We start from the raw sequence: 71,633 nt of genomic DNA, 5'->3' as shown, positions 1-71,633 counted from the left end.
CAAGGTTCCATGATAAGATGTATGGGTGGGGTGAGGCAAGAGCCACATTTTGCAGCATTCACACAGTCTTTGCTCTTGAGCCAGACCCCATGGATGCTTACCCAGTGGTGCGACTGTCGACTTGATATATGTTTTATGATCGGTATCTTGTCATCGTGGAACCGTGATGTGGAGCTACCTTTCTTATGGTTTCTAGGCTTTTGGTTTCAACATGTATTATGGAGCTTACCTTAGGACTTTCGCATGCGTTTGGCTGTTGACCTGTAATGTTTGTGGTTGGTTGTCTAATCTACTTGGCACAATCACATTGCAAAGGCAAATGTTCCTTTTCTCTTTAATTGTTATTATGACTTATGTGTTATAACCAGGCAAGAATATGCAATCTTGGTTCTCTGACCGATATATATGTACACACAACTTTTGTTCACATAATAACACTTACACGGGAAAAGAGTAGCTTTCTCTGTTGGACAAACACCAAACCACAAAAGGGTAACAACACAATATCCAAACTAGGTACGGCGCCTGTTGAGCATACATGACTTTTGGCGTAAAATCACGTTAACCAACACTAGCATCATCTTGTTCTTTGCAAGGTGCTATGCTTATCAGTCTAATCCCAATACACCACCTACTTCAGGTGGCACGATGATGTCAAGTGCAGGCTCACCAGTACCAACTCTCTTGCATCAGTCTCCATTGAATGTACGCCACTTGCGGTAGACACCATTAGCAATGCAAGCTGAAGGTGTTCTTATCCTCATATCAGGATCACATAATACAGGTGTCAAGCTTCATGCACTAGCCAACACAATAAAAAGTCCGAACTAGGATAGCTAGGAAAAAAACATGAAGATCTTTTTTTCGAATCCCACGCTGAACATCTTTTTTTTAACTAATTAGGTAAGCTCCTGCTGACAAACATATTACAACAACTCCAGCAGTGGCTCTATATTTTGGCGCTGTGGGCTGAATGGCTGATGCTGCGCATGGAGCCGGCAATAGCTTCACCGGAAGCTGCAAACTGTGGCGGCCAAATGCAGGGCTGAAACAGCGTATTTTCAGAGGCGCTATAAATGCAGCGCCAAAAACAGAATATAATAAAAAATAGAGTGCAGTAAAACAGAAGATCAAACAAAGACTAGAAATAGACATAAAATAGGATAAAATTAGCTTGATAGATACTCCGTAGTTCATATTTTTACAAAGTAGTGCGATAAAACTAAACTAAAACTCGACATCTGACGAGTCCGGTGTCGTGCCCGACACCGGATCCGACGAGAAGAGGTCAATCCAACGGGGGTCGTCCTCGCCAATGGTGGTCGGCCCGGCGAGCTGCGCTTCGATGAAGGCCCGCTTCGTCACCTTCTCCGCCCTCCATCGTGCGCGGTCCTCCTTCTTCGCTGCCCGCCTCGTCGCCTTCTCCGCCCTCCGTCTGCGAAAGTGCTCGTTCTCGGCGGCAACGTCCTCGGGGAAGCGGGCCGCCCACTCGCGCGCCGCGCGCTCGTCCCGCTCGGCGATGCGCAAACGGCGCTCCGTCTCGTGGCGGCGGTGCTGTTCCTCCTGTCTAACGATGTACGGCGGCGGCGCGAGATCCTCGGCCTGCCGCGCGTCCACACGTCATGGAAATTCATCGACGATCGCGGGCGCCGAGCCGCCACGCCACGGCGTCGTACGCGCGCGCGGCCTCGTGCGCGGTCTCGTAGGTGCCAAGGCCGATGCGCTCGCCACCGTCACGTATCTCCGTGTAATACGTACCTTTGGGGCGCGCGCGGACGCCGCGGTACCCCGTGCCCGAGACGCGGCAGTACCGCAAGCTCGACGCGAGACGAGGCATGGCGGCGGCGGCGGAAGCGGAGCCGCGGCGGCGATATTAGGCGCAGATGGGCAAATTTCAGCAACCTGTGTCCATCTTTTTTTTGGCAGGATTACGCCATGTACCACCTTCCAATTAGAAAATAGTACTGTTCAGCCTTCCCCTGTTGGGCCCAATATTTCACTTTGGGTTGCCAACGGCCATCTACATGGTAATTGCTCTCGGCCTACTTGCTCATTTGTCAAGCCTAATAACTACAAATGGGCCTTTCTGCTAATGAAATTTTGGCCCTTTTATAATGAAACACACATCCTTTTAATGGCAAAATAAAAAAAAACGCGGAGATTCTACATAAAAGTTGTTTTTATTTATTTTGAATTATTTGGTTACAATTTTTGAAACTGCTCATGCCAAATATGAATATCCTTGTTCTCTCCATACCCACATGTATAAAGGTATTTTTAATAATTCATAAAGTGGATTTGAAATTTAAAACATATCCTAATAATTCCATGATTTAATCTATCAACTTGCAAGATCTTGGAGAGAAAAAGCTTGTATTAGTCTGCAGAATCCTCACCGTTTCAAAGGCGGCAGTGGATCAAAAAGAAAAAGGAAGTAGCCAGAAATGAGGGGTCAAAAATAACTCCAAGAAATGAAACTTTTATTGTTCGTAGAGGATGACATGCGGGACCCATGAGCCAGCAGCTTACTCAACGTTTCAAAGGCGGCATGAGATCGGAAGAAAAAGGCAAGTGACCAAATATCAGGAGCCAAAAATAATCCAAGAAATGAAACTTATTGTACATAGAGGATGACATGCGGGTCCCTTTTGCGGCCGACGGTTTCAGCGTTTCAAATGCGGTTTGAGATCAAAAGAAAAAGAAAGTAGCCGTAAATTAGGGGGTAAAAAACTCCAAAAAAAGAAAGTTGATTGTACATAGAGGATGACATGCTGGTCCCATGAGTCGCAGCCTTACTCAACGTTTCCAAGGCGGCAGGGATCAAAAGAAAAAGGAAATAGCCAAAAATCGAGAGGTGAAAAAAAAAACCAAGAAAAGAAATTTTATAGTACATAGAGGATGACATGCGGGTCCCATGAGCCAGCGGGTTCCTCAACGTTTTCAAAGGCCGGTGGGGATCAAAAGAAAAAGGCAAATAGCCAGAAATTAGGGGTAAACAATAAATCCAACAAAGGAAAGGTTTATTGTTCATAGATGCTTGACATGTGGGACCCATGAGCCGAGCGGCGTCAAGGGAAGTGACCAAAAATCAGGGGTAAAAAAAATCCAAGAAAAGAAACTTTATTGTACATAGAGGATGACATGTGGGTCCCATGAGCCAGCACCTTACTCAACGTTTCAGAGGCGGCTTGAGATCGAAAGAAAAAGGAAAGTGACCGAATATCAGGAGCTAAAATTAATCCAAGAATGGAAACTTTTATTGTACATAGAGGTTGACATATGGGTCCCACTAATACAAGCTCTTTCGCTCGAAGATCTTGCAAGTTGATTGTACATAGAGGATGACATGCGGGACCCATGTGTCGGAGCTTACTCAATGTTTCCAAGGCGGCGGTGGATCAAAAGAAAAAGGAAATAGCCAAAATCGTAGGGTGAAAAATAAATCCAACAAAGGAGAGGTTTATTGTCCATGGAGGCTGACATCCGGGACCCACGAGCCGCCAGCCGTCCTCTACGTTTAGAAGGCGACCGGGATCGAAAGAAAAAAGGCAAATAGCCAGAAATAAGGGGTACAAAATAACTCCAAGAAAGGAAGTGTTTATTGTTCATAGAGGCTGACATGTGGGACCCATGAGCCAGCCAAAGTCTTCAACGTTTCAAAGGCGGCGAGGATCAAAAGAAAAAGGAAGTAGCCGTAAATTAGGGGTAAAAAATAACTCCAAGAAAGGAAACTTTTATTGTTCATAGAGGATGACATGCGGGACCCATGCTCCAGCAGCTTCCTCAACGTTTCAAAGGCGGCATGAGATCGAAAGAAAAAGGCAAGTGACCAAATATCAGGACCCGAAAATAATCGAAGAAAGAAATTTTATTGTACATAGAGGATGACATGCGGGACCCATTTAGCAGCAGCGGTCTCAACGTTTCCAAGGCGGCACGGGATCAAAAGAAAAAGGAAGTAGCCAGAAATTAGGGTTCAAAAATAACTCCAAGAAAGGAAACTTTTATTGTTCGTAGAGGATGACATGCGGGACCCATGAGCCAGCAGCTTACTCAACGTTTCAAAGGCGGCATGAGATCGAAAGAAAAAGGCAAGTGACAAAATATCAGGAGACAAAGATAATCCAAGAAAAGAAAACTTTATTGTACATAGAGGATGACATGCGGGTCCCATTTAGCAGCAGCGGTCTCAACGTTTCAAATGCGGCTTGAGATCAAAAGAAAAAGAAAGTAGCCAGAAATTAGGGGGTAAAAAAAACTCCAAGAAAGGAAAGTTTTATCGATGAGCCAGCAGAGTCCTCAACGTTTCAAAGGCGGCAGGGGATCAAAAGAAAAAGGAAATAGCCGAAAATCAGAGGGTGAAAAAAAATCCAACAAAGGAAACTTTTATAGCACATAGAGGATGACATGCGGGTCCCATGAGCCAGCAGGTTTTTCAACGTTTCAAACGTGGCATGAGATCGAAAGAAAAAGGCAAGTGACCAAATATCAGGATCCAAAAATAATTCAAGAAAAGAAACTTGATTGTACATAGAGTATGACATGCGGGTCCCATTTAGCAGCAGCGGTATCACCGTTTGAGAGGCGGCAGGGGATCGAAAGAAAAAGGCAAGTGACCAAATATGAGGTGCCAAAAAAAATCGAAGAAAAGAAAGTTTTATTGTACATAGAGGATGACATGCGGGTCCCATGAGCCAGCAGGTTTTTCAACGTTTCAAACGTGGCATGAGATCGAAAGAAAAAGGCAAGTGACCAAATATCAGGAGCCAAAAATAATTCAAGAAAAGAAACTTGATTGTACATAGAGGATGGCATGCGGGTCCCATTTAGCAGCAGCGGTATCACCGTTTGAGAGGCTACACGGGATCGAAAGAAAAAGGCAAGTGACCAAATATCAGGAGCCAAAAATAATCTAAGAAAAGAAATTTTACTGTACATAGAGGATGACATGCGGGTCCCATTTTGCAGCAGCGGTCTCAACGTTTCCAAGGCGGCACAGGACCAAAAGAAAAATGAAGTAGCCAGAAATCAGGGGGTGAAAAAATCCAAAAAAAGAACGATTTCAATTGGGCTGCATGTGGACATCTGGGCATTCGAACTATCCTGCTGGGCCTTTTGACTCGTACAATTTCAGCCCACTCCAAAACAGGATAGTTCGGATTTTTCTAAAAAAACAGGAAAGTCCTATTGTAACATCCCAACCTTGTTTATCTCAATAAATGAGTGTTCATGTGCATTTCATGCATTTAGTTTGCATTTGAGCAAAATTTGCATCTCAATTTTCTAATTATGCAAATCCTTCTCTTTTCTTTCTCACTCAAATTCTCTCAAGTTTTTAATATTAGGCAACATGGACTTGTTGTCATTCAATAAGGCCATGTGTGTTTAATACATTCTCTGGAAATTTGAGTTTTCAAACAAGAATCAAAACAGATTTGAAATTGGGTTTTGAAAAGAGAAATAAAAACTAGAAAAAGGAAAAAGAGAGAAACCCCTCCTCTCTCTAAACCTGGGCGCAGCCCATCTTCTTTTCTCTTTCCCTCCTCCCTAACCTGGCCCAAAATGGCCCAACCAGACAGCCCAGACCGCACCCCACCTCAGCCCAACCTATTTCCAGGGGGGTTTTTGTAAAAAAACCCCTTCTTCCCCGTCGTTCCAAGCTGCTGCCTGGCAGCAACCCGGCCGCCCGATGGCCTGGCCGGCTCCGATCATCCCCGCCGCCCCCGGCGGCCTATAAGAGGCGCTCCGCCGCCGCCCCAAGCCCTAGCGTCCCACTTCTCCTCTCCCGCGCTCTCCCGACGCCCCCAAATCCCTAACCCTAGCTCGCAGTAACCGGCCGACCGCCGTCCGATTCGTCGCCGGCGAAGCCCCCCGGCCACCGCCGACCCTGCCGTCGCGCTCCTGGTGGGTTGCCGCTCCTCCCCAGCCCCTCGCTTTCCCCTCTCCCTCTCTGTATCGCTGCCGCCACGCAGACCCGCCCCGGCCGCCGCTCGACTCGCCGTCGGCCGTGCTCCGGCGGCCAATAGCCGGCGGCGCCGCCACCAATAGGTTGCCCGCGTCGCCAGGACCCTTTCCCCCACTCGCGCGCGCCCGATTGCCCGCTGAATCGCCCAATTGCATCCTCACCCGAGCTCCCTGTGAGCCATGGCGCCGCTGACGTCATCATGACGTCAGCGTGACGTCATTAATCATTTTCCTATTTTTCTGTTTTTCCAGTAATTAATTTCTGTAATTTCTGTAAATAGAAAAATAATGACATGTGGGTCCCCTGGTCAGAATTTTATTAATTTAGGAAATGTTTAGAAAATAATAAAATTATGACATGTGGGTCCAACTTTATTATTATTTATATAAATTTCTGAAATTGATTTAAAATGAATTAAATTTTGGAAATTCATAAGTAATTCATTTTAAATCAGAAAAATATAAAATTATATATCAAAATGATCAGAAAAACATTTCCTAATTGTTTATCCATGTTTCATACATGCTTGAACCAATTAATTGTGAGCCTTAGTAGAAACCCTAAGTCAACCCCTCTCATACGTCGGGTTCGATGCCGAACCCCTTATTTTTCCGTCGATGCACCTAGGGTTTAACCGAATCCCTTTAATATGACATGTCATCATATTGTATGTGCATTGCATCATACCATGTCTTGATTGTGCTCTTCCTTTCCGGTATTTGGTTCTTCTCGATAGGGACCGAACGCGAGCCTGAGATCAACGCCCCCGAAGAGCAGCACCAGAACAACGAGGGACAAGGCAAGCCCTAACCTGGTTCATATATGGTTTCGAAATGCTTTACTTATGGTTCTTACATATTGCATCCGCTTCAAATATGTTTTATCGGCAGTTCTAGATATCCTATGTGTGCATATTCCATCCTTGTAGCCCAGAGTTCGATCCACCGCTCCCAGCAAAACTAGGTCTGAGCTTGTTCGCATCGCTAGAGCCGTATATGTGTTATGCTTAGCCATGCTTAGCTGTTGAAGTCTGATCCATCCGGTTGATGAATCAGAGCTACGAATGAACCTAGTTTGACAGGATGACGTGGTAAGATCAGTGATGATGTTAATAAACATGCTAAAGGCTTGGATGGGCCGCCACATGGGGATGTGGTGATTTGACTCGTTCTCGCCGATACTAGGACCTGAGTTCTCGCCTTCGGAACCAAGACTGAGCGTACAACCACACGGGGCCCATGGGAACCCCTTGGCCCTAACTTACCTAGCTTACCCATGAGTCAATTAGTTTGCGAGTTCCATTTGCCATACGCATGGGGGAAAGGTGGAAAAGGTTTTCAAAGTGCATCATACAGGGCATGGCTAGGGTGAAGGATGCTGGAGGCATTGAACTGGATCCCCTGCACACAATGACCGGGACCGCCTCGGAGAATGGCTACCTACGATGACGGAGCTCCCCAGTTAGTTTGACTCATGGAATAGGCGAAGTAAGGGAAAGGTTTTGGTCGACCACCCTCTGCCAAAGACACCAAGGAAGTGTGTTAATCTATAGTGGCATTAAGAGTCGGTCGGCGCGTGTGGGTAAAGTTGTACACCCCTGCAGGGTAAATCTTTTCGAAAAGCCGTGTCCACGGTTATGGACGACTTGGTGATGGATTCTGTGATCATAGACAACTTGAACCTAATCGTAAAACTTGATGTCAATGTGTGATAAGGATCCCTTCTCAGGGTGTCGAGGGGGTGATCCTAGGTGATAGGTTCAGGTGATGATGAAGATTCGGTGGATTCAACATGATAATCTTGAAGCTAGAGTTGATATCGCTCTCTTATCTCTTTTGAAAATGGTCTGAATAGACGAGCTTCTGCTCCCTCCTGTTTACAAAGGAAAACTGGCTTTACGCAAAATAAGCTCCACATAAATCCTCGCATACCCGCTTTGCTAACAGGTTGTACTAAGTCTTGCTGAGTCCCTGTACTCAGCCTTGCATGCTTTGTTTCAGAGGAAATTCTTCCAGCTGATGGTGGCTTCTACCTCGACGTCGACGAGTAGTTCGGAGTTCCTCAGGCGGCAGCCTGAGACTTATGGGCTGGGACGTCGCCTTATGTTATGGCCTCTTAGGCCCTTTGCAGTCTTGTTATCTAGATAACATAATTTGCTTTCCGTTGCTTGTTGAATTGTGGTCAGTGACCTATGCGTGTAATAAATTTGGATCTTAACTCTACCAAGAGTTGTAATATATTTGCTTTCAGTCGTAGAGTCACTGTTGCGTTACCGATTCTCACCCTGTAGGCCCTAGAGATCTAGGTTAGGCTTATGCCAGATGTGATATCTGGGTTTGTCTAGCCCTGACCTCCGGGGTCGCGACAGGTTTTGGTATCAGAGCAGGACTGCCTATAGGAAACCCTTTCAACTGGTCGATGTTGAGTCTAGTAGTTGTGAAAACTATTTGAAACCTAAAAGCATTTGCAAAAATCTGAATAGGACTCTTTTTACTCCTTATCTGGTGTCATTCCAATGCTGAGTCATCTTAACTTGTTTTGATTGAAAAAGGTTTACCTCTACCCTGTTATTTCCAAACTTATAGGATCTACGGGTTTGGGTTGTTTTCTCTAAAAGTACTCCGTACTTGGTTGCTTAGCTCAGTGTTCCTAAAGTTACCTCAGTTGATAGGAATCTTGTTCCTTCCATTCAGTGAATGTTATCATTCCGTTGAATCCTTTCCAAGGAATCTATTTCTCATGGTCTTTGTCTTTCTCTTCAGGATGGCTGGTCGTGGTCGTGGTCGTAACCGACGTGGACAAAACAATGCTGAACCGGAACTGCCGCCACCTCCCACAATGGCGCAGGTTCTTAACAACATTGAGACCAACCGCCTGAGGAATGAACAACTTCTGGAGCGTGTAGCTCAAAACACAGAACGTCGTCCTGACAACTGTGTCACACTTGGGGACTTCATCCGTGCACTGCCTCCTGTCTTCACCCACCCCAAGGAGCCTCTTGATGCTGATGATTGGCTTCGCACCATCGAGCGCAAGTTCAACGCTCTTCATGTTCCACCAGGTGAACGCGTGAACTTTGCCACCTACCAGTTAGAAGGTGCCGCTGGTTCTTGGTGGGAAGGTTTTCTGGCTCTTCAAGCGCCAGGACATGAAGTTACCTGGGAGGAATTCGTCACAGCTTTCCGTGCAGCCTATATCCCAAAGACTGTCATGGACATCAAAAGGAGGGAGTTCCTGGACTTTTCTCAGGGCAAGCTGGATGTGGAGACATATGGACGTGAGTTCACTCAGCTGTCTCGCTATGCACCCCGTGATGTGGTTGATGATGCTGATAAGCAAGATCTGTTCCGCAAGGGACTTAACCCTGAGCTTCGTTATGAGATGCTGCCTTTCACCTTCCAGTCCTTCCAAGACCTGCATAACCGTGCTCTTCTGATGGAGAACGGAAGGAAGGATATGGAAAAATCCAAGAAGCGTGAAGAAGGTGATTCTCGTGCGTCTTCCTCTCACAACAAGAAGCGCCGAGTCTGGATCCCTTACAGTGTTGTACCTCGTGCTCCCTATGCACCAAGGTCTTCTGGCAATAACTCTAAGCCACCCTCTGGTGGTTCAAGCTATCGTCCTGCCATGGGTACTGTGCCTAGTGGTGCTTGCTACTCTTGTGGTCAGCCTGGCCACTACTCAAAGGAGTGCCCCCATAAGCCTGCTGGTCGTGGATATTCCCAGCCCAAGAAGGATGACAAATACTCCTCTGGTCGTGCTCGTCTGACCCATGTCTCTGCTGATGAGGCTGAAGAGGATCCAAGCGTCCTAATGGGTACGCTCTATATAAACTCAATCCTAGCTACAGTTCTGTTTGATTCTGGAGCATCGCATACATTCATATCTCAAGAGTTTGCACAAAGGCATGATATACCCTTCGAGACAATGCCCTCCCCTCTAGAGATCACAACTCCTGGTTCTCATTGGCAAACTATCTGGATTACCCCTGAGGTTATAATCGGTATAGGGCCCGTGTGGTTCCCCACCTCTCTCATTGCCCTCAAGTCAACTGACATTGATATCATCTTGGGCATGGATTGGCTAGTAAAGCATAAGGCTGTCATTGATTGCGCAGCTAGGTCTGTTGTACTAACCAATCTTTCCGGCAAAAGTGTTCTGTACTGGGCTCCATCCGCAATACCTCCGTCAGCAAGGTTTACCCCTGAAGCTGAGTTGTATGCCATTGAAGCCCTACCTAAACCAGAAATCTCCGATGTCTGGGTGGTCCGTGACTTCCCAGATGTCTTTCCTGAAGAGTTACCTGGCATGCCACCTGATCGAAGTGTGGACTTTGTCATTGAGTTGGTTCCCGGAACTGCCCCTGTTTCCCGGAGACCATATCGTATGCCTCCGGAAGAGTTGGTTGAACTGAAGAAGCAGTTAGAGGAGTTAGAAGAGAAGAACTTCATACAACCCAGTACTTCTTCCTGGGGTTGCCCTGCCCTCTTTGTCAAGAAGAGAGATACAAACATTCCGCGGCTGGTTGTTGACTACCGTCCGCTCAACGCAGTGACAATCAAGAATAAATACCCTCTTCCTATAATCAATGATCTTTTTGATCAGTTGTCCGGTGCCACAGTCTTCTCCAAGATGGATTTGAGATCAGGGTACCATCAAATCAAAATCCGCAAGGAGGACATTCCAAAGACAGCGTTTACAACTCGTTATGGTCTTTACGAATACACTGTCATGTCCTTTGGCCTTACAAATGCTCCAGCCACATTTATGCGGCTCATGAACTCTGTTTTCATGGAGTATCTTGACAAGTTCGTCGTGGTCTACATCGACGATATTCTGATCTACTCCAAAACCGAAGATGAACATGAGGAACATCTCCGTCTGGTGCTAACCAAACTTCGTGAACACCGTCTCTACACCAAATTCTCCAAATGTGAGTTCTGGTTAAAAGAGCTCATATTCCTTGGTCATGTTATCTCTGAAAAAGGTGTTGCAGTCATTCCAGATAAAGTTCAAGCAGTTCTTGACTGGAAGACACCTAAGTCAGCTAAGGAGATTCGGAGTTTTCTCGGTCTGGCGGGTTATTACCGCCGATTCATTGAAAATTTCTCCAAGATTGCCAAACCAATGACCGATCTTCTCAAGAAAGATAAGAAGTTCGAATGGTCAGAAAAGGCTGAAGAAAGTTTCCAGGTTTTGAAAACCAAGCTGACTACTGCTCCTGTGCTCGTCCTTCCGGACACAAGCAAAGACTTCGTTGTCTATTGCGATGCCTCTCTCCAAGGGCTCGGATGTGTGTTGATGCAAGATGGCCATGTGGTGGCCTATGCCTCTCGACAGTTGAAACCACATGAGCTCAACTATCCTACTCATGATCTCGAGCTTGCAGCTGTGATCCATGCTCTTAAGCAATGGCGACCTTACCTTTATGGTAATCATTGCGAGTTGTACTCAGATCATCAAAGTCTGAAGTATATTTTCACCCAGCCGGATCTGAATAACAGACAGAGAAGATGGCTAGAAGTCATAAAAGATTATGACTTGGGTCTCAACTATAAACCCGGCAAAGCCAATGTCGTTGCTGATGCGCTAAGTCGGAAGTCCTATTGCAACAATCTGATGGTTAAGCAAGCGCAACCTTCTCTCTATGAGGAACTTGCAAAACTCAACCTTGAGATTGTTCCTAGTGGATTCCTTGCTAATCTTGAGGTGAAGCCCTCTCTTGAAGACCAGATCAATAAGGCTCAGAAGCAAGATTCTGGTATTACCGAGATCAAGAAGAACATTGCTAGCGGAGTTGCTAAATGTTTCTCCATTGATGATCAAGGTACCGTTTATTTCGGTAAGCATCTAGTCGTGCCAGATAAACCGGATCTCAAAGAGCTAATCCTTAAAGAAGCTCATGAATCACCACTCTCCATCCATCCTGGTAGTACCAAGATGTATCGGGATCTTCGCCAAAGATTCTGGTGGTCTGGGATGAAACAAGAGATCGCTAAGTTTGTTGCTGAATGCGACGTTTGTCGTCGCGTAAAAGCTGAACATCAAAGACCTGCTGGCACTCTGCAACCTCTATCAATTCCAGAGTGGAAATGGGATGAAATTGGCATGGATTTCATTACCGGTCTCCCCAAGACCAAAAATGGAAGAGATGCTATATGGGTAGTCATTGACCGTCTATCCAAGGTTGCTCACTTCCTTCCTATCCGAGAAGACATAAAAGCTAGTCAACTAGCAGATCTATATATCTCACGGATAGTCACTCTTCATGGTGTTCCTAAGAAGATCGTCTCTGATCATGGAAGTCTTTTCACCTCAAAGTTCTGGTCTAGCTTTCAACAAGCTATGGGAACTCGTCTTTCCTTCAGCACAGCCTATCATCCTCAAACCGGTGGTCAAACCGAAAGAGTGAATCAAATTCTTGAAGACATGCTCAGGGCCTGTGTTATATCCTTCGGTAAAGATTGGGAAAAGTGCCTTCCATTTGCCGAGTTCACCTATAACAACAGCTTCCAATCTAGCCTGGGCATGGCACCTTTTGAAGCTTTGTATGGCAGAAGGTGTAGAACTCCTTTGAACTGGTCCGAAACTGGAGAAAGAAAGTTCTTTGGACCAGATATAATCAATGAAGCAGAAGATCAAGTTCGCATCATTCGCGAGCGTCTGAAAACTGCTCAGTCACGTCAAAAGAGCTACTATGATCGCCATCATCAAGAAGTGAAGTATGAAATTGGTGATCAAGCTTATCTTCGAGTCACTCCTCTCAAGGGTGTCCGTCGCTTCGGTATCAAAGGCAAACTAGCACCTCGCTATGTTGGTCCTTTCCGCGTCCTTGCCAAGCATGGTAACGTTTCTTACAAGTTGGAGTTACCTTCCAATTTTCCTAAAGTTCATGATGTCTTCCATGTGTCCCAATTGAAGCGTTGCTTCAAAGATCCTATCTGTGGTGTTGATCACGAGACTCTTGACCTTCAAGAGGATCTAACTTATCGAGAACATCCTATTCGTATCCTTGATGAAGCCGAGCGTAAAACTCGACGTCAGAGCATCAAGTTCTTGAAAGTTCAGTGGTCTAATCATTCTGAGCAAGAAGCAACCTGGGAACGAGAAGATCGTTTACGATCTGAGTACCCTTCCTTCTTTTCTAAAATCTAGGAATCTCGAGGACGAGATTCTTGTAAGGGGGGTAGAGTTGTAACATCCCAACCTTGTTTATCTCAATAAATGAGTGTTCATGTGCATTTCATGCATTTAGTTTGCATTTGAGCAAAATTTGCATCTCAATTTTCTAATTATGCAAATCCTTCTCTTTTCTTTCTCGCTCAAATTCTCTCAAGTTTTTAATATTAGGCAACATGGACTTGTTGTCATTCAGTAAGGCCATGTGTGTTTAATACATTCTCTGGAAATTTGAGTTTTCAAACAAGAATCAAAACAGATTTGAAATTGGGTTTTGAAAAGAGAAATAAAAACTAGAAAAAGGAAAAAGAGAGAAACCCCTCCTCTCTCTAAACCTGGGCGCAGCCCATCTTCTTTTCTCTTTCCCTCCTCCCTAACCTGGCCCAAAATGGCCCAACCAGACAGCCCAGGCCGCACCCCACCTCAGCCCAACCTATTTCCAGGGGGGTTTTTGTAAAAAAAAACCCTTCTTCCCCGTCGTTCCAAGCTGCTGCCTGGCAGCAGCCCGGCCGCCCGATGGCCTGGCCGGCTCCGATCATCCCCGCCGCCCCCGGCGGCCTATAAGAGGCGCTCCGCCGCCGCCCCAAGCCCTAGCGCCCCACTTCTCCTCTCCCGCGCTCTCCCGACGCCCCCAAATCCCTAACCCTAGCTCGCAGTAACCGGCCGGCCGCCGTCCGATTCGTCGCCGGCGAAGCCCCCCGGCCACCGCCGACCCTGCCGTCGCGCTCCTGGTGGGTTGCCGCTCCTCCCCAGCCCCTCGCTTTCCCCTCTCCCTCTCTGTATCGCTGCCGCCACGCAGACCCGCCCCCGGCCGCCGCTCGACCTCGCCGTCGGCCGTGCTCACGGCGACCAATGGCAGCGGCGCGCCGCCACCAATAGGTTGCCCGCGTCGCCAGGACCCTTTCCCCCACTCGCGCGCGCCCGATTGCCCGCCGAATCGCCCAATTGCATCCTCACCCGAGCTCCCTGTGAGCCATGGCGCCGCTGACGTCATCATGACGTCAGCGTGACGTCATTAATCATTTTCCTATTTTTCTGTTTTTCCAGTAATTAATTTCTGTAATTTCTGTAAATAGAAAAATAATGACATGTGGGTCCCCTGGTCAGAATTTTATTAATTTAGGAAATGTTTAGAAAATAATAAAATTATGACATGTGGGTCCAACTTTATTATTATTTATATAATTTTCTGAAATTGATTTAAAATGAATTAAATTTTGGAAATTCATAAGTAATTCATTTTAAATCAGAAAAATATAAAATTATATATCAAAATGATCAGAAAAACATTTCCTAATTGTTTATCCATGTTTCATACATGCTTGAACCAATTAATTGTGAGCCTTAGTAGAAACCCTAAATCAACCCCTCTCATACGTCGGGTTCGATGCCGAACCCCTTATTTTTCCGTCGATGCACCTAGGGTTTAACCGAATCCCTTTAATATGACATGTCATCATATTGTATGTGCATTGCATTATACCATGTCTTGATTGTGCTCTTCCTTTCCGGTATTTGGTTCTTCTCGATAGGGACCGAACGCGAGCCTGAGATCAACGCCCCCGAAGAGCAGCACCAGAACAACGAGGGACAAGGCAAGCCCTAACCTGGTTCATATATGGTTTCGAAATGCTTTACTTCTGGTTCTTACATATTGCATCCGCTTCAAATATGTTTTATCGGCAGTTCTAGATATCCTATGTGTGCATATTCCATCCTTGTAGCCCAGAGTTACTGATCCACCGCTCCCAGCAAAACTAGGTCTGAGCTTGTTCGCATCGCTAGAGCCGTATATGTGTTATGCTTAGCCATGCTTAGCTGTTGAAGTCTGATCCATTCGGTTGATGAATCAGAGCTACGAATGAACCTAGTTTGACAGGATGACGTGGTAAGATCAGTGATGATGTTAATAAACATGCTAAAGGCTTGGATGGGCCGCCACATGGGGATGTGGTGATTTGACTCGTTCTCGCCGATACTAGGACCTGAGTTCTCGCCTTCGGAACCAAGACTGAGCGTACAACCACACGGGGCCCATGGGAATCCCTTGGCCCTAACTTACCTAGCTTACCCATGAGTCAATTAGTTTGCGAGTTCCATTTGCCATACGCATGGGGGAAAGGTGGAAAAGGTTTTCAAAGTGCATCATACAGGGCGTGGCTAGGGTGAAGGATGCTGGAGGCATTGAACTGGATCCCCTGCACACAATGACCGGGACCGCCTCGGAGAATGGCTACCTACGATGACAGAGCTCCCCAGTTAGTTTGACTCATGGAATAGGCGAAGTAAGGGAAAGGTTTTGGTCGACCACCCTCTGCCAGCACACCAAGGAAGTGTGTTAATCTATAGTGGCATTAAGAGTCGGTCGGCGCGTGTGAGTAAAGTTGTACACCCCTGCAGGGTAAATCTTTTCGAAAAGCCGTGTCCACGGTTATGGACGACTTGGTGATGGATTCTGTGATCATAGACAACTTGAACCTAATCGTAAAACTTGATGTCAATGTGTGATAAGGATCCCTTCTCAGGGTGTCGAGGGGTGATCCTAAGTGATAGGTTCAGGTGATGATGAAGATTCGGTGGATTCAACATGATGATCTTGAAGCTAGAGTTGATATCGCTCTCTTATCTCTTTTGAAAATGGTCTGAATAGACGAGCTTCTGCTCCCTCCTGTTTACAAAGGAAAACTGGCTTTACGCAAAATAAGCTCCACATAAAGCCTCGCATACCCGCTTTGCTAACAGGTTGTACTAAGTCTTGCTGAGTCCCTGTACTCAGCCTTGCATGCTTTGTTTCAGAGGAAATTCTTCCAGCTGATGGTGGCTTCTACCTCGACGTCGACGAGTAGTTCGGAGTTCCTCAGGCGGCAGCCTGAGACTTATGGGCTGGGACGTCGCCTTATGTTATGGCCTCTTAGGCCCTTTGCAGTCTTGTTATCTAGATAACATAATTTGCTTTCCGTTGCTTGTTGAATTGTGGTCAGTGACCTATGTGTGTAATAAATTTGGATCTTAACTCTACCAAGAGTTGTAATATATTTGCTTTCAGTCGTAGAGTCACTGTTGCGTTACCGATTCTCACCCTGTAGGCCCTAGAGATCTAGGTTAGGCTTATGCCAGATGTGATATCTGGGTTTGTCTAGCCCTGACCTCCAGGGTCGCGACACCTATGCTTCGCAAAAACAAAAAACAAGGAGATTCAGCATATAAATTTGTTTATGTAAAAATAAAGATTTAATTTATCCGTTGAAATAGCTCAGAGCGCAATACACTGTTTATTGTTTGCAAAATAATCAAGATATCACATGTTTCTTGTACGGGGAGGCTGACATCGGGGACCCATGAGCCAGCAGCGTCGTTTTAAAGGCGGCAGGGGATGGAAAGAAAAAATAAACCAAAAATCTGTTGGTAAAAAATCCAAGAAAAGAAACATTTTCGTTCTGAGAGGATGACATGCGGGACCCATGAGGCAGCAGCATCCTCAGCGTTTATTGTTCATTGAGGCTGACATGTGGGACCCGTGAGCCAGCAGCGTCCTCAACATTTTAAAGGCGGCAGGATATCGAAAGAAAAAATAAGCCAAAAATCATTTGGTAAACAATATCCAAGAAAAGAAACATTTACCGTTCTGAGAGGATGACATGCGGGACCCATGAGGCAGCAGCATCCTCAACGATTCCAAGGCGGCAGGGGATCAAAGAAAAAAAAGGAAATATCCAGAAATTAATTAGGGGTTCAAAAAAAATCCATCAAAGGAAACTTTTATTGTTCATAGAGGATGACTTGTGGGACCGACACATATGACGTCCTCATCGTTTCAAAGGGGCAGGAGATCAAAAGAAAAAGGCAAATAGCCAGAAATTAGGGGTCAAAAATAACTCCAAGAAAGGAAACTTTTATTGTTCGTAGAGGATGACATGCGGGACCCATGAGCCAGCAGCTTACTCAACGTTTCAAAGGCGGCATGAGATCGAAAGAAAAAGGCAAGTGACAAAATATCAGGAGCAAAAGATAATCCAAGAAAAGAAACTTTATTGTACATAGAGGATGACATGTGGGTCCCATTTTGCAGCAGCGGTCTCAATGTTTGTAATGCGGCTTGAGATCAAAAGAAAAAGAAAGTAGCTAGTAATTAGGGGGTGAAAAAAAATCCAAGAAAAGAAAGTTGATGGACATAGAGGATGACATGCGGGTCCCTTGAGCCAACAGCTTACTCAACGTTTCAAAGGGGGCAGGGGATCAAAAGAAAAAGGCAAGCCAAAAATCAGAGGGTGAAAAAAAATCCAACAAAGGAAACTTTTATAGCACATAGAGGATGACATGCGGGTCCCATGAGCCAGCAGGTTCCTCAACGTTTCAAACGTGGCATGAGATCGAAAGAAAAAGGCAAGTGCCCAAATATGAGGTGCCAAAAAAACTCCAAGAAAAGAAAGTTGATTGCTCATAGAGGATGACATGTGGGTCCCATTTAGCTGCAGCGGTCTCACCATTTGAGAGGCGGCGAGGATCGAAAGAAAAAGGCAAGTGAACGAATATGAGGTGCCAAAAATAATCCAAGAAAAGAAAGTTTTATAGTACATAGAGGATGACATGCGGGTCCCATTTAGCAGCAGCGGTATCACCGTTTGAGAGGCGGCAGGGGATCAAAAGAAAAAAGAAATTGCCAAAAATCAGAGGGTGAAAAAAAACCAAGAAAATGAACTTTTATAGTACATAGAGGATGACATGCGGGTCCCATGAGCCTGCAGGTTCCTCAACGTTTCAAACGTGGCATGAGATCGAAAGAAAAAGGCAAGTGAAAAAATATCAGGAGCCAAAAATAATTCAAGAAAAGAAAGTTTTATAGTACATAGAGGATGACATGCGGGTCCCATTTAGCGGCGACGGTATCACCGTTTGAGAGGCGGCAGGGGATCGAAAGAAAAAGGCAAGTGAAAAAATATGAGGAGCCAAAAATAATTCAAGAAAAGAAAGTTTTATAGTACATAGAGGATGACATGCGGGTCCCATTTAGCAGCAGCGGTATCACCGTTTGAGAGGCGGCAGAGGATCGAAAGAAAAAGGTAAGTGACCAAATATGAGGTGCCAAAAATAATTCAAGAAAAGAAAGTTTTATAGTACATAGAGGATGACATGCGGGTCCCAGTTAGCAGCAGCGGTATCACCGTTTGAGAGGCGGCAGGGGATCGAAAGAAAAAGGCAAGTGACCAAATTTGAGGTGCCAAAAAAAACTCCAAGAAAAGAAAGTTGATTGCACATAGAGGATGACATGCGGGTCCCATTTAGCAGCAGCGGTCTCAACGTTTCCAAGGCGGCAAGGGATCAAAAGAAAAAGGAAGTAGCCAGAAATCAGGGGGTCAAAAAAATCCAAGAATAGAAAGAATTTTGGTTCATAGAGGATGACATGCGGGACCCATGATCCTGCATCGTAAACGGCTCGATCGGAGAACGTTGAACGAGATGGCGCGATCTAGAAAAAAAACAATGCCAGAGAGGCTGCCATCTGGGCCCTACATCCCTCGGCGGTGCGGATTTGCGTTGACTCGGCCGGCGAACCCGAGATTTCGAGATGCACCACGTCCCGGGCCACCATACGCGACGTTTTGGCCGCTTTCGTCGGGCTAGGTGGCCTCAAAAACGAGAAAAAAAAAAGTTTTGACATGCACCACGGAGGGACCCAAAATCGTCGGCCATGGTACACCAGCAACCACGGCGCGACTTCAACTTCGTCGGCCATGGCAACTTTTCTTGTAGTGTCGTGTCTGGGAATACATCGTAGTCTGTTGTTAACCTTGATGCCATATACTCTGCTTGCATCCCGAAAGTTTCTGACAATCGATGAAAATCCTTGTCGTACTTATCAGGCATCGCAAAACTTCCTTTTACTGTGATTGGTCCCTTGGGCCCAGGCAACCTCCATAGTAAATATGTGTAATGTGGTACTGCCATAAACCTTGCATAAGCTGGTCGTCCCAACAAAGCATGATACTGTGAAGGGAAATCCACGACCTCAAACTCCAGCCTCTCTATTCTGTAGTTTTCTCGGGTTCCAAACTGAACATCGAGGTTGATCTTCCCTAGCGGATAACTTGGCTTGTCTGCCGTGATACCATGGAAACGTGTGTCAGTTGGTTTTAGGTTCGCCAGGGATATATTCATCTTCCTTAGTGTATCTGCGTACATAAGGTTTAGACTGCTACCTCCATCTATGAATACTCGAGAAACATCGAATCCTGCGATCACCGCTGGTAAAATATGTGCTGATTGCCCTGGTCGAGGAACTTGCTGCGGGTGATCCGCTATTGTGAAGCCGATGTCCTGTCCCGACCAATTCAGGTACTCAATTGTTGGTGGAGACATCTTCTCTGCCATGAACACTTGACGCGAGATTACTTTCTGAGTCCTGTTAGATGGCCTAGCTTTCTGAATCATCGAGACCGCACCATTGGTGTTGATATAAGGAGGTGGGTTTGGAGCTGCCGCTATTTGCAGCTGATGTCGATTTTCCTCTGTAATTGCAGGAGGAGGTGGAAGGTGAATCTCACTCCTTGGCCCCTGGGGATTTCTATTCATTGCTTGCGTATTGGCTTGCCCTGCAAATCTTAGCATTGCTTGAAAATTTCGACAGTCCTTCTGCAAATGTCCTGACTGCCTCTTTCCATTATTATCGAGGTAAAAATGCATCTGACACGGTCCGTTCATCATATCCTCGGGAGATATATATGGTCTCTGGAACCTTGGTCCACTATTTTGTCTGTTGTTACGGGAATCATCTCTATTGTCGCCTCGCTGCTCGCTACTCCTTTGATAATCATCTCGATTGTTTCCTCCAGTGTTTACTCGAAACCCAGCCGATATTTGGCCAGGAGCATCAAAGCTCGAGAACTGTCGAGGGAATCGTCATCTATTTTGAAAGTTTCGACTGCGGTCCTCCTCTGGCGACCTATGTAGCTTGTTGTGAACAGCATCTTCTCCATCCGCCCACCGATTCGCTATTTCCATGAGTGCTGATATTGTTTTTGGGTTGGTTCTACCCAAATCCTCGACAAAGTCTCTCCTCCTAATACCAGCGACAAATGCATCTATTGCCCTTTCGTCCGATATATTCTCTGCTGAGTTTTTGATGATGTTCCACCTCTGGATGTATGTCCTCATTGATTCAGCATGTTTCTGCCTGCACGCCCGTAACTGCTCCAGTGACGCATGTTTCTTGCACGTGGATCGGAAATTCTTCACAAAGATATCCTCAAAACTTTCCCAGCTGTCGACAGACCCAGGGGACAGCTTCTTTATCCACGACCGTGCAGCACCGCTCAAGTGTACTTGAATACTCTGCATGGATGTTGCCCTAGTTCCACCCATCAGCTTCACCGTCTCGAGATAATCAACTAGCCAGTCCTCAGGATCTTGCAGGCCGTCGAATTTTTCGTAATTATCGGGTAGTTTAAATCCTGGCGGAACTCGAGTTTTGCGGACTCGTCTCGTAAAGCACGGGAGTCCACACATATCCTCATCATCTTCTGGTGAACGCCGACATTCTCTTCGTTCCTGTCGCGCTCTGTCTACCCTTGCTTGGGTTGCTGCGTCTCTTGCCCCACTCGATCTTGCGGAATCTTGCACTGCTGCGGTGGGTCGTGGACTATTTTGTCTTGCCAAACCTTCGGGGGGTGTACTTGCAAATGCTGTTCCCATGGCTCCAACTCCTGCCATGGCCATGTTATACAGTGCTTCTCTTGGATCTCCGGGAGGTGGTCTGGACGCCAGGATGAAGGCCTGCGTTGCCATATATCCAGCTTCTGGTGTTTTGGGAATGATATTTCCCCTTGTATCTATCGACATAAAGGACATGTCGAGGTTTTGGACTAGGTTCTCCCTCTCAGCCTCAGGTATATTTTGCAGTCGAGATCTTGCCCTGTTTCGAGCTTCTCTATGGCTGCTTCCCGAAGTGCCTGATTGTCGACTCAAATCTGCTCTTCGCCTACTTGACTCAGAAGCTGCGGCTTGTCTCTTGTCCAACTCGATTTTTTGTTTTTCGAGTTGCCGCCTGGCACGGGGCAAGCCTATATTGATATGCTTGTAACTCTTCAGCTGTCGCGGTTACAGTCATTGGCTATGTACCGTCAATGGCTCTGGCGAATCTATCCCATACTGCTTGCGGAAATTGCACCATATCTCGTGTTCCAGGGCCGACGTACTTGCTTCCTAGACCTCGCGTAAGATCAGTGGGGTCAACGTACGGATTTCCCAAGTCGTCGAAGTGCTCAGATGTTTCCTCCTGAGGTCGGCTTGAATCTCCAATTGCATAGATCTGATGGTACTTTATTTTTTGTATTTTGTCGAGATTGGTGACACCGTCATGTAGATCGGTGAAGACCTCTCCAACGGCAGTGGATTTGTCGATGAAGCTTAAACTGTCGACGTTGTCAGAGTCGCTGCTTATATTGGAGTCCGCAGACGACTCGAAGGACATGTCGTTGAAGATCTTGGCGAGTTTTTCACTTGCCAAAGTGTTGATGAAGCGTGGCGGTGAAATCTCTTCATCGCCTGTCTCGATTGATGTCGATGAGTCCGAAGAATCGTAATCGACCGCCGATAATTCCGATGGAGACGGAAACTCGAGACGATACGACCCTTCTTTCTCGACGCGGAAGTTGAACTTTCCGAACGTCATCTCCATGGGCTCCTCCAGGTACGCATATGCATCCAAACGGGAGGGCGGATGAGAAACAAAAGCGACTAGATCACTTTTGATCCGTTTACCTCTATCCATCGCGTTGCTTGCTGTCGAAGAAGTCGACGATCTTGAACGTGCCATCGAGATCAGCTCCTTGTCTCCTCTAATTCCCACAGACGGCACCAATTGACAAGGTATTAACTAGTCAATGCCTACAGATTGTAGACTAGGGTTTAGTTGGAAGTAGAGGGCAAGTAGATCTCGAAGGTTTGCTTGTGACGGTAAAGCACACGTCCGTTGGGAACCCCAAGAGGAAGGTGTGATGCGTACAGCAGCAAGTTTTCCTTCAGTAAGAAACCAAGGTTATCGAACCAGTAGGAGATGAAGGCCACGTGAAGGTCGTTGGTGGAGGAGTGTAGTGCGGCGCAACACCAGTGATTTCGGTGCCAACGTGGAACCTGCACAACACAATCAAAATACTTTGCCCCAACTTAACAGTGAGGTTGTCAATCTCACCGGCTTGCTGTAAACAAAGGATTAAACGTATGGTGTGGAGAATGATGTTTGTTTGCAAAGAAAAGCAGAGAACAATGATTGCAGTAGATTGTATTTCAGATGTAAAAGAATGGAACGGGGTCCACAGTTCACTAGTGGTGTCTCTCCAATAAGATAAATAACATGTTGGGTGAACAAATTACAGTTGGGCAATTGACAAATAGAGAGGGCATAACAATGCACATACATATCATGATGACTAATATGAGATTTACTTAGGGCATTACGACAAAGAACATAGACCGCTATCCAGCATGCATCTATGCCTAAAAAGTCCATCTTCGGGTTAGCATCCGCACCCCTTCCAGTATTAAGTTGCAAACAACATAAAATTGCATTAAGTACTGTGCGTAATGTAAATAATACAAATATCCTTAGACAAAGCATTGATGTTTTATCCCTAGTGGCAACAGCACATCCATAACCTTAGAACTTTCTGTCACTGTCCCAGATTCAATGGAGGCATGAACCCACTATCGAGCATAAATACTCCCTCTTGGAGTCACAAGTATCAACTTGGCCAGAGCCTCTACTAGCAACGGAGAGCATGCAAGATCATAAACAACACATATATGATAGATCAATAATCAACTTGGCATAGTATTCCATATTCATCGGATCCCAACAAACACAACATGTAGCATTACAATAAGATGATCTTGATCATGATAGGCAGCTCACAAGATCTAAACATGATAGCACAAGAGGAGAAGACAGCCATCTAGCTACTGCTATGAACCCATAGTCCAAGGATGAACTACTCACACATCAGTCCGGAGGCGGCCATGGTGATGTAGAGTCCTCCGGTGATGATTCCCCTCTCCGGCAGGGTGCCGGAGGCGATCTCCTGAATCCCCCGAGATGGGATTGGCGGCGGCGGCATCTCTGGAACTTTTCTCGTATCGTGGCTCTCGGTACTAGGGTTTTCGCGACGGAGAGATTATATAGGCGAAGGGGCAGAGTCGGGGGACGCTCGAGGGGCCCACCCCATAAGGCGGCGCGGCCAGGGGTGGGGCCGCACCCCCCTATGGTGTGGCCGCCTCGTCGCCCCTCTTCGTCTCCTCTTCGGTCTTCTGGAATGCTCCATGGAAAATAAGACCGTGGGCTTTTGTTTTGTCCAATTCCGAGAATATTTCCTGTGTAGGATTTCTGAAACCAAAAACAGCAGTAAACAGGAACTGGCGCTTCGGCATCTTGTTAATTGGTTAGTGCCGGAAAATTCATCAAAATGATATAAAGTGTATATAAAACATGAGTATTGTCATAAAACTAGCATGGAACATAAGAAATTATAGATACGTTTGAGACGTATCAAGCATCCCCAAGCTTAGTTCCTACTCGCCCTCGAGTAGGTAAATGATAACAAGGATAATTTCTGAAGTGACATGCTACTATCATAATCTTGATCAATACTATTGTAAAGCATATGAGATGAATGAAGTGATTCAAAGCAATGGTAAAGATAATGACTAAACAACTGAATCATATAGCAAAGACTTTTTATGAATAGTACTTTCAAGACAAGCATCAATAAGACTTGCATAAGAGTTAACTCATAAAGAAATAGATTCTTAATAGAAGGTTTTGAAGCAACACAAAGGAAGATATAAGTTTCAGCAGTTGCTTTCAACTTCAACATGTATATCTCATGGATAATTGTCAACACAAAGTAATATGATGAATGCAAATAAGCAAGTATGTAAGAATCAATGCACACAGTTGACACAAGTGTTTGCTTCTAAGATAGAAAGAAGTAGGTAAACTGACTCAACATAAAGTAAAAGAAATGCCCTTCGCAGAGGGAAGCAGGGATTACTCATGTGCTAGAGCTTTTTATTTTGAAAACATGGAAACAATTTTGTCAACGGTAGTAATAATTCATATGTGTTATGCATAAAACATCCTATAAGTTGCAAGCCTCATGCATCGAATACCAATAGTGCTCGCACCTTGTCCTAATTAGCTCGGATTTTCATGGATTATCATTGTATTACATATGTTTCAACCAAGTGTCACAAAGGGGTACCTCTATGCCACCTGTACAAAGGTCCAAGGAGATAAATCGCATTTGATTTCTTGATTTTGATAGATCTCAATTTGAGAACATCCATACCGGGACAACATAGAAAACAGATAATGAACTCCTCTTTAATTCTTTATGCATTCAACAACAGATAATATTCTCAAAAGAGATTTGAGGATTAATGTCCAAGCTGAAACTTCCACCATGATACATGGCTTTGGTTAGCGGCCCAATATTCTTCTCTAACAATATGCATACTCAAACCATTCAACTCATGGCAAATCTCCCTTACTTCAGACAAGACGAACATGCATAGCAACTCACATGATATTCAATAAAGGTGTAACAGTTGATGGCGTCCCCAGAAACATGGTTACCGCTCAACAAGCAACTTATAAGAAATAAGATACATAAGCGACATATTCTTTACCACAATAGTTTTTAGGCTACTTTCCCATGAGCTATGTATTGCAAAGACAAGGAATGAAAATTTTAAAGGTAGCACGCAAGCAATTTACTTTGGAATGGCAGAAAAATACCACATGGTAGGTAGTTATGGTGGACACAAATGGCATAGGTTTTGGCTCAAGGTTTTGGATGCACGAGAAGCATTCCCTCTCAGTACAAGGTTTTGGCTAGCAAGGTTGTTTGAAGCAAACACAAGTATGAACCGGTACAGCAAAACTTACATAAGAACATATTGCAAGCATTATAGGACTCTACACTGTCTTCCTTGTTGTTCAAACACTTTTACCAGAAAATATCTAGACTTTAGAGAGACCAATCATGCAAACCAAATTTCAACAAGCTCTACGGTAGTTCTCCACTAATAGGTTTAAACTACATGATGCAAGAGCTTAAACATGATCTACTTGAGAGCTCAAAACAATTGCCAAGTATCAAATTATTCAAGACAATATACCAATTACCACATGAAGCATTTTCTGTTTCCAACCAAATAGAAATGAATGAAGCGGCTTTCAACCTTCGCCATGAACATTAAAAGTAAAACTAAGAACACCAGTGTTCAATATGAAAAAGAGGAGCGTGTCTTTCTCCCATACGATGAATGCTAGGATCCGAATTTATTCAAACACAAACAAAAATAGAAACATACAGATGCTCCAAGTAAAGCACATAAGATGTGATGGAATAAAAATATAGTTTCACTAGAGGTGACCTGATAAGTTGTCGATGAAGAAGGGGATGCCTTGGGCATCCCCAAGCTTAGATGCTTGAGTCTTCTTGAAATATGCAGGGATGAACCACGAGGGCATCCCCAAGCTTAGACTTTTCACTCTTTTTGATCATATTATATCATCCTCCTCTCTTGATCCTTGAATACTTCCTCCACACCAAACTCAAAACAATCCCATTAGAGGGTTAGTGCATAATCGAAAATTCACATGTTCAGAGAGGACACAATCATTCCTAACACTTCTGGACATTACCCAAGGCTACAGAAATTTAATGAAGCAAAGTAATCCACTCAAACACAGTAAAGGAGGCAATGTGAAATAAAAGGCAGAATCTATCAAAACAGAACAGTCCGTAAAAACGATTTTTTTCGAGTCACTTAACGTGCTCAGATGAAGAAGCTCAAATTGAATGAAAGTTGCGTACATATTTGAGGATTACTCATGAATTTTCGCAGATTTTTTAGTGTTTCCTACAGAGAGATCTACTCAAATTCGTGACAGCTAGAAATCTGTTTTTGCGCAGAAATCCAAATCTAGTATCAACCTTACTATCAAAGACTTTACTTGGCACAACAATGCAATAAAGTAAAGATACAAAGATATTGCTACAGTAGTAACAAGCACCTTGACTCAAATATAAAACAAAAAATGAAGAAATAAAATAATGGGTTGTCTCCCATAAGCGTTTTTCTTTAACGCCTTTCAGCTAGGCGCAGAAAGTGTAAATCAAGTATTATCAAAAGAAGAAGCATCATTATCAGAGTTGGGGGTTTTCTCAACGATGCATTGTATCTTATCTATGTAAGTTTCAGAGGCTCCTCTTTCATTACTTTTAGGCTTACTATCCTCCTCAAATAAATTTTCAGGAACAATCCAATCAAAATTCTTTTCTAGTGCCTCATGCATTCCTATGAGCTTATAAGGTATTGGTACTTTAGTCTCCCCCTCACAATTGACTTTATTAGTGTACTTTAGTCTATCTTTTTCCATCTTTTCAAGGGTATTTGCAAAATTGGTATAAAAGCCAAGCATCTTATGTTGAATAAAGACTTTCCTAGCTTCTCTAGCTACATCACCAAATTCTTTAAGAAGGGTTTCTAAAAAAAAAATCTTTCTTTTCTCCTTCTTCCATATCACAGAGTGTAAGAAACATATGTTGCATTATAGGATTAAGATTAACAAATCTAGCTTCCAACATGTGCACTAAAGAGGCAGTAGCAATTTCATAAGCAGGAGCAAGTTCTACCAAGGATCTATCTTCAAAATCTTTAACTGTACTAACATGAGTGAAAAATTCTTCTATATTATCTCTTCCAATGATAGACCCACGCCCTACTGATATATCTTTCAAAGTGAACTTAGGGGGAAGCATGATGAAATAAACAAAAGGTAAATAAAGTAAATGCAAGTAACTAATTTTTTGTATTTTTGATATAAAGAAAGCAAACAAGACAGAAAATAAAATAAAGTAAAGCAAGACAATAAACAAAGTAAAGAGATTGGATGTGAGAGACTCCCCATGTAGCGTGTCTTGATCTCCCCGGCAACGTCGCCAGAAAAAGAGTTGCTTGTGATGGTAAAGCACACGTCCGTTGGGAACCCCAAGAGAAAGGTGTGACGCGTACAACAGCAAGTTTTCCCTCAGTAAGAAACCAAGGTTATCGAACCAGTAGGAGATGAAGGCCACGTGAGGTTGTTGGTGGAGGAGTGTAGTGCGGCGCAACACCAGTGATTCCGGTGCCAACGTGGAACCTGCACAACACAATCAAAATACTTTGCCCCAACTTAACAGTGAGGTTGTCAATCTCACCGGCTTGCTGTAAACAAAGGATTAAACGCATGGTGTGGAGAATGATGTTTGTTTGCAAAAAACAGCAGAGAACAATGATTGCAGTAGATTGTATTTCAGATGTAAAAGAATGGACCGGGGTCCACAGTTCACTAGTGGTGTCTCTCCAATAAGTTAAATAACATGTTGGGTGAACAAATTACAGTTGGGCAATTGACAAATAGAGAGGGCATAACAATGCACATACATATCATGATGACTAATATAAGATTTACTTAGGGCATTACGACAAAGAACATAGACCGCTATTCAGCATGCATCTATGCCTAAAAAGTCCACCTACGGGTTAGCATCCGCACCCCTTCCAGTATTAAGTTGCAAACAACAGACAATTGCATTAAGTACTATGCGTAATATAAACAATACAAATATCCTTAGACAAAGCATTGATGTTTTATCCCTAGTGGCAACAACACCTCCATAACCTTAGAACTTTCTATCACTGTCCCAGATTCAATGGAGGCATGAACCCACTATCGAGCATAAATACTCCCTCTTGGAGTCACAAGTATCAACTTGGCCAGAGCCTCTACTAGCAACGGAGAGCATGCAAGATCATAAACAACACATATATGATAGATCAATAATTGACAAGGGATTAACTTTTCAATGCCTACGGGTTGTAGACTAGGGTTTAGTTGGAAGTAGAGGGCAAGTAGATCTCGAAGGTTTCAGCCGAAAAGTACTCGACGATTATGAAAACTAGGGTTTGAGAGACAATGATTCGATGCTTTCTTTGTCCCTCGACTCACCCTTATATAGGAGGTGGAGCCGAGGGATTTGTATTGTACAAGTTACAGAGTCCGGGAGGGTTTCCAACTCATCCCGCAAGATAACAAACATCATCTCCTAATACAAATCTAACTTTCCTTAATATCAACTTGGGCTTCCGATTCTTCTTATTCTTCGAGTCGTGGGCCTTCAGTAAACCCCGGGTACTATCTTCGGCAGGCCCATTGGGGATGCATATGTCAATAATCAACTTGACATAGTATTCCATATTCATCGGATCCCAACAAACACAAAATGTAGCATTACAATAAGATGATCTTGATCATGATAGGCAGCTCACGAGATCTAGACATGATAGCACAAGAGGAGAAGACAACCATCTAGCTACTGCTATGGACCCATAGTCCAAGGATGAACTACTCACGCATCAGTCCGGAGGCGGCCATGGTGATGTAGAGTCCTCCGGTGATGATTCCCCTCTCTGGCAGGGTGCCGGAGGCGATCTCCTGAATCCCCCGAGATGGGATTGGCGGCGGCGGCGTCTCTGGAACTTTTCTCGTATCGTGGCTCTCGGTACTAGGGTTTTCGCGACGGAGAGATTATATAGGCGAAGGGGCAGAGTCGTGGGACGCTCAAGGGGCCCACCCCATAAGGCGGCGCGACCAGGGGTAGGGCCGCGCCCCCTATGGTGTGGCTGCCTCGTCGCCCCACTTCGTCTCCTCTCCGGTCTTCTGGTAGGCTCCGTGGAAAATAAGACCGTGGGCTTTTGTTTCGTCCAATTCCGAGAATATTTCCTATGTAGGATTTCTGAAACCAAAAACAGCAGAAAACAGGAACTGACGCTTCGGCATCTTGTTAATAGGTTAGTGCCGGAAAATGCATCAAAATGATATAAAGTGTATATAAAACGTGAGTATTGTCATAAAACTAGCATGGAACATAAGAAATTATAGATACGTTTGAGACGTATCAAGGTTTCAGCCGAAAAGTACTCGACGATTAAGAAACTAGGGTTATGTTGACAATTGATTCGATCCTCTCTTCGTCCCTCGACTACCCCTTATATAGGAGGCGGAGCCGAGGGTTTCGTATTACACAAGATTATATATTCCGGGAGACTCTCTGAGTTCAACCCGTAAAGTTACACATCTCTATATTTCCAAATACAACTCTATCTTTCCTAAATACTGATTGGGCTTCCGAGCTTCATATTCTTCGCCTCGTGAGCCTTCAATAAACCCCGGGTACCATCTTCGGCAGGCCCATTGGGGATGCCTATGTCAGCCGGTTCACACATGTTGATCTTCCATGATACTCCTTTGGTATCATGAAAGTTGTCTAGGATTTGTTAAAATTTGAATGTATCAATATATTATTAAGTGTCTAGATACATCCAAATTCAGATAAATCTCATACAATTTGAACGGAGGGAGTAATTAAGTTTGCACATTTTGCATGGCTAGTCATTCAAATAGACTTAACTTATATCCGCCACATAATGTTGCAATTGTTTTGACAACTGGTTACATGGCATAAATCACAAGTTCAGAATTCCAGTTAGGATGAGATCATTTGTAGTTGTATGGTCATTAACTTGTTATGACAATGTAGAAATGACATGGTTTTCAATGGTAAGGAAAGTTCTCTATCGGTTTACTCATTTACTCCATTTATGATTGTTCCCACAACAACTGGAGAATTGTGGCATGTTTATAGAAATGACCACACGGTTAGACGATACAATGAGGAATATTTTTATCCCACTTAGATACCAGGGTGATCAGAAATTGGGCCTCTAGCAAACAAGAAAAATCTAATTTGGCTCACCGGTGCATATATACCAGTTGTGTGAAAAATATTTGAAAATATCAAAATTTATGAAATAAAATTTCGCAAGTACATATTGACATTCTATGTCCATGCACAAGTTTCCGGAAAAAGAACATTCTTTGTGTCACATGTAAAAAAACAAACTTGATGCTCTAACATGACTATTTGTGTAACATTTTGTTGTCTTTTCAACATGGGCCCCATAAAAAATATTTTTTCCGAAAACTTGTGTACGAGAATAGGATGTCGGATGTGCAAGAGAAATTTTATTTTGAAATGTTTGCCAAAACACCACCACGTGACATATAATTCTTGTTTTTAGCATTTGTAAACTTATATTTTTATTTTGCGTTCTTGCATCTTACTTTCCTTCGTGGAGGCCGGTGTAAGCTCATGAATTGTATCCCACATACTATATTTGAATAATAGAGGAGCACCTATGAAAAAAGTACTACGTGAATCTTATCTCTCAGTCGGTTTCTCACATGATCTCTCTTCTGTGACAAATTAAGACTGCAAACACCGAGGACCGACTGCCACCCGCAATGTCGTTGCTGCAGACAGTACAGATGTCTCTAGTGGTAACATGCACGCTCTATTATGTTACTCTACTGTTCTGTTGTTATGAATCGCGACAGCTACGATGAAACGGATCGACGTGCCATCCAGGAATGGATTCCTGCATCATTCCACTAGTGGCACCGCGTAGGATTTAAATGTTCCATAACAGTAGGCACGTCGCGTCACGTCCAAGGATCCAGAGCCGATCAAAATTAAGTCACTCTGATTTATTTAAATTTATATGTATCTAAACAAATTTTAGATATATGCGAATTAAAATAAATCTGAATTGGGACGGTGAAGGTGCCTACAAAGCCAGCCTAGCTGGCCTGTTTTACTGCTCCATCGGTTTAAAAATAGATATCTTTTTTTTCTGAACACGAATGTATTTATAACTAAAAGTGTGTCTATCTCGATAAAACTAAGACAATTTTTTGACAAGTATGTTGCTCTCGGCTAAACTATTTCGAAATCTAACACCGTAAGTTTGACGTCGACGAGGATGGAGCCAACGTTAACCTTTCGTAGATCATCGGCAAGGATTTTGTTACGTAGTAGCACAAAATAGTCTCTATGTCAATGTCATATCTTCGGCGCTGCTTTGCTTCTATGGCGGATGTTCTTGGTGCCAACATGCATAATTTTGATTTCATTCTCGTTGGTGTGAGGGGAGCTATGCAGCAATTCGACCACTGTTAGTCAGGTTAGATTTGAAATTATTTTCTCCCGATCAACGAGACATTAGTTTTGCCAAAGTATAAATTTATATGCAAAATGTTTTACTGCATGCACGGTTTGTAGATTTTACCACGTGCCAATATGTTACCATGGTGAAAGGACGCGCCAGGCATTCCACGTTTTCCCTTGGCAGTCGACTGACCGACGGACCGGCTGACTGACTGATGTGGTGACGTCTCAGCATTATTGGACTGTTGGTGGGGGTGTACGAGATCGATCAATCGATCGAACATGGCAAATTTTGTGCGTCCAGACTTTTCTTTTCTCTCCCTCCGGCCGGCTCTCGCGGGCATAGGGAACCGCGTGCCTACGCCGTAGCTAGCTAGGCGTCGATGATCCCATCCATATGGTCAGGGTGCCCGGCCGTCACCAAGCAAATTTCCGTTCACGTCTGATTTGATGGTTCCTCTGTGCTATATAGTACCATTCCTAAAAAGCAGCTGTTGCTCGACTGGGAGTAGAAGGTACCATCGTCACGAGAAGTTTCACATATACATCGAAGATATACCCTGTGAAAAAGAAATAAAAGCGTTCAAGCATCCATTGATGCATCTTTCTATGAATTGAAACATTTCTGGGCATCTCCACCACCAGTCGCCGGCGATCTCGAGACGCTGCCGTCGAGATACGATGCCAAGATGCTCGGTAGCATACTTCTGACGATGCTGCTGATCCGCCAGCCGCTTCTCCTCCTCCGGGACGAACCACTTGGTGGCGGAGAGACAACGAGCTCCGACGAACAGAGCGACGAACAGAGCGAAGAAAAGCCTCCAAATTTAGGTTGGAAATGAATCCAGATGATGAGACGAACAACAAAGCGGATACTGGTCCGTTCGTGTTGCTTTGGGCGGGTATTGCTGGTCCGTTATGCAATGGGTCGCGGCGTTGGAGCTCTGTGGATGCGTAGGCTTGCTGACATGGTGCTGGGTGCTGACATCCTCCATAATATAATCCTCTTGACTGACGGACCGACCGATTGACGGACCCGCTGACGTCTCGGCATCATTGGTGGTGCACGATGAGAGCAATCCATCGAACAGGGAAAATTATGGGTATCGAGTCCTTTCCGCTTGCCGGCCGGACCTCACAGGTGTAGGCTGCTACTCTATGTTCATCATGAATTCATGATCAGGGGGATTATCCCCAGCAGAAATTTCCACAGAAAAATCGCACTCCCAAAAGGTAGGCGCTTCTCGATCGCTTCTGCTGTTCATATATGTCTCCGCGAGATCGAACGATGGGTCGACGGTGTTAAACATAGTTTGTATTCAGGTTGTTTTCTGTTTTTCCTGATACACGTATATGGAGTAGTACTCCAATACGGTGTCCCTGTACAATGCCACGATGGGGCTCTTCCATCTATATAAACACGTAGCCGACGCCCCTAACGGGACACGTCGTTCCAACCTAAAACCCTAACGATTGTCATGGTATCAGAGCCTTCCTCTCCGTGACATCGCTGCCGAAACAAAAATTGCCGCCGCCGCCGCACAAAGCTGTCGCCGCCATCCAAATCCGCGAGTTGCAGATCAACTGCCGCCGCCAACAAACGCCGCCGTAGGAATTCCTGCCACCGCCCTCCAAAACAACCAGACAACAAAACAAGATCGCTGCCGCTGCACGTCAACTGCTGCCGCCGCCAACAAAACCCTACAAAAGCCAAAACAAAAAAACCTAGACAACATCCCCCGCCGTCGTTCCTCGCTGCAGATCTCTGTCGATGGCGTCATCCTCTGCTACGATCTCGTCGTTGGCTGCTGCTCTTGGCTCGCCCCCGGCCCAGCTGCTGACTCGAGAAAACGCCTTGGTGTGGAAAGCCCTGGTTGTTCCTGCTCTTCGGGGTGCTCGTGCCCTGAATCTCGTCGAAGGCAAAGAACCAGCGCCACCAGAGACCATCGAAGTAACCACTGATGGAAAGAGTGAGCAGGTTGATAATCCTGCATATGATACATGGATAGCCAGAGATCAACAAGTCCTGCGGTTCCTCCTGAATTGTCTATCCCCGGACATGCTCTCTCATGTGCTTGGACTTGAGACATCTGCTGCGGTGTGGAAGACCATCAATTCCCTGACTACAACGCAGTCAAAGGCCAGGGCTCAACAGCTGCGTTCTGCCCTCAATGATCTCAAGAAAGGCTCTATGTCCGCTGAGAAATATTTTGCCAAGGTCAAGATTCTTGCTTCGGAGCTTGCTGCTGCCGGGAAGCCGTTAGATGATGATGAGTTAATTTGGTCGCTCTTACATGGCCTTGACGGCACCTACAATAATCTGAAGACTGCTGTCCGTGCAAATCCCTCCACCACCTTAACTGATCTGTTCAGCCAGTTGCAGTCTTTTGATCAGATGAATAAGCTAGGTGATGCTACTGAAGATGATTTTACCTCTTCTGCCAAATTGGCACGTCGTACTGCAGGCTCTCGCCAAGATGATCGTCGCCCTGACGACTACCGTCGCCCTGACGACTACCGTGACCGGCGTGATGACAGCCATGAGCGGCGTGATGACAGGCGTCCCAGAACTGATGACAGACGTGATGATAGACGCCCCAGATTTGATGACAGGCGTGCTGGCTATGATGATCGCAGGCGCCGTGATGATGGTCCTAGAGATGGTCCTCGTGATGATGGACGCCGTCGTGATCGGGTTCCCACTCCTTATGTCAATGTGGATTGTCAAATCTGCACAAAACATGGGCATCCTGCTAGTGCCTGTTGGTGGAGGTTCCAGCGTGACAGACGTGATGGTGGTACTCGTCGTGATGAAGGCCATCAAGGTGACAAGGATGCCAACCTGGCATCATATGGAGTGGACACTAATTGGTATTCTGATACTGGAGCTACAAACCATATTACAAGTGAATTGAGCAAGCTTACTACTCAGGAGAAGTACACCGGTGGTGATCATGTCCACACTGCAAATGGCAATGGTATGCAAATAAGTCATATTGGTAATTCATTGTTACGTATTCCCCATAATTCTCTACACCTCAAAAACGTCCTTCATGTCCCAAGTGCCTCAAAAAATCTTATATCTGTTCATAGACTTACTCTTGATAATAATGTTTTCATTGAGTTTCATCCTTTTTTCTTCTTTATCAAGGATCAAGCCACCGGGAGCATTCTGTTTAAGGGTCCATGCTATGGAGGTCTCTACCCATTGGTTCCATTCTCCACTGGGTCTTCCAAGCAAGCTTTCATTACAATAAAGCCATCTTCATCCACTTGGCATCGCCGCTTAGGACATCCATCCTCGTTTGTGGTTCAGCAAATTCTTAGGAAGTATAAGATTTCTTTTTCGCCTGAAATAAATCCATACATTTGTGATTCTTGTCAACTAGCTAAGAGTCATCAGTTACCATACCCTGTCTCTACTAGTGTATCTACTGTTCCATTGGAACAAGTTTTTTCAGATGTATGGGGTCCAGCACCTGTCTCTGTTGGAAAACATTCATATTATGTGAGCTTTATTGATAATTTCAGTAAATTTACTTGGATCTATTTGCTTAAGAAGAAATCTAATGTGTTTCAGGTCTTTCAAAATTTCCAACAATTAGTTGAGCGCAAATTCAATAGAAAAATAGTTACTGTCCAAACTGATTGGGGTGGCGAATATCAAAAACTCAACAGTTTCTTTCAAAAGATTGGCATTACCCATCATGTCTCCTGTCCACATGCACACCAACAAAATGGGTCTGCTGAACGCAAGCATCGTCACATAGTTGAAGTTGGACTTGCTCTTCTTGCCAATGCCTCTATGCCCTTGAAATTTTGGGATGAAGCCTTCCTAACAGCCACTTTTCTCATCAATCTTCTACCAAGTAAAGTCATTGATCATGATACACCTGTGGAGCGTCTCCTTCATACTCCTCCAAACTATGAGGCCTTGCGAGTTTTTGGTTGTGCCTGTTGGCCCAACCTTCGTCCCTATAATAATCACAAGCTTGCTTTTCGCTCTACTCGGTGTGTTTTTCTCGGGTATAGTCCTCGACACAAGGGGGTCAAGTGTTTAGATCCTTCCACAGGTCGTGTATATGTCTCTAGAGATGTTGTCTTTGATGAAAATGTGTTTCCTTTTGCTGATCTAAACCCAAATGCTGGCTCCCGTCTTCGTCGTGAAATTTTGCTTCTTCCCACTGATTCATCTTCCACTTCTTTGTCTCATGGGGATGCTAACATTGATACCTTTATGTCTTTGCCTATTATTCCTGTTGTCACCACTGATGTTGACAGGGTTGCAGTGGAGCCTACGGCGCAGCAGCAAGATACAGAACAAAATCTGAGTCAAAATGGTGTACAAATGAGCACTCAGCGTTCAGAACAGTTTTCACCTGCTCGGACTGCTGATCCCGAGGTTGCTTCGCCGACCAGGTTCTTGGATCAGACGCCACCGACATCTGCTGCGGCCTCGGCGTCGGATCCCTCCCAGGCGCTGTCGCGTTCACATGGGCGGGCTCGTTCGTGGTCGCCGTCCCGCCACGTCTCCCGCTCCCTGGAACTGACCCCGCCACGGTCTGCTTCGCCTATACGTGGTCGCCACGTTGACCGCGACCTGGACCAATCTACGCGGACCCCGCCACGTTCCCTGTCTCCGTGCAGTGCTGCGCGCACGGATTCCGAGGGAGAAAATCATCCAGTGTCTGATGCTGATATTTCTGACCCTGAAACTGATATTCCTGATTCCCATACAGCTTCAGGTTCTGCTGGTTCTGCCGAAGATTTAGGCGCTGTTCCTGAGAATTCCGTGGATGCTGTTGTTTCTTCCTCTGATACGGAGACTTCTCAGCCAGCGTCGCCACCTCCGCCAGCTCCGCCAGTCACTAGATTGCAAAGAGGTATTCGTCAACCGAAAAAGTATACAGATGGTACTATACGATATGGTTTGTTTACTTCTACAGGAGAACCTTACACCTTTTCAGAGGCTTCTCAAGATGTGCGTTGGTGTGATGCTATGAAGGAGGAATACAATGCTCTCATGAAAAATAAAACTTGGCATCTCGTTCCACCACATCATACCAAAAATATTATTGACTGCAAGTGGGTGTATCGCATCAAGAAACATGCAGATGGCACCGTTGATAGGTACAAGGCCAGGCTAGTTGCAAAGGGGTTTAAGCAGAGATATGGTATTGATTATGATGACACTTTCAGCCCTGTGGTCAAAGCAGCCACTATCAGGCTTGTTCTGGCAGTTGCTGTTTCCAGGGGTTGGAGTCTAAGGCAGCTTGATGTCAAGAACGCGTTTTTACATGGTGTTTTGGAAGAGGAGGTTTATATGAGACAACCACCAGGTTTTGAAAATACTCAAGTTCCTAATTTTGTATGCAAACTTGATAAAGCTCTGTATGGTCTAAAGCAAGCTCCTCGTGCATGGTACTCAAGGTTAAGTGCAAAGCTGCAAGCTCTTGGTTTCCTTCCTTCTCGAGCTGACACATCATTGTTCTTGTATAATAAGGCCGGCATCATGATATATGTTCTTATTTATGTTGATGATATCATAGTCACCAGTTCCTCTAGCAAGGCAATAACTGCTCTTCTACAAGATCTGAATGCAGATTTTGCTCTTAAAGATTTGGGTGATTTACACTACTTCTTGGGAATTGAGGTAAAAAGAGATGCTCATGGACTTCTGCTTACACAGGAAAAATATGCCACTGAACTACTTGAGAAGGTTGGCATGAAGGATTGCACTACTTCGCCTACTCCTTTGTCTGCTACTGAAAAACTCTCACTGAAAATTGGTTCTCCGCTTGGCCCTAATGATATTACTCAGTACAGAAGCATTGTTGGTGCATTACAGTATCTTACTTTAACCAGACCAGATATTGCTTACTCAGTTAATAAAGTTTGTCAATATCTTCATGCTCCAACAACTGCTCATTGGACAGCTGCAAAGAGAATATTGAGATATGTTCAAGGTACCTTAAAAGTTGGTCTTACTTTTCAGAAGTCTTCTTCCACTTTGTTAAGTGCCTTTTCAGATGCGGATTGGGCTGGTGATCTTGATGACAGAAGGTCTACAGGAGGGTTTGCTATATTTTTTGGACCAAATTTAATCTCTTGGAGTGCTAGAAAACAGGCCACAGTGTCAAGGTCAAGTACAGAAGCTGAGTACAAAGCTTTAGCCAATGCTACAACTGAGTTGATATGGGTTGAGTCTTTACTTTCTGAGCTTGGAGTTATTCTGCGAGTACGACCGTGTTTGTGGTGTGATAATCTGGGAGCTACTTTTCTGTCAGCCAATCCTGTGTTTCATGCTAGAACCAAACACATAGAGATAGATTATCATTTTGTTCGAGAAAGAGTTGCAGGGAGACGTCTTGATATCAAATTTATATCTAGCAAGGATCAAGTGGCTGATGGATTTACAAAAGCATTGCCTGTAAAAGAGGTAATCTCAACCTTTCACAAGGTTGTGATTAAGGGGGGCTGTTAAACATAGTTTGTATTCAGGTTGTTTTCTGTTTTTCCTGATACACGTATATGGAGTAGTACTCCAATACGGTGTCCCTGTACAATGCCACGATGGGGCTCTTCCATCTATATAAACACGTAGCCGACGCGGACACGTCGTTCCAACCTAAAACCCTAACGATTGTCAGACGGCGACCCTGCACTGCCGCGCGTCCGTCCGACGTATCTGCATGCGCACGCGCCACACATGGCCGGCAAAAGCTCGCGGCCAGCAACGGCCATGGCGCTTGTCGCGACGCCCTTTGCCCCGTTATTCCAAGAGAAAGCGTACTCGCTCGCAGCTTTGCGAACACGAAGCAACATACACCGGCGTGTCTTGCTTGCATGACTGCATGCATGTTCGTGGGAGCCAGCACCCAGCAGCCGAGATCCAAACGGTTGCTCCCCCGCGAGAAGATCGATCTCGCCGCTGCGACGGCGACGTTTATGTACAACGGCAGATCGGCATTGGCAATCGGCCGATGAGCATCGGTCGATGCGTGCATGGCCCTGCCGCGCTTTCGTATTTGTACTCACGTCGCCGACCGGCATCGGCAAAGTCAGGATGACAGGGATGCGCGCTTTGCAGCGTGTTTTGGCCTCAAAGGCACCTAAAACAAGAGCATCAAACACAAGGACAAATGTCGTTAGAAAAGCTACCTACCTCCTCTGTTCCTTCACATAGTTCATTGAAGGAAAAAAAAGAACTCCCTCAAAAGTTGCGGTTGCAACAGGAAGAACTGGAACTAAATCTAAGAAGCTTGTAAACGAGATTATAAAGTTAGGTTCTTTTCCGTGTCAACAAGCTTAAAAGAGATACCAGTAATCTTTTTTTACTTTCCTAAACATTCCACCTCTACCCAGAGTTGCAATCGGCATCCCGCATAAGCCCGTGAAAGCATTATTTGGTTTGAACTTGACTAATTTGCTAAAAAAAGACTATAACTAATTTGATCGGGTTTGACTATGAAGCGGGACGGACCGGGTGCCGCTTTGCAACCTTACTTGTACACAACAAAAAAGTTTGTGAGTTGAAAGGGAAGGACGTACTACTTCCATCTTTGAGAAATCTTTGGGATAAAAACTTTTTTTTTAGACGCATACGTATATATTAAGTCGAAAACATACGGGGTACAGAGAACATATATGGTCTAGAAGGACACGTAGACCCGTACAAATTGCAGACAGACCCCTAAAGAAAAACAAAATTACAAAGAAGCCCTTGGGGAACTCTGCACCACACGAACGAAACCGCCCCTCGCCTCCGACACCGAAGCACCACGAGAGCAAGAGAGGAAGACCTCCACACCCGAGGTTGAAGAAGCTCCATCGCCATCTGGCTTTGTGAACCACGAGAAGAAGCACCGAAGGTGCCCACATATCGCTGTGGCACGCTGGTCGGGGACCTGCCCCAAGCTCACCTTCAACCTCCAGATCCAGCCCCTCCCGCCGCAGGAAGTGAGGAGCAGCACCAGATCCGCCATCCATGGACCACACCCCAAGTACGGACCACGGCATCCTCCAGCCCACCGCCAGCCGCAGCAGACCAGCGTCCGAAACTCCTGCACAACTTCCCCCTTCTTCCCGACGACGCTAGAGACGACGGCGCCGAGACGCGGTCGAGAAGGAGGAACAAAAGTCCAAAGCAAGGTCCCCGCCGCGCCGACGACCTCGCCAAGACACTTTATTCACCGCCGCCGCCACCAACGCCGACGGGAGGAAAACTAAGCTACCGAGCCTAACCTAGACTTTGTGATTTGAAAGGGAAGGTGCACTACTTCCATCTTTGAGAATATGGCAAACGTGATATATATAATATCTTATATCTTTTAGTGTTTGCGGCTACAACATCTTGAACCGACAACTTGGGTTGCGTGAAATAACTATATTTCTCTTGAGCATTATTGCGAGAACTAGTTATCTCACCAACATGTTTCTCGATATCCTTCTCGTGCTCCAATTTCTAAATAATTATCTTCCTATAGCAAAACTATCACCGCCAAGAGTAGTCCGATCCTTAAATAAATAAATAAATAAATAAATTAAAATGTAGCATCCCTTTTCACCAGGCAATCAAATTCATCATACCATGCAGCTACGAAGTGACCCATACCTCCAATCTCTCTTGCCACAACATTATGCTTCCTATATTGATATGGCCCCAATGCAATACAGCCCCTTTACAATAAAGTTATTGTGTTTGATACTATAAAACTAATTAGAGGATGGGTTTTACTCTGCTTACACCTTTTGGTTATTTCTCAGTTCTTACTTTGAAATTGTCAAACTATTCACCCAATACTGAACATGAACTGTGACTGTATTGCTGCATGCAGGTTTGCGCTTATGGTTATAGATTGTGCCACGGCCCACGACACTATACAGGACTGATTCCTCTGGTAGAGGGGAGCTATCCGCTAGGAAAATGCATCGGCGGAGGATAACTTCAATAAGACTCTCCAAAATGTCGCTTGAGACTAGTCCGATTGCAATTAGCCTCGAGCCTCCCCTGTTCCAGTTTGAAGTGCTTTAACACAGGGAATTGTATTGTTCTTTTGCTTTATATTGTTCTATGGTAACGTTGTGCTTCCAATCCTGTACATCTGATTGTGATGTTACATGCTCTGACGGTGCTATTATTAGTTGTATAATTGAGCTTTAGGGCATTCAAATATGTTGCATTTATAAAGCTCTAATTGTGTTTTGGGGCATTTTATAAAGCTCTATTTGGGCAGTTCTCAAAGTGCCGCTAAAGCCCTTTTGGGGTAGTTATCAAAGTGCCATAAACAATTTTAGAGGCACATATCAAATTGTCCCTAAAAACTTTTAGAGCCACATCTTAAACTGCCAATAAACATATTTAGAGGCACATATCAAAATGCCTCTAAAACCTTTAGAGGCACATCTCAAAATGCCCCTAAAAAACTTTAGAGGCACATCTCAAACTACCTCTAAACACGTATAGAGGCATATCTTAAAGTGCCCCTAAAAACATTTAGATGCACATTTCAAAGTGCCCCTATATTGGCTTTGGGGCACTTCATTCAAATTGCCCCTATTTCATTAAGGGACAAGCATCCGAGTCTTTTTCAAAGTGCCTCTAAAAGTAATTAGGGACACTTTGGCCATCTAATGGGTCAGTTTAGAGTGCCTCTAAATCTCTACCGTGCAGTAGTGCTTTTGACTGAATCTTGCTCATTTACATCATAGCTTGAGATGGGAATCCTCTTCCCGCGAGTAAATCCAACTCATATGCTGCTTCATCTTGACCATTGAATTCATCATCTTTAGCGATTGGGGTGGGGTGGGGTGGGGATCTATTTTCCCGTCATGTGCTTCTGCCTATTCCTAGTTGGGAACCACTGCCACCGTGCGCGACAAGTAGCACAGATTGTAACTCACTAGAAGAAGGGTTGCTTTTATTTTGAGGTCCAGATCCAACTTCAACACATCACGGTTCTGGGTTTTCTTTGTCTTTGAATCTCTCTCCCTCGATGTCTTCCAATCAATACTCATGTTTACACTGCTCCTCTTCATATCTCTGTTAGTGTGTTCTCAAGAAAATATCAGTACGGCTACTACCTGCATCACCATGACACCCTCGGATCGACAAAGTAACCAATCAAACAATAATCCAAAGGGAGAATTGGTTATTTACCGAAAAGTTCACTAGCCTTGGAGCATCTACCCAAAGTTGATTGCACATTGGTAAAATATCCACTAGGGACTTAAAACTATTTCTTTTTATAGCAGGGCGTAGTTAGAGCTGGCCATTAAACATTCGATGGGTTAGATTAATCAATTAGATTGCAGATCCCGTCAGCCAGTTCGCGCGTAAGCATGCGCCTCCGGCTAGGGCCGCTCCCGGCGGCAGATCAACCACTGTTGTGTCCACCGTCGAGTGACCTGCCGCAACCGTCCGAAGGCAGTCCTCCATTCATCAGTGCTTTCCGTCGCGCTTCCGCCGTTGCCACCGGCCCGGCACCGCCCACCTATACATCCTTGATCTATCCATTTTACATCTGCTAGTATTTCTGATTGACGTGCAGCATGTATCTCCACGAAATCATGCATGTTTGTCTATACAAATGAGTCGTTAATTGATTTGTATTTATCCAGCCTCAGCTAGTTACGACTTGATTCATATTGCTTCAGCGTGGGTTCAGTTAATGGAAGTACTGACGAACTTATCTTTCTGATGGTAGTAGTATTGACATTCATTCTGTAATTCGCTGGCCAAAACCTATGCATACAAATGCAAGCCCACACCTGTATCAAATTTGGACGAATGTGTTTTGTAAGCCACAAAGTAGGAGTGACGTAGACATTTTCATCATCAATTAGAGCGAGTAAAAGTTTCTAGTTTACAGAAAAACCCTTTGGGTAGAGCATAAACACAATTAATACACTTCATGGGTATTTTACCAATGTATATTCAACTTTGGGTAAATGATCCAAGGCTAGTGAACTTTTGGGTAAATAACCAATTCTCCCTCATCTAAATTGAAAGAGGAATGAGTGAATAACTAATCTAAATTGGAAGATCACTTGCGGATTTACAAGTTTCGAAATTGAGAAAAAACCAGTGATGATTCGGAACCCTAACCTGCAGTTTCACGGCCTGCACCCTGCAGTGAGAAATTTTGGCGTCTCGCCTCTCCCCAGACTCAGGAATGCCGAACGGGTGAAGAATCAGTGGAGCAAAGCTGCTGCTACATTTTGGCCTTGGCCCAGATGGTATGGTGGGGGTTTCGTTTTCTCGGTCCATTCGGTGGAGATCCTAAGGGCATCTCCAGCGGCCCGACGCATTTTAATATCCGTCACCGTCCATTTGTGTCGCACTGCGGACGCTAAAATGACCGTTTTTGTCCGCGCGTCCGTTTGCGTCTTGGGTCTGCTCGAGCGGGGCTATGCATTAATTTTTTTCTTTTTTCCCTCTTCTCCATTAATTAAACATAATTTCAAATATTACATTTTGAAATATGATTTTACACAAACTAACACATAGTTAGGAACATGGTTTACACAAACTAACACATAGTTTGAACCATGGTCGACACAAATATAAAAAAACTTAAAAAAAGAAGCCAGTTGTGTTGATTTCCGTATGTTCGCTGCCAAGAAAGAACATTCGAGGGCACACCCAATCACTCAAACTGGAAAATCCAGCGGGAGGAGATGGTGCCCTTGTTGGTTCTACCGATGAGGCGAACATCCAGAAACCTCGACTACTGGCTTCGTCCGGCCCGTAGCCAGATTCGCTGCAAAGAAAGAACACTTGACGTTCTAATTATCGGTGTCGGAGCCGGAGTCGTCGGTATGGGAGTGCCTGCGGCAGGCTGTGTCATCGAACACCTTGACGATCATCTCGCCGTCCCCCTCGTAGAGGAAGGTGAGCTGGCAGCCGGGCTCGAGCGCGAGGTCACGGGCGAACTTGTCCCACCCCGTGTGCAGGTACATCTTGCCCTGCCCGTCGAACAGGACCTCCACGGTCCAGCGGCAGAAGTTGCAGCTGGCCTCCCGTAGCTGCAACTGCGCCGGCTCGATGCCGTCGACGAACTCGGCGAACTTGTCCGGTAGCCGCTTGATGGCGAGTGGGTCGTCGTCGATGCGGAGGAGGAACTCGAAGCAGCGCTCCTCCTACGAGGACGAGGAGGGCGCAGGCGACGGCGAGCATGGGGCCGTAGCTGCTCCACCACGGCGGCCCCTGCCCCGGCCACGGGGACGCCCAGGGCCGCGGCCTCGACCGCCTCGCCGGCCACCAGGACCGGCCATGGACTTCCTCGCGGGCTTGGCTGCGTCGCAGGAACACCTAGGCGGCGCTACGGTCGATCTTTGTGGCGGCTAGGGTTTCTTTGAAGGAGTGGGTGAGGAAGAAGAACGCGCGCCCCTTTATATAGGCCGGCGGCATGCGGTGGCCGCGGGACGCGTGGCGTCGCAATTAACGTGGTTGGCGGAGGTGGGCGGCCGCTCGACAGCCGAGGCATCATCGCCATTAACCTGGCGCAGAGTGCCGAAGCGACGCAGCGGCGCAGTCGCTGGCGCGTTTGAAAAGACACATCGACGCAAGGTCGCTGCCAGGCGGGCCCGACGAAACGTCCGCCAGATGTGAGCGGGCGTTTTCGGACATCCGCAGAGACGCATCCGAGACGCATATTTGGGCCAGGTTTGCGTCTCCGCGGACGGCCCGATCACTTTGCGTCGCCCCGCTGGAAGTGGTGCTAGACGCATTTCCGATCACGGCGGACGAAAACGGTCGCTGAGCGTCCGTTTGCATCGCGTCGCTGGAGATGCCCTAAGGCCAGACACGTTTGTAGATTGGGTGCATTGTGTAGTTGGCTTGGCTGGCTAGGTGGAATGCAGACGATATACATGGACAAACCATAGAGCTCAAACTCTAGAATTCTCTATTTCTTTAGTCAAAAGATGGACATCCATATGATGCGTAAATCCATATTTAGACACATATGTTGTGGAGTTCCAAAATATGCAAGGATGCTAAAATGGAACTTACACATATAAATACCATACAAAATTAAGGGCATAAATAAAATCTATGGAAGTACACATGTGATTAGGTTTTATGTAAGGGCATTGACTCAATTAATAATATTAAGAAAAACAACATAATCCCAATTGCATAAGTATTTCCCTTTAATTACTACAAGCGTCTTCAGAATGGTAGACTTAAAAATTATATGTCAAAGAATGGGATGTCTACATATAAAATACCATATTATATGGTTAATTTTACCTGGAACTATAAATATGCATATTTATTATCTGTGAAATATACATGGTATGTTTAGGAAAGAGGTCAATTTAAAAGCAAAAATGTTCAATATAAATATGAAATAATAATTGAGTATAAATAATAATATAGGAGCCCATCAATCATGTACCAAAATTTAGCTACATCACTATGTTATTGTCGTTTGCCCGTGGTAGCATTGTTGTTGACCCCTTGCAGTGTTGCAGGATCGGGTTTTAGGCATTTTGTGTCTTCGACTGTAGCATCACGTGTCGCCATTCGTAGCATCACCAACAACCAGCAGTAGCAACACATATCTGCCGCTGCATCACCGGGCTGCGCCTAGCAGCATCACCACCTATCCATATTGTCACCATCGCCCAGTTTGCGCTCGTAGCTCAATTTCTGATGGGGGAGGAAAGAAGTGTGGTGGAGGTCCCTACTAGCAGTGTGTTTTTTTCTTCCGCCACAGAACCTCTGGATGAATTCAATTATTTTACTTCTAAAAACAATTTGTAAGATATTATTCAACATTTCTATTTCTATCCATGTTACGGTGAACCAATTGGCCTTTATGTCTTTTTTTTTTGACAATCAATACCACATATATTCATAATAACAAATAGTACATGGTAGAGATACACGAGCTGTCTCCAGCGATTACAAAATAAAGTCTAAAAGATACTAGCAAATCTTCGAGGTCTTCAAACTCTTTCTTCTTCCAAGATATAATCTTGTACTTTTCTGAAGGCAGCCAAAGATAGATAACAAACCATAGACCTGTAAATACAAACGAAGCTTCTCCCATAATTTTAATTTGAGCCGCAATGCCAAGGCTGTGTGCACGCGCGCAACCATTAAAGTAGTCAATCAACATCGGCAAGAGTACCAACACCAGTACGTATGTCAGGGAATAAAAACCGATCTGCCTTGTCGACGTTGATGGAGAGCCGAGAATACGAATCACCATTGTCGAGGACGTAGCAACCGGGACAAGAACTGTGAGGATAATCCTCCTCGCGCAACCATGAGAAAAGATCCAAGATCGAACTGGCGAAGTAAGATCTGAACACCCATACCTAGATAATTGTAATCTTTCAGCACCACCATTGACGTCGGGAAGGAGATCTCGTCGTCGAACGAAAGGCCGAAGATCACTTATTGCAGATGATGCCATCTCCATTGCGGGGAAATCAACAAGAAAACGGCGACCAAAAACCTAACATAGACTACTGAAAAGACTACTTTTATTGAAAATTCCACTCATAGATCGGGTTCCCCACTCCTCTCGACGCCGGCGAAGCCGGCCGGAGGAGAGGAACCAATCTATGGAGGAGGCTGAGTCGGGGCGGCTAGGGCTTTTCTCAAGAGACGGCGGCTATAGGGACGTAATATTCAATTGGCCTTTATGTCTAGTGTCCTTGAAAAATGTGAGAAAGCAGCGTCAAGATCCTAGATTCTGCTAACCACTCAAAATTATCCTAAATGGGCCACTGCTTCCGTCGGAAAATACTTTGCCAAGCTCGGCTCAAATGGGAGGTCCTATATGTCGACCTGGTCGGTGTGTACGACCCCACCACACACTCCAGGTCGGCATGTTGTGCCAGCCCAGTTTCTTTTTTCTATTTTTTCGTGTTTTCATTTCTGTTGCTTATATTTTATTGTTTCATTTTTAAAAATCTAAACATTTTTTGAAAAGGAAAAACAATTAAAAAATCTGGAAATTTTATTTAAAAATCCAAAATTTGAACATCTTTTGAGATTTGAACATTTATAAAAAATGAACATTTTTCAAAATTTGATTGGTTTAATAGATTGAATATTTTAGAAGATTGAACAATTTTTCATAATTAACATTTTTTAAAGTTGATTTTTTTAGATTGAACATTTTTTAAGATAGAACAATTTAAAATTTTAAAAATTGAACATTTTATATATTTAAACAATTTTCAAATTTAATTTTTTTTAAATTTGAATAATTTTAAATTTTACAATATTTGTATTTGAAAAAATAAAATAAAACAGAAAAGGAAAACAAACAGAAAAGAAAAAAATGAATAAATATGAAACGAAAAGACATAGGAAAACGTAAATGGGCCGAGCCCTATACCCGACCAGGGTGGTGCGGTGCTTGGTAAGCACTGACCTGGATGGTGTATTGGATTTCCCGGCTCAAAGGCGCTCGAAGTGGGCAAAACCTATACACCGACCAGGTCGGTGGCTACTGGCCACCGCACACCCCCTGGTCGGGTATGGGCCAGGCCCATTAGTGTCTGTTTAGCCTGTAGCAGTTCATTTTTCGTTTTTCTTTTTTCTTTTCTGGTTTCTTTTTTTTGTTTTCTGTTTTCTTTTTCTTTTTTCTATTTTCGGTTTTGTTTATATTTTTTAGATTCGAAAATTTCAATTTTAAAAAATTGTTCAAATTGAAAAATGTTTAAATTCAAAAATGTTCAAAATCGAAAACCGTTCAAATTCAAAAACCGTTTAAATTCGAAAATCGTTCAAATTTGAAAACCGTTCAAATTTGAAATTTGTTCAAATTCGAAAATTGTTCTAATATGAAAATCGTTCAGATTCGAAAATTGTTCAAATATAAATTTTGTTCAAATTCAGAAATGTTCAAATTCGGAAATTGTTCATAGAGTAAAATACATTTTTGTTCAAATTTAAAAATGTTCAAATCTGGAAATGTTCAGATTTTAAAAAGTTATTTCTTTTTAATTCGATTTTTTTAATTTTGACAAATGTTCAGATTGAAAACAAACAATAGAAAAAAAAAGAAATGTAAAAAAACGCATTACCTGATGTTGGGTCGCGGCCCAGCTAGCTACCTGGGACGCGCGAGGGTGTGCGGCATCCTCCCAGCGCTGACCAGGTCGGTGTCGAGGAGCTCCCCTCGAAGTGGTGGTAGAGCTAGTCTGCCTTGTGTATCCATGGGCTCATCAGAGGCAGCCCGACATCCACGCTACCTTCCGACGTAGCAAGCCTCAACCGGGAGACCCAACTCACAGCCAACAGGGGCGACTGCACTGCATGCCCTAAACCCCTACGGCACATAAGCGACCAAGACCTTGCTATCTCGACCAAGGTTAGTAAGAAGATACTGGGAGGAGCTGCCCAGCCTAAGGCCCCAAGGTGGATCCCTCCAAGTGTAGGTTGCGCGAAGCTGAATGTCGATGCGGCCATGTCCAAGCAGGATCGGGGCGGGGCAGTCGGCGTCGTTTGCAGGAGTGAGCAGGGTGTGTTCCTGGGGGCCTCCTCGCTCACCGTCCCAGGAATTGCTGATCCCACGGCTATGGAGGCGATCGCTTGCAGGGAGGCGCTGGCGCTGGCAAAGGACCTGCGGCTCCCCCGTATAACTGTGGCTTCCGACTGCCTGACTGTGATTAATGCGCTGAAAACTGAAGGTTTTAAGGGTGGATACAGTATGGTTCTCGATGAGGTGAAGGAGGACGCGAGGTTACTCGCCGAGGCTTCCTTCCGACATGAAAACAGAGCTTCTAATGATGAAGCTCATCGTCTGGCACGTTTTGCTGTTTCTAGTAGTGTGGGACGTCAGGTGTGGCTCATCCAGCCTCCTGATGGTCTTTGTATCTTGAATAATGTTATTATTCAATAAAGTGGCGTGCTTAACCTCAAAAAAAAAACATAAGCGCCCAAGAGGCCGAGGCCATCATTTTTTTTACTGCGAAAAAAGGAAGTGGGCCACCGAAAGATGCGAACTTTGTAGACAAAGGCCACCGGCCCTACGCGCCCAATCCCGTCCGCGCCGCTGGTCCCGTCGCGAGCTTGTGCGCGGCTCCCGAAGAGATCGGACACCGTATCATGGTCTCGTAGATTCACAGGTTAGTGAACCAAGGCATAGCCTGGTGGCAGTGAGCTGCTGATAGCTCTCAGTCCGCCCGAGTTCGAGTGTCCATACTTGCATTCTCGGTGTTGTGCGCACAATTACCGCTATCAATAACCAGCGCTGCTTGGTTTCTTCCCCTGTACGGTCAATCATTTTTTCTTTTTAGATTCTCAGGCTACCACCAGCCCTGTGATCGCGTCCCGTCTTGCAAGAGTCAAAAATGTATTTACTACTGACAGCTTGCACCGACTTTATGTGTGTTACACTTGATGCACTGTCCCTCAAATATACGGAAATTCAATTTGGACATGGTTATGGTTATTTGATGGGTAGGCATCGGCCCGATTGTACACGTGGGCATGCGATGAGAACGTTCTTGCAACATTTATATATGGTCGTAAACTCATCTATATATGGTCGTAAACTCCGTAGTATGTACTCATCTATATATGGTCGTCAACTCAGGTACTGCCATTTATTTAAAATATATATATGCAAGTCCCATTTTCCAAGTAACGTAGAAGGGTTCTCACCACACCGTTCTTGCAACATGGATGTTTTCTTGAAGTCGCATTAACATTTAGGAAAGAAGACCACTCACTTTTGTTTCTGATTACATTGCATATATATAATTTACGCAAATTCTGATCAGATCAAGAAAGAAACTCGTATATAGAATCCACCACTACAATAGATTGCCTGTGTATTCCGTATTTTTCTTGTGTTCCAGATGATATCATGTTTGTGCTTATACAAAGAGGATTAACGTGTTGGCAGAGACTTATCTAGTTCGTTAGGGAGTGGATATATAACTCAGCCAAGCTAGTTCTAGTCTTCGTGGACGGAAATTTGAGTTCCTTTTTTTTAAGACAACACTCTCTGTGGGTCTCCCTGCCACATTCCTTACAGAAAATAATTGCCTTCCCGCAATTAAAAAAAAAAAAGGAGGTATGCAGGCACTCCACGGACAAACCATATAGCACACACACTCTAGGATTTTCTTAAATTTAGTAAAAGATATTTTAATCGAAAGATCGACAGCATATGATGCATACATCTTTATTTTGGCACGTATGTCCTAGAGTTCTAAAACAATCAAGGATACTAAAATGGAAACGTATGAATATATTATGTATCAGAGCGCACAAATTACACAAATGATTATCTTTTATATATGGTACTTCCACAATCGAAATTTAAGGGGAACAAATTGATAACGCAGATTGTAATGTCTCACTTTAACTAGTGCAAGTGTATTTTCAAATGTAGACTCTTTAATGAAAAGGGAAGGCCTAAATACAAAGTGTCATGTGATTAATTTTTGGAACAAGTTGTATATTTATTCTTTCTAAAAAAAGGTATGTGCAGAAAACAAGGTAATAAAAAAGATAAAAATGTTCAATATAAATATGTAGGATTTGTTAATTATAAATAATTTAAAACAACCTACACCCAAATTTCTATATAACTGGGCGTGTGTGTTGTGTGTGTTGTATATGTTGCTCTGAAAAATTTGTGTCTAGCAACACATCATGCAATTCTGGTACATTGAGATCATGTTACTAAATCATCAACATATGCAAGCTGCAACCTTATCCTCGGTTACTAGGATGCTTGGAGCAATAGGCTATTGTTGTGGTCTGAGATAAGTCGAGACTGAACTCAACGTCGGCATTCTTTCCGATAAAATTCCAATGTCACGGGGTAGCTAGTAGCACTAATCAATATCTCTTGTTAAAAATGATTTGTTTAAATATGTGGTGTATATACTTGAAAACTATGTAACTGCTTACATCTTTCATTTTGTAATTTTCTATTCAATGTTCCGATGCATTCTACCCGTAACTAGTAGAGATGTATCTTTTGTACATGAGTTAGATCACTTCTACTGGACTTCCTCGTTGTTAATATGTTGCTTTTTGTGCACGACTATCGGGTGCAGCAGGAACTTGGTATAGAATTCTAGGCTGAAACAAAGTGATAATAGAAAGGGAAATTGAAGCATATGAGCAAAAAAAAAAAAACAGTGAAATGATGAGAAGTTATTGTCCCGTAATGATACATGAGATGTTCTTGTTCCTGATCGAAGCCCCCTTTTGTACTAAACCGATGATACAATGCGAGAGTGATTAAAATCATCATTGCGTGAGCGATGAAAAGTATCATTGCATAAGATGTTCTTGCAGCGTGCTCGGGTGCATTGCATAAGATGTTCTTGCAGCGTGCTCGGGTGCTATAGAGAATAGATTGTTATTGATTTATCTTTCTTGAATCAACTCTTTGCTGAAACCGTGTGCTCATGTGATGTGGAGAATGATGATGTTTTCACCAACAGAGCAAACACTAAGAAAGAAAAAAACTTCCAAACGAGGCCTTACAGTTACAGGGCTCACCAAGGCATGGGGCTCATGCCAGCCCAAACTGCGTACGACGTCCCCCAGCGGCTTACCACAGGCGACAGCCTGCCGAGCGAGGCCCAAAGCCCCACGGCACCGGTCACCACTCACCAGCGCGAAAGACCACCGGCCCTGCGCGCCCAGTCGCGTTCGCCCACCTGGCCGCGGCGTCGCTGGTCCCGTCGCGCGGCTCCCGAGGAGGTGAGACACCGTATCGTGGTCTCGTGAGCCTTTCCTGTGCCGATGTCGGCGTCTTCCGCGCTCCAACTCCAGACAAGAGTCCAGATCACAGTGGACTCTGCGCTCAGCTCTGGGCACCACCGCACGAGACTCGATCGCCGCGATATCTCTCCCACTCCTCGGCCAAACATCCGTCCAAGACCCCATGTGCTCGCGCAGCGCCGCGCACCGAGAAAACTCCAGCGAGCACCAGTGTCAAGCATGAGCCAGTCCGATGGTTCCAATCGTGACCAGCCACGGGAGCACGGTAGATTCAACCAAGAGCTCAGCACAATGATGGCATGGCGTGGACGGCATGGTAGCACAGCAACAGAGCAGAGGACGACAATGGAACAACACATAATTATAGGTCTCGAACGAACACCACCGCTACGAGAGGAAGAAAGAATCCCTAGATCTCATCATCTCCTACCACGGTACAACCACATGGCCACCACCACCAGGAAGAAGGTAGATGTCATCAGTTTAATACACTGCTACTAGTAGAGCACTACTACCCGATCGAACGATCAAAAGGCCGGAAAGGCAGACGGGGACAAACGGCCACAGCGTTCCGGCGGGCGTGCCCACCAAATCCGGCTTCGTCCCCGCCGAGGCCCTCCCTTTCTGCAGGCGTGCCACCCGCGACTCGATCAGATGAAGTGCAGGAGCAGCGGCGCCATGAGGGCGCCGGCGGTGGCGACGTGGCGGCCGACGGCGTGGCTGTAGTCGGGGCTCATGCTGTTGCCCGACGGGCCGTACGCGCCGCCGAATGGGCTCCCCGGCATCCCGGTGGTAGTCGAGCCCGGCGGAGCGAGGACGGTTCCGCCGGTGCCACCCATGCCTCCTGCGCCAGTGCCGGTACCCACGCCGGTGCCTGCACCAGTTCCCATGCCCGCGCCGGGGGTTGCGCCGGTGCCCATCCCGGTTCCAGCTCCGGTGCCGGTCCCAACGCCTGTCCCGGTGCCGACGCCGCTGCAGAAAAGGAACACAAAGCGCAAAAGCATACACGTTCAGACATTGCAAAAGCGAGACAACTGAAACATTCTTAATCTTCAAAAGTGCATGCTTAGATTGGGGAAAGTGTCTCGAGCATGTGTTGTATAATGCAGATGCGCTTGCTCAAGTTCATTGCACTTTGAACGGGTGGCACGGCCAGCTGCGTTCAACTGGTAAAGATTGTTCCTTTAAGCTCGGACTAGATAGATCCGATTCAGACAACTTTTATTTCACATGGGCTGGCAAAGCAAGAACTCAAGCTGTACTACGCTAGAACACCCATAACACTTACTCTTGAGTGGACTACCAGTACTACTAGTACTTTGTAAAGATGCAGATGCTGTAACGAAACATTTGTGCTGCAATATTCGTCTATCATAAGTGAGCATAGCATATATTCGACGAATATACTTTTGAAAGCTTTTACCAATCAAATGATTTTTGTTTTAGAATAACTCTGCTGCGTGGACTGAAGCATGAGATACCACACTAGTTCGTGCATTTCGGTGACACTACTTTGGAATGAGCATATAAACTTTAATGAGCAGTGCGTTGGTGAACAAAAAATATGATTTGGGACTACGGCCGTGCATGCCCATGCCAAGAATCTAGGTTACTGCAGAGTAATTAATCGAGGTTACTGCAGAGTATGCCGAATGACCCACGACAGCAGTCAGTGACAGTCAGAACTACTACTAGGGTATACTGCATCTTGCTTAGGATTCTCTATTATTCCCAAGATTCAAGTACCCAAATCTGGAATATATATAAAACAGCCCCAATCTTTTAAACAAGCTGATTTTACCATGTTCTAGGCCACCACCATGGAGAAATAAGGAAGGAAAGAGATGCATGTGGGCAGAGGCCACGGTTCAGTTTGCTTTACCTTGCGCTTGCCGGGTACTTGCAGGCGCCGGCGCTGGGGTCTGCGCCGGTGAGGGTGGCGACGCCCATGAAGTCGCAGGTGGCGCCCATGCCGGCGTTCTTCTGGTAGTAGGAGTTGCACGCGTAGGAGCAGTGCGCGACGATGGTGGACGGGTTGTTGCAGGGCCCGGTGGGCATGATCTGGGTGCAGTCGGCGCCCTTGCCGCAGGCGTAGTCGATGGCCTTCTGCATCGCCGCCGGGGACGCATCGTTCTTGCACACGCAGAAGAGCGCATCTGCACGCACCCCATAGATGGGGAGAAAAGTTAGCTCAAATCTTGGTTCTTGGAACGTGTGCTTGCAGTGGGGGAAAACGAGCTAGAAATAGCAAGAACGCATAGATTTCTGATCTAGAGCCGAAAGACTACAAGGAAAGTTTGTTAAGCCCGTTCACGAATGTAGATTGCAAGAAGCGCTTGGGTGGGGAGTAGAAGAGGGAAAAGAAACAGGGAAGAAGTCGATCTAAGCAATGGTTGGGGGATTCGGCGTCTCACCTGAGCCGGTGAACATGGCGAGCAGGAGCATGAGGAGCAGAGGCGCCGCCATGGCAGCAGCTTCAGCAAGCGGAGGAGCTCTAGCTCGCCGGAGCAGTAGCAAGCAAGCTGGCGCTAGTGACCAAGATTGGGGGAGGAGGAAGAAGCTAGCTAGTCGGCGTGGCGTGGTAGAGTGGTGTGGAGTGTGGTCAGGTTCCCCGGTGCGCCCCTTTTAACACGGAGCGCCGGGCCACCGACCGCACAAACCCACATCTAGCCGTTCGTTCCCTCCAACATTTTCCCTGAACCATCTGGACTCATCGGCGTCCGTTCCACGGGGCGGCGAGCCAGGCCAGGCCAACGGCTTTATTTACGCAGGCGGTGATGGCTCGTCGTCCTGTGCGTCTCGTGCAAAGGTGTGCAGGCTCGCTCTGGGCCGCGCTGTCCCGCTTTGGCGCGGCATGGCGTGGCGATGCGGCGGCACTGTGCTCTGGGGTTCTCGGGCTTGGCTCTCCTCGCTTTATTATTGCGTCTGGCGCTTTCCGCTGAGTGAAACTGCTACCGTGCAGGCGAGTGGTGACGGCCAGTCGGCAGTGCCGGAGGAGTGCGTGGAGGATTAACGGTCGGATGGTACTTGTTCCTCTTTTCTATTGTTTCTAATTTTCTTTTCACCTTTCTACTACGTCTCGCTAGATTTCGCACTTCTCCAGCGTGGCTTCACGTCGGTCTTGCGGCGGAGTGGATTCTTTGTCACCTTTTTTCCCCCCGTGTGCTGACGATGCCCACATGGTTTGCAATTTCTCCAGCGTTTTTCTTGAGGTGTGCACATGTAGGCAATGGGATGGTAGATAGCAACAATGTCTTCGTTCCACGAACATGAAACTCAAAAAAAAAAAAAATCAGAGTATGCTGAAAACGTACCATATTTCTATAGAAGGCAAAGGTTTAAGTATAAGAAACTACCACTCACTACAAGCATCGAGCGTACCACAACTCCATGCTGATTATTCCGGAAACAGTCACCACCGACCAGTGGCGAATCTAGAAAAAGTTGGCAATGGATTCATGCATACCAAAGTGTTGGGCCAATTCAAACAATGATGGTGCTAAGTAGTGATTTAGCACTAGATTAGTACAAATTCATTGGGTTCAGTTGAACCCAATGCTTACATGCTAGATTCGCCCCTGCCACCGACACAACAACAACACAACCTAAAAGAGCATTTTCTAAGCTAGACTACAAAGCCGCGTCTCGGACGCCTCCAAAGAACAAACCATTCAGAAAGTATACTCCTTGTCGACACACCATCTAAAGCAGATAGACAGAGGAACTCAGACAATACCTAGGAAGTCTGGCCTTGGAATCGTCGGCGATGGCGTTCATAGCGCCCCTGGAGAGCAACCTTGGGCAGCGGTGAGCACCGGAGGAGAGCAACCTAGTACATCCAAGCCATGTCTCCAAACGTGATACTCCCAACAGAGAAACGACGCCGAGAACGCCGCCATCCCGCCGATCCAACTTCGAATCAAGGATTTCGGCCGGAGACAACACCAACACCACGAGAGAGCGTCGAAGATGTCGATACCCCTCGGCGACGCCTCCAACAAGGAAAAACAACACCCGCGGGTGCCATCGCCGCCGGCCTGACCAAGGTCGAGCAGGATTTTCATCCGTGTCATCGTGCATCCGCACCTCCGAGGGTCGAACTGCGCTGTCCAATAAGTGTCGCACCACCGTCACCCCCACCGTTTGTCGCAGATCCATGATCTCCAACACACCAGACGGCTAAGGGCCTGGTCCATCTTCCACCTCTGATTCAGCAAGGAAATGACAGCCTCCCTTTCCACCGGCACGAGGTAGAGCCGCCCGCCCACGTTGTCGCCAACTCGTGGTAGACATCACACAGCAGGAGCAGCTCCAACTAATGGCCAGATCAGGACCCGCAAAGCCTAGATTGGACCCGCAGAAGCCAAGATTGGGCCCACATCCACTCCTCCGACCCCCACACAGGTTGCCACCGGGGAACACCGTCGCGCGTCCGCAACGCCAAGCGGCCGTCCGCTGCTCAGCTCGAACTCTTCCTAGCCGAGCCTCCTCGCCGCCGCCATGGCGACCTTGGACTCGTGACTTGGAACTCTTCCATCTGGATTTCATGAGAAACAATATTTTTTTAAAAAACCTAAATATTTTATAATTTGAACATTTTTTAAAGTTTGACAATTTATAATTCATATGTACATATTTTTGCTTGATTTTTTAAAAAAATTGAACATACTTTAAACTATAAATACTTCAAATTTGATTTTTTTAAAGAAATATTTTTTGAATCTCAAAAGAAAAAAAATAATAGAAAAAATGCTAACACCAAATTGAACCGGCCTGTACTGCGCGCGTGGGGTTTTGCGGCAAATGCGTCGACGCACACCGGGCATTGCCCAAGGGGTCTAGTTGTGCTGCGGGCCCAACAACATCAGGCATGCTTCCTTTTTTGCTTTTCTTTTTCGTTGATTTTTGGAAACTATAACATTTTTATGTGAATATATTTAAAATTTGAACAAATTTCAAAACTAGAAATTTTATAATTTTGAACAATTTTTTAAAAGTGAGCATTTTTAAAATTTGAACCTTTTCCAAAATTGAACATTTTTTAATTTTAATGCTAATTAAGTATGAACATTTTTTATTTTTTTAATTTATTCCGAATTTGAACCTTTTTTAAAATAAGCTGAATTTAAATATATTTTTGAAAATATGCACATTTAAAAAATATTTTCATTAAAAAGTTTAAATCTTACAAAAAGAAGAAATAGAAAAGAGAAGAAATAGAAGAAAGAAATAGAAAAAAATGAAACATCGTCCGAGCCGGGCTGTACCACGCCCGGGGGTGCGCGAAGTGTGGTACATGCCGACCAGGTAGGCGTATAGCAGCGCAATTCGGGGCTGCGTGAAGCGGACACGCGCTGGGCCAGGTCCATTAGAGGTAGTGAGATGTTTTCGGTTTAATTTTTTATGTTGCGGTTTCTTCCTGTTTTCTCTGGTTTTTCCTGTTTTTCTTCGGATTTTACTTGTTTTTTATTTTCCCGGTCAATTTTTCTTAAACTTTTTTTTTTGCGGCGCCTGGTATGTGCCGACTTGGTCGGGTTATAGGAGCCACTTGCCTACAAGGCTACAACGATGCAGATGGGCTGTGTCGTGCAAATCAGCCATGGGCCATGAAAGTCCACTATCCAATCCTATCTAGCCCAACAGACAACGGATCGTCTGTACTGAGAACACGCGTTCCTCTTTGCGTCTCCCTCCACCGGGCCGGGCTTCCAAGTCTGTGGTGGCGCAGCCGAAAGGTTCGGGGATGGAGGCCGCCGCCGACGAGGAGCAGGAGGGGCTCTCCGCGCAGTCGCCGGCGCAGGCGCCCCCATCATCAGCTTCTTCTCTTCCCAAGGTACCTTGCCTCCCCCCCCGCCCCCCCCCTACCTTACCCCTCGCTCCTCGTTTTCCACCTCCGAAGAGGGGGCTCATGTACTTTTCTGGTATCGCAGGAGCAATCGCAGGTGGAGTTGGAGCTGAGGCTGCTCCAGGCTCTCGAGTTCTACCCTCCATCCAAACTGAAAGGTGGGGTGCTTTGATTTGTTTGCTGTTATGAATAACCATGGGTCAGGTTTCCTTGCTGTGCTGAAATGATGTTTAGAGGGAATAGAATAGCTGCACCAGAAGGCATACACACGCCCGCCGTTCAGTTCTGAAATCTCAGGAACGAATGGTCTGTTTTAGTGACCGCAACTTGGTTGTTTTTATATTGTACTACGTACATGATAAGTTTTGTTTTGCAACCCTAATTGTTAGTTCTGTCAATAACCATGCCAAGGGTAAATAGTAGTGCAGTGCCATATCTTTGCTTACAGTTGATGAAACAACCTCCCTACTGCTTTTCAAGATCTCCAAAAAAAATTACTTTGACAAGCTGCACCATTATCGACTGAATTTACGTGTATCCTATGTTATGAATTTTATGGTCAAGGTTTCGACTAGAATGGGTTGACTGGGGTCCCTTCTTTATATTAGTATGTGTCAAAGGCAGGCCTCCGTGTGAATTCATGACGGTGCAGACTAAATGAGCTGTGCACAATTTCAGGTGAGCTCTGTGCCCCTGCAGAACCGCCCGCTTGTTTTTCGATGTAAATAAGGGGGAAAACCACTAAATGCTCATTTCCTGTTTTTTTCGTAAAAAGATGATCCAAACCTGCTTGTAACTGGGTAGATTTTGTGTAGAGCAACACCGGGGTAGATTTTGAATATGTCGTAAAGCCTTGTTTGGTTAGACCTACGAGCCAACCATATCCTGTATTTTAACAGCAAAACCGAACTGCATAGATGTACAGATCCTATCTCTAAGTACATACCGCCAAGGGCTAAGTTTTATTCACCCTAAGTTTACAAGATCTTGTTTCACATATTGAAACGCGTACAGATTATTCAGGAATAGCATGTTACAACTTTGCAATATTGTATAGGGGCATAGGACTGAAGAAACTAAGAAGATTCTGACACCTCTTTTCCTTGTTTTTTGGGGCCTGATTGCTCTTTGCTGAATTTGATGGGGCTTTAAGGAGTGGCTAGTCTTTAATTTGGGTTTCTATTGCACTTTTTCATGGGGCCAACAAGCATGGATGATTATTGAAGACAGCCATCCCTCCATATGTAATGGGCAGTGGCGGAGCTTCGGTCCGGCTAGCCTGGGCAGCTGCCCGGGCTATGTCAAGTATCCCTCGTTGGATATTAAGCATGTAATGAGAAATTAGTCACAGTTTTGATGGGCAAACAGTCATGGTCCAGGAGTCTTTAAGACTTTGCCCAGGCTACCTCAGTGTACTGGCTCCGCCACTGGTAGTGGGTTACGGCTGTATGCACAAGCTGCTTTTTCTGGAAGGGCATCTGAGTATCTGTTGAAAGCTGTATGTAGCTAGCTCTAGTTGGTTTACTAATCAGTTTTTTTTGTGTTACTATGTCATGCTCGAGTGCTTTGAAGTAGTACGCAGCTAGTTCTAGTTGGCTTAGATAATCAGTTTTTAAAATGTTACTGTGTTATGCTTGAGTGCTTTGAAATAGTTCACAGCTTCCCTAGCTGGCTTTAGATAATCAGTTTTTTTGTGTTACTATGTCATGCTTGAGTGCTTTAAAGTAGTATGCAGCTAGTTCTACTTGGCTTAGATAATCAGTTTTTTAAATGTTACTGTGTTATGCTTGAGTGCTGTGAAATAGTTCACAGCTGCATTAGCTGGCTTTAGATAATCAGTTTTCAAATGTTACTATGTCATGCTTGAGTGCTTTGAAATAGTACACGGCTAGCTCTAGTTGGCTTAGGTAATAAATTTTTTAATGTGTGTGTTACTATGTTCTGCTTGAGTTCTTTGAAGTATGAAGTATTGAGTTTGCATTTTGTGGCAGCGCAGTCAGATTCTTTCACGAAAATTTGACTCATACATATTTCGATCTAAAGCTCTGGAAGAAATGTCCTAGAGTGTAACTGGGGCCAAAGAGCACCCAGAAATAAGAAAGGGTGAGACTGTGTGCTGTTTCTTGTGACATGTGAATGCTAATGCTTATACAAGGTGAATATAGCAAAAATAACTTCAGGGGGGAATTCTATTGCAGAACTGACTGTCTCTGGGAATTTTGGCAAAATGGATTTGCAGCTGGCTCTAGTTGGCTTAGATAATAATCCATACATAGCAGGGTCTAAAGTTCAGGAAGTGATGTTCCCATAGAGTGTAACTGGGGGCAATAAATAGCACCCAGAAATAATAACGGATGCGAGTGTGTTCTGCTTAGGGTGACATGTCAATGCTAAAGCTTACACGAGGTGAATATGTATGAAAAGAACTTAAGGAACGAAAATCTAAAGCGAAACTGACCGCGCCTCCTGCCTTGGCCAAGGAAAATGTGGCAGAAACAGTTTTGCAGACTCTGCTGCACAGTGCAGCTATGAAAACGTTGGTTAAGATTTTTGTTTTGTTTTGTTTTTGTTGAGTACGCATTCTAAACTCTTGTGTGTGCTTGCAGGCATTCATCGTCACTTTGTTCTGTATGGCCTCATGGAGCACTTGAGAAAAAGGTGAGACCGTATGCATATTCTTCAATGTGGGTTACCATGAAATTTGTGGCATCAGGGCTGACAGCCTACGAATTCTTTCAGCCTGGATAGACAGTTCTCTGCCGACGAAGTTCTGCAGCTGCTGGACCGCTTCTTCAACCTGGAAATGCTGGTTATTGGACACATTTTACTCATCATTTGCTTTGTGCTTGTCCTGCATCTACACTTTGGCTCAATGAGAGTTGAGGGTGTGGACTGGACGAGATTCTCACGTACGGTTTGTGTATCTGAATGCAGAAGCCAGATGACGAGGAGAAGGATAATTTCAGCCAGGCGGAGGAATTCGCCTTGCCAGACAGCTTCCTCAAGAAGGAAGAATGATCACAGGTAGCCCCCGCAGGTAGTACGTAGAAGAGAAGGATGCGTCGGCTTCAGTCTGACCCCGACTTGTTTGTAGTTCTTACCCCAGGCCATCATGCGCTGGAGGGCGTAGAAGCATAGAACGGATCAGCCATCCGCTCATAGCTGTGTTGCATTCACCGACTTGTAGAGCTGGATCAGCGTCAGTAAACCATGCATTTCTTTTGGATAATTTTCAGCGATCTGGTCACCGGCTGAAATTGTGTGAAAGTATATCTTCAGTTCTCCACTGAAACCACATAGCCCTCCACGACTGCAGTTGGCACAGTAAGGGCAACTCTAACAAAGTGGTCAAACCCTTCAAATTTCTGACTTTCAGTCGAAAAAATTGTCCAGGTCCCGTAAGAAGTGGTGAACCCCTTAAAAAGAATTTATGGGCGCCCGAGAACCTTACATTCACATTTTTGGAGATAATTTTGCTGGCGCCTCTTAAACCGGTCAACACTTTGCGAGAGGGAAGCTTTAGGCTGTGTCAGTGCAGTTCCACCATGGGACTCGCCGGAATCTAGCCTGTTGGACAGGAGCCATTGAAGTGGACGCGTAGGTTGGCCAGCGTGGAACCGCGATGGATGTTTTGTGCGGGCGGAAACACGCTGCGGCAGCCAGCGAGCACGACCTTCGGCGGACGGAGCAAGGGCGGTAGGGCCGTGACCGACCTCGAGGATGTGAAGGGGGCGCAGCGGGCTGACACAAAGGTTGTCCGGTAGGAGACCGCACAATCCGCACAATCCCTTGTACCGTATTTCTCCGATCCTCAGGTTATCTCCAGTGCTCGACGCAAATATATATATATTTGCATCCGCGTGGATAGAAAAAGCGCCTGCCTCAAGCCTAGCGGTCTGATGCATAGTGACCGGTGCAAGAGCATACTCTATCTCTACAATTTTATGTGTTTGGTAAAAACACGCGAACAAAATTTTACCGTATATGTGTGTAGGAATACATTTTAACGCTGCGAATGATGACCCACATTTTCCCTATGGTTCATGATACACTTGGCGGACACTCATGACCCACAATTTCATGACCCACATTTTCCGCATGTGCATGACCGCATAGGAAGCTTGGGACAAGCTCGATGCTTTATCTTTGTTGGCAATGCAAGCATTGAAGATTCTAAATTTGATGAGGTCAACACCGTCGCCTATGGCTCCGTGATGAATGAAGGAGAGTCAATTGAGGACATGTACCGACGTCTCACCGCCCTACCCATGCATGCAAGACATTGGTGCCTCACACGCCATCGACAAGTGGATCAAGAGAAAGTTCTATAACGCTCTCTTACCCTATGAGGAACAAAGGTTGAACTCCATTCGGCAAAACTGAGATTACCGAAGAATGACCTCTAATGAAGTCTTGAGTGAGATCATCGCCATGGACATTTCCAAGAATATCGCAATTGTTGACCCACATTGGACACCAATTTTCTTGTAGAGGAGATTCTCTAATTGGTTAAGTTGCTTGCGTATTTGCTTTTCAAGAATTGTCACTTAATTTGTTGTCGACATGCTAAAAAATCACTTGGAATTGTATGTGCATCCTCAAGCCATGTTGATGTTTATTTTCCAAGACATCCTATATAGAATTCCAATACCATGTGCAGAGAAAGCACATGTTGTCAACTAACAACGGAATCTAACTTTTGCAAGACAAAATTTTCAATGGTTATAAATTTCTATGAGTATAGGTACCTAATAATAAATCAGAACCACAACTAAGATATTTATTTGATTGTATGATTTATAGATCTCTATCATAGTATTTGTGGATATTAATATATACATGAACACACATACATACGTATATAAATACACCATATAATTTTAACAGTAGGTGAAAAATTGCTGAAGGAAAACTTTATTGCAACATATATGTGAATTAGCACAAGAAAACTATGCATTATATACATTACAATAGTACAAGAGAGAACTAATATCCGAAAATAATGTTATGTGGTTAATTAAGGAATCTAAGTAATCTAAAACTGTAAGACTATAATATGATAACAGTAAGTTTAGTAGAAGTATACAATTTTTGTATAAAATATCTTGTAAATTTAGAACATATTTATTCAATTATAATGTTATGACACTTTATTGACTATTTGCATTACCCATTTGGTCAATTTTAAATGGCGCATGGGAAAGTGCAATTTTTCTGGAGTGTGCCCACCGTCCAGTTCATTTCATGGTCCGTCCGCCACTTTTGGTGATGTGTACGTGCAATTTTCACTGCCAAAATGTCACCCGATAAGTGGTCTGAAACCCAAAAATGTTGAGGTGGATCTGGCTAAGAAGAAAGAACTAGTTATGATGGTAGTATCAGATATTGAAGAGACTCGATAGCTCGTTGAAGCTTTGTTGAAGGAGATGAAGGACATAAATGACAAACACTTTGTTGCTGCCTTGCTTCAAAAGTTCTCAGCTGATCTTGAGAAGTTGGCGAAAAAAGTGCCGAAAGATAAAGCTAAGGAAGTCTTGAGCTAAAATTGGGCTTGGGAAATTTATAGTCGCCGGGCTTGCTGCTCTACTCCTAAATATATACTACTTCACAAGGGTGACCTATAAATTTAGCAAGAATAAACTCATGTTCACCTTGGAGATCATGGGCAGACTTAAAGGGTGGGCTAGGTGGGCCATGGCCCACCCTGAATTATGGAAAAAATGACTACCATTCAGCATTTAGTTAGCCTCTAATCAAATATCCCGTAGAAAGACTTTTGTAAATCCTACTGGGACGATCCCTACATATTTCCTCTCGTTCTATGTCCATTCTACACTCCTATACTCGCGGTAGGAACGCGACTGAGCGCACACAACTCCGCACTGGGGGCCAGCGGGCTACGTACCCAATGTTGCAACGCATGCTCATCTGCTCGGAGAGGTCTCGCAACGCGAGAAGGCACAAATTTCAAGCAAGGTTCTGCCAGCGGACCAACCCTTCCACTAGGAGCAGAGAAAATGGTTGTTTTGTGCGGGCGGGAACACGTTACGGCAACCATGGCAGCCAGCGAGCCCGACCGTCCGGCGGGTGGAGCAAGGACGGTACGGATGTGACCAACGTTGAGGATATGAAGGGGGCGTCGGCCCTGGAGCTCGTCTCATCCCCCAGGGGCGTGGCGGGCTGGCACGAAGGTTGTCCGGTAAGAGACCACACCATCCCTTCTACGCATATTTTTGCGATCCTTAGGGCATCTCTAGCGGCCTGACAGAAATGGACGCAAAGTAACCGTTTGCGTCTGTGCGGACAAAAAAAATGCGTTTGCCCCAACCCAGCGGCTCGATTAGTGGAGCCACATGATGGGTCACACGGATTTCAACCCCCGTACTAAATGTGCATGGTTAACGAAAGAATTACTACTCAAGTGCCTGCGGCGATGCGACCGGTCGAGCAGCAGACGCGTCAGCTACAGTGACGCATGTCTCTGACATATGTGAGTTCCAAGATATGCTCGTGTAACTTTCACGTGTGTGGCTCGGAGTAAGCTGGATGAGGTTCGAAATAGGTGTTTCACATAAGAATTGTGGCACTGGCATAAAAGTATGCCAGATATGTTGGCTTTTGGCAAGGGTGTTTCCTAATGGCTTGGGCATAAAGTGAAACAAGGATAACTAACCCGGTACGTTGATATAGTGTTGGTAGGGAACCTGCTGCGGCCCTTCAACTAGCACTACAAGACCACACTAGTTTCAGGGACTAATGTCGGGGGATGACCCCAGTAGGTCAAGAGTTTGGCCAAATGGACAAGTTAAGTGCCTAACTACCGACCTACACGGATAAGCCAGATAACCTTGTTTATCATTAAAAGTGGTGTTGACCGGATTAAAGGTCAATCGGCTTGGGGAAGCCGGAGTACCAGCATAGTCATGCCGGAATGGAGGTACCGGCATACTTAAAGCCGGTAATGTCCAAGTACATCATGTTATCCAAAGAGGATCGAAGGATGAATATCCAAAATACTTTGGTGGAACCAGCATAAGGGTCCGGCATATGGCCAACTGTCATGTGCCTTCCCCCAAAGTCCACGCTCAGGTCATGTCGCTATAATCACGGAGCGGTACTGGAAAATATCATCATGACACCAGGCACGTCGGTACATTCCAAGGGCAAGGCTGACCATGCCGCTGACGAGAGGTACAGTGGTCAGCGGCGTGGTGATAGAAGGCCAAGTCTCTTCATTAGCGTACTTGTGACAAGATGGAAGCTCTGTCAGGTGGTAGGTGTATGCTTAGATCCACATATTGTGGTTTTATCCCATGCTAGGGTTTCCATTGTAACCTGCCTCCTGCACTATATAAGGGAGGCATGGCTCCCTTGCACGGAGGTCTCATTCTCTCTCATTTCTCTCTAGGAGCTCATCTTCTTCCTCTAGCTAACAGCTCGAGGAGCACCATTGTTGTGGGGTTTCCATCTCGATCATATATACAACTAATACAAGAAGGAGTATGGGTTTTACCTCCTCACAAGGGCCATAAACCTGGGTAGATCCTTGTGTTTGTGGGTGCGTGTTCTTCCTTCATCTCCCCTCATCCGAATCCTTCGGTGCACATCAGTCCAACTTAAGTCTACCCATGGTATCTGTCTGTTCACCACGACGACATACACATTTGCACTTCATTTCTATATGTATGCATAGCTGCAGGAGAATCCTTAACCCTAGCCTATTTCCATCCATTGAATACAACCCAATCAAAGTAAACTGGATAGGGCCAGTAAACACAAAATAAAATTAACTATCTTTACATATAATATTCCACCTCCCTCTAATGTCACTAATATGTTTGGTAATTGGCTAAACGGAGTGAGTAAGAGGGACAAAGCTGATATTCGAATTGGTGTTTCGGCAATTTGTTGATCGATTTGGACTAGCCGGAATGATATCATCTTTAATAAACAAAGGGGCACAAATTTTTTGCAGGTTATTCTTCGTGCGGCGCATTGGCTACAACTATGGGCATATCTGCTCCCGTCGGACCAGCGGGATACTATGGTTACTGGATGCAACCGGCTCCTGGAGGTCACTCAGGACTGCTATTTCCAGGCTACTGGATGGCGTCACATTAGCAGGATTCTAGACGGATAGTTTTGGTCTTATATTCGTCTGCAGATGTTTCGATCCGTTTTGTTTTAGTGATCTTTGTTTACCAGACATGTTCTTTGTAATAAGCACTTGACTTTAACGTTTATTTTATTAATAAAGGGTTGTGTGCATCGATTGATGCAGAGGCCGGGGCCATGCTCCCATATCTAATAAAAAGCAAAGTCTTGTAGACGTTTCCTTTACACCATTTTAGCAGTGCTTCCCAAGGTTCGATTAAACCTAGATCTTCTAGGGAAAAATCTTATCATACTACAATTCATAATCCAGATCGAAGGTATCACCTAGCTAATGGAGGGATACGAGAGCACCTCCGAAAATCAGCAGATCATGAAGAAGGACGCATAAGCAATAAGAAGGAAACTACTTGCCTAGCCATGTCCTAAGCCAGGTCGCCCTCTCCGATGGCTGTAGCTGACAGTACTCGGCATACTCTTCTTCGTTGTCTGCAATGGAGTTGATTGCCCTGGCCAACAAGTTAGGTTGGTACAGCTGCGCCTTGCAGACAAAACGAGGCATGAAGATCGTCTTCATCCGAGCATAGATCGTGATTGTGGTGTTGACGTACTCACGATGCCTCAGATAGTGCTACAATACATAAGGAACAAGTATTAGTGCGGATCACAATGACATACTGACAGATCAATGAAGGAACTTAATGAAGCTTACTACCTTCATGTACTCATCCAGCCTCTCTTCATCAGCAAGATAGAAGCATCAATCATCTTCGCTCCACTTGAGAGTGTGATCGGATTTGATCTTGCTTATGACACTCCACTTGGTCCTCCACTTTATGATGTGATTGTAGACCTGAAGAGTGCTCACATGTATGCCAACGAATGCACGAACATCACCAGCTACCTTCTTCATATGTACCTCTTTGAATCCCAGGTTAAAACAGACGCTGCTTTGAACGAACTCAACCAAGCAGTTCAACACAAACTCTCAGATCTTAGATTGCCAAACCATGACAGGTTTGTTTGCAAACAGATAACAATTAGCATTGACATTTGGAGGGAAGCCCAATGATACGATCGCCTACATGTCGAAGATTAGGGGAGCACATCAATGAACTACCACTACCACACCCTTATGCATTAGCAGATCAATGAACTACCAATACCACTACCACATCCTTATGCATTAGCAGATCAATGAACTACCAATACCACTACCACATCCTTATGCATTAGCAGATCAATGAACTACCACTACCATATCGTTAAGCATAACAGATCAATGAAATACCACTACCCCATCCTTAAGCATTAGCAGATCAATGGACTACCACTATCACATCCTTAAGCATTAGCACATCAATAAACAACCAGAAAAGAAAGTGTGGCCTTACAGTCAGAGGAGCCACACGCAGCACCGATGTCGGGGAAGCAGGAGACCCTGGCGAAGAAGCAGACATCACAAGCGTCCCCGCGGAAGAGTCATATGCAACATCAACAACCGTCCCCGTGGTAGAGTCAGATGCAACCTTGACAACCGTCCCGTGGTAGTGCCAGATCCTACCACGTCCAGTGACGAAGGAATGGCCTACAATGAATTCTATCAGATCCCCCTGTGTACCCAAAAGTTCTAGATATAAGGCTAGGGTTTGCAGAAGCTTATAACAACTAGAGTGATCGACGCAGAGGAAGAAGACGACGAGCCGTGGGCAATAGCCGCTGCCACAGCCAACGTTGCTGCCGCCAGCCTTGTCGGCCGTGTGGGTGATGAAGAGTCGGCCATGTGCGAAATTTGGAGGGCGGTGACCGAATTCATTCCGCCAATATTTCGTTGTTCCGCGCGAGCTCGCGTCATCTCCTCTCGGTGGCTGTAGGGGAACACGACGTTGTCGATTTTTGTGGAGATGAGGGTGTGTGAGCTACGCCTACTCTAATCTCTCCAGATCCACGACAGGACGCAGGAAATCACAGGATCAATTCATGTGCTCGTTAATTACCACCCATCCACCCCCGAGCAGATCCTCCGGCACCGCCGGTTAACATATCTATTACAACGCATGAGTTTTCCTCTTACGCACGCAAAGCTCTTATAGGCGAGACGGCGGCAGGACCGAGTCCTTAGCGGACCCACTCCTCTCCAGTGTAGCGGGCCGTGGGCCGCCCTTCTCGCCTGGGCCGTACTTCACTTGTCCTTGGCGTGCTTCCTTGGCTGCTGTCGGCTTCTATGCCTGCTTGGTCGCTGACAATCCCCCGCTGTTGAGGACCTGCTTGCCCCCAAGCAGGTGCTGCAGGGAATTGCTGCTGGAGCGAGACACGATCCTCCCAGGTCGCCTGTGTTGCCGGTGATCCACTCCATTGCACCAGGACTTGGGCTACTGTCCGATGTCCAACTTGCCTCGCACGCTGCTGAATGATACGAACAGGAAATCAGAATAGATCATCCGGAGACGGAAGCTGAGGTTGTACCTGGCGCGACGTGCCAATGCAGGGTTTCAGCTGAGATACATGGAACACTGGGTGAATACGGCTCGTTTCAGGTAGCTTCAGCCTGTAAGCTACCTGACCAATACGCTCCAGAATCTGGTAGGGACCAAAGAATTTGAAAGCGAGCTTCTGGTTTGCTCGTCGAGCCACCGAAGATTGGATGTATGGTTGCAGTTTAAGAAACACTTCCTCACCCACAGCAAACTCCCGTTCTGTACGATGCTTATCAGCCTGAGACTTCATACGTTGCTTCATTCGCAACAAGTGCTGGCGCACCGAGTCCAAAATGACAACACGCTCTTGTAACCATTCTTCTGTGTCTCCAGATGCAATAGAATCGGTGGCAGTGATTCCAAAATAGCGGGGTTGGCGACCGTACAGCAACTCGAAGGGAGATTTACCTAAAGAAGCATGCCAATTCGTGTTGTACCAGAATTCGCAGAGAGAAATCCATTTAGCCCAATGTTGTGGGTGTGCACTGATGAAACATCGGAGGTAGCATTCCACAGATTGATTAACTCTTTCCGTTTGTCCGTCTGTTTCTGGGTGATCAGCTGTGCTCATTTTTAAGTTTGTCCCAGTTTCCTTGAACACAGACTGCCAGAAGTGGCTGGTGAAGACTGGGTCACGATCTGAGACGAGGTTCTGCGGCATGCCATGAAGCCGATACACGTTGTCGACAAACACTTCCGCTATTTTGCTAGCATTGTAGGGGTGTCGTACTGGGATAAAATGAGCATACTTTGTAAGCTTATCGACGACCACCAAGAGACAATTATACTGTCTGGACACAGGCAACCCATCAATGAAATCCATCGTAGCAGTTTCCCAGGGAGCTGACGGTATTGGCAATGGTCGGAGGAGTCCGGCCGGCGGTATACGCTCTGGCTTAGCTTGTTGACAAATACGGCAAGAACGCACGTATTCACGAGTCATGTGTTTCATCGTGGGCCATTTGAACAAAGCGATCAAACGGCGATAGGTCACTGGAAAACCAGAATGTCCTCCTTGCGGACTGTCATGAAATGCCGAGATAATGCGAGTCTGCAGCTGCTCATCGTGGCCAACCCAAATTCTGCCTTGATAACGGAGAATGCCATGGTCGAGGGTATAGTGCTCATCTGTTAACGGTGCCACTGCCAACTTCTGCAATAGATTCTGAGCATGAGTGTCTTCCTTATAGCTGTCCTGGACGGCTGTCAGCCAAGTGGGCTGGACAGTAGTAACCGTCATAAGCTGTGAACTATTTGGTGGTTTCCTTGACAAAGCATCTGCTGCACCATTGAGGATTCCCTTCTTGTATAGAATTTTGTATTGGAGGCCCACCAACTTTGTGAGAACTTTTTGTTGCCATTCTGTATGTAGCCGTTGATCCGCCAGGTGAGACAAACTTTTATGGTCAGTTCTGATGATGAATTCACCAGCCTGGAGATATGGGCGCCACTGCTGTACTGCCAGAAGTATGGCCAAGTACTCCTTTTCGTACACAGACAAACCCTTGTTCCTTGGTCCAAGAGCACGACTGACATAAGCTAGGGGGTGGCCGGATTGTGATAGCACTGCCCCAATTCCAACATCACAGGCATCCGTTTCAATGATAAATTGTTCAGTGAAGTCAGGAAGAGCTAAAACTGGTGCAGTGATCAGTGCCTGCTTTAGTGTTTGAAAAGCTACCTCTGTATCACCTGTCCAAAGGAAATGAACACCCTTCCGCAGCAAATGTGTCAGTGGCTGACTGATAATGGCATAATGTTTGATAAATTTCCTGTAATACCCTGTGAGCCCAAGGAATCCCCGCAATTCCTTCAAGTTTTGGGGAACTGGCCACGATTCAACTGACTGAATTTTGGCAGGGTCAGTCGCCACTCCAGCTGCCGAGATGACGTGCCCCAGGTAATGCACTTGTTCCTGTGCAAAGGTACACTTGGACAATTTCACCTGCCATTTGTCTCGCTGTAGGATCTGCAGGACAGTCTCCAAGTGATGCAGATGTTCAGAGTAGCTCTTGCTGTAAATTAAGATATCATCAAAGAAAACGAGGGCGAATTTTCGCAGCACTGGCGCCAAGGTTGCATTCATGGCATGCTGAAAGGTTGCCGGTGCGCCAGTCAAGCCAAACGCCATCACTCGAAACTCATAGTGACCATTGTGAGTCTGGAACGCTGTCTTGTGTTCTTCACCAGGAGCGAGACGAATTTGGTGGTAACCAGCTTTTAAATCAAGCTTGGAGAACCAGCGTGATCCAGCGAGCTCGTCAAATAACTCGTCAATCACTGGCAATGGGTACTTCCCTTTGACTGTCAAGGCATTGAGGTGCCGGTAATCAACGACCAAGCGCCATGTTTTATCCCCTTTCTTAACCAGGATAACAGGAGATCCAAAAGGACTGTTGCTGAGCTGAATCACACCCTGGTCAAGTAGCTCCTTAACTTGCTTCTCTATTTCTGTTTTCAAGTCTGGTGCTACCCGGTATGGGCGCATAGAGATTGGCCTAGCGCCTGGTATCAAAGGAATGTGGTGGTCATACTGTCGCCTGGGCGGTAAACCTTCAGGTGTTGCAAACACTGAACTGAATTTGTCCAACAATGCATGTACCTCTGGTGGAATAATAGCCGGCTCAGTTCTTGGTGCTTCGTGGATCAAATTTAACTCGAGTAGAGCATGTGTACACAGATGGTCTCCTTCACCCTGTAAGACAACCAACTGTCCATTCTTAGGAACAGCAATCCAACCTTGATTCCAATGAGTGAACATAGGGCTGTACTTCCCCAACCAGTCCAAGCCAATGATACCATCATAGCTGCCCAATTCCAAGATCTTAAAATCATCCTGGAAATCAGTTCCTTGAGCTGTCCAAGTAAGTGCTGGAAAATACTCAGAACACGGCAATACCGCTCCACCAGCTACCTTGACCTTCATTATGCGAGGAAGTGGCATTCTTCCAGTCAAACTTTCTGCCCTCTGTCTGTCGATAAAGCAAGAGGAACTGCCGGAGTCGACCAGGAATAAGAAAATTTCTCCTTGGATTTCGACCTTGAGCATCATTGTCTTAGGAACTGACACTGACTTGTTGAGAGCTGCTACTGACAACATCATGAGGTGTGGATCCTGGTCAGATTCCTCTGTACTAGCTTCCTCTAATTCTTCTTGGTTACTGGACTGCATGTAGTCAATCATTTCCTGAACGACATGGAGCTGCACTGAATTCTTACATTGGTGTTCTCGGCTGTACTTCTCTCCACAAGTGAAACACAAATTCTTCGCTCTACGATAGGCTCGGAGACTCTGCCATCTGTTCTCAGTGGCTGATTGCTGGTGCTCCGCATTTTTCTTTGCTTCGACCCTTGGTGAAACCCAACGAGCTGGTGGCGGAGGTGGTGCTTGCGAGCTGGTTGGTGAATAAGCGGCTCTTCTGGGTGGAGTGTATTGTGGAGCACTAGGCACCGCAGGACCACATTCATCGCCCAACTCCTCATACAATAATGCCAGAGAATAAGCCGTGTCGAGGTCACGCGGTTGCTGAATGGCAACCAGAATGCGAACACCTGGTTGTAGGCCATCTATGAACTTGGTGGTGTAGTGCACTGGATCCGGATTCAGTTCATAAGCGCTGATCTGATCCATAAGAGCTGAGAACCGAGATACATAGTCCTCCACTGTGGTAATTTGCCCAATGTGAATCAGCCTCCTGACGAGAATAGCATGTTGATTACGGCAAAACCGTGCCAGCACTGCAGCTACAAAGTCCTTCCAAACTGACTGGCGATGTTGATGCAAATAAGACTCGAGCCATGTAGCTGCTGCCCCGACGAACTGATCAGATGCGGACGAGACCCAGAGTGTCGTCGGTGTCTGCCACCGCTGAAAATAGTCCTCACAGCGCCGTTGCCATAATTTTGGGTTGGACCCGTCAAATTGCGGCAATTCAACACGCGGAGTATGTTGCAAGTCAGTATTCTGGGGTGGGTTGGAACGCAACGAAGAAGATCCTGGAGAGAAGTGGTCAGATCTCATACCTCCTTCCGGAGGAGGTATGTGGGTAGCACATACCGTCCCCCGGTTATCGATCATCTTGCGGTGCCCCTCCGGGCCGGCGGTGCCTCCTCCAGGCTCGAATTGACATGGAGCGGAGGGATCACGCGCCCGTGCGGTGGAATCGGCGCGGGAGATGCCGCCGATCGCAGCCGCGAGCTGAGCGATCTCGGAGCTGAGGGTAGTGCG

At 45.5% G+C, this 71,633-nt stretch overlaps 3 protein-coding genes across 4 annotated transcripts; 2 read left to right on the top strand and 1 right to left on the bottom strand.

The window, feature by feature from the left end:
- The first annotated feature begins 33,022 nt into the window (after positions 1–33,022).
- On the top strand, positions 33,023–40,143 carry LOC139834242 (uncharacterized). The gene is made up of 3 exons (XM_071824722.1): positions 33,023–34,229; positions 35,325–37,314; positions 40,089–40,143. Exons 1-3 carry the CDS (start codon positions 33,023–33,025, stop codon positions 40,141–40,143), a joined length of 3,252 nt encoding a protein of 1,083 aa, XP_071680823.1.
- An 11,174-nt stretch (positions 40,144–51,317) lies between these two features.
- Positions 51,318–53,608, bottom strand: LOC127327208 (PLASMODESMATA CALLOSE-BINDING PROTEIN 2). The gene is made up of 3 exons (XM_051353978.2): positions 53,386–53,608; positions 52,854–53,127; positions 51,318–51,943 (listed from the first exon to the last, which is right to left on the bottom strand). Exons 1-3 carry the CDS (start codon positions 53,435–53,437, stop codon positions 51,622–51,624), a joined length of 648 nt encoding a protein of 215 aa, XP_051209938.1. The 5' UTR covers positions 53,438–53,608; the 3' UTR covers positions 51,318–51,621.
- A 3,034-nt stretch (positions 53,609–56,642) lies between these two features.
- LOC127327210 (uncharacterized) lies at positions 56,643–60,083 on the top strand. Of its 2 annotated transcripts, none has more exons than XM_051353980.2 (5): positions 56,643–56,804; positions 56,914–56,974; positions 59,423–59,474; positions 59,556–59,625; positions 59,751–60,083. In XM_051353980.2, the coding sequence occupies exons 1-5, from the start codon at positions 56,715–56,717 to the stop codon at positions 59,832–59,834; spliced, it is 357 nt and encodes a 118-aa protein (XP_051209940.1). In that variant the 5' UTR covers positions 56,643–56,714; the 3' UTR covers positions 59,835–60,083. The 2 variants fall into 2 exon arrangements, with proteins under 2 accessions (XP_051209940.1, XP_051209939.1); XM_051353979.2 differs by having other exon boundaries at positions 56,647–56,804; positions 56,902–56,974.
- Positions 60,084–71,633: the final 11,550 nt, after the last annotated feature.

Source organism: Lolium perenne, chromosome 1, assembly GCF_019359855.2.
Source record: "Lolium perenne isolate Kyuss_39 chromosome 1, Kyuss_2.0, whole genome shotgun sequence".
Taxonomy (NCBI): domain Eukaryota; kingdom Viridiplantae; phylum Streptophyta; class Magnoliopsida; order Poales; family Poaceae; genus Lolium; species Lolium perenne.
This window is presented reverse-complemented; position numbering and strand designations above follow the sequence as displayed.

Coding starts and splice junctions, on each gene's coding strand:
- LOC139834242 (XM_071824722.1), top strand. CDS start 33,023: ATGGCGTCATCCTCTGCTACGATCTCGTCGTTGGCTGCTGCTCTTGGC. Junction 34,230..35,324: donor CCACACTGCAAATGGCAATG/GTATGCAAATAA, acceptor ATCCTTCCACAG/GTCGTGTATATGTCTCTAGA. Junction 37,315..40,088: donor GGTGATCTTGATGACAGAAG/GTCTACAGGAGG, acceptor TGCTGCATGCAG/GTTTGCGCTTATGGTTATAG.
- LOC127327208 (XM_051353978.2), bottom strand. CDS start 53,437: ATGGCGGCGCCTCTGCTCCTCATGCTCCTGCTCGCCATGTTCACCGGC. Junction 53,128..53,385: donor CGCCATGTTCACCGGCTCAG/GTGAGACGCCGA, acceptor GGGTGCGTGCAG/ATGCGCTCTTCTGCGTGTGC. Junction 51,944..52,853: donor AAGTACCCGGCAAGCGCAAG/GTAAAGCAAACT, acceptor CCTTTTCTGCAG/CGGCGTCGGCACCGGGACAG.
- LOC127327210 (XM_051353979.2), top strand. CDS start 56,715: ATGGAGGCCGCCGCCGACGAGGAGCAGGAGGGGCTCTCCGCGCAGTCG. Junction 56,975..59,422: donor CCCTCCATCCAAACTGAAAG/GTGGGGTGCTTT, acceptor GTGTGCTTGCAG/GCATTCATCGTCACTTTGTT. Junction 59,626..59,750: donor TCTTCAACCTGGAAATGCTG/GTTATTGGACAC, acceptor ATCTGAATGCAG/AAGCCAGATGACGAGGAGAA.